General features: G+C 45.1%; 1 protein-coding gene and 1 long non-coding RNA gene across 5 annotated transcripts; one reads left to right on the top strand and one right to left on the bottom strand.

Annotated features, from left to right (window-relative positions):
* The first annotated feature begins 2,487 nt into the window (after positions 1 to 2,487).
* Positions 2,488 to 6,396, top strand: LOC144314684 (uncharacterized). Of its 2 annotated transcripts, XR_013380539.1 has the most exons (5): positions 2,488 to 2,845; positions 3,277 to 3,628; positions 4,766 to 4,813; positions 5,114 to 5,221; positions 6,096 to 6,396. It is a non-coding gene; the product is annotated as an uncharacterized LOC144314684 (long non-coding RNA). The 2 variants fall into 2 exon arrangements; XR_013380538.1 differs by having other exon boundaries at positions 2,498 to 2,845; positions 5,114 to 6,396.
* Positions 6,397 to 23,166: 16,770 nt separating this feature from the next.
* On the bottom strand, positions 23,167 to 50,772 carry MAS1 (MAS1 proto-oncogene, G protein-coupled receptor). 3 transcript variants are annotated; one of them, XM_077899103.1, is made up of 3 exons: positions 50,444 to 50,772; positions 32,131 to 35,168; positions 23,167 to 25,085 (listed from the first exon to the last, which is right to left on the bottom strand). In XM_077899103.1, exon 2 carries the CDS (start codon positions 35,130 to 35,132, stop codon positions 34,155 to 34,157), a length of 978 nt encoding a protein of 325 aa, XP_077755229.1. In that variant the 5' UTR covers positions 35,133 to 35,168; positions 50,444 to 50,772; the 3' UTR covers positions 23,167 to 25,085; positions 32,131 to 34,154. The 3 variants fall into 3 exon arrangements, with proteins under 3 accessions (XP_077755229.1, XP_077755214.1, XP_077755221.1); XM_077899088.1 differs by lacking the exon at positions 50,444 to 50,772 and adding an exon at positions 49,074 to 49,571; XM_077899095.1 differs by lacking the exon at positions 50,444 to 50,772 and adding an exon at positions 49,124 to 49,571.
* Positions 50,773 to 59,251: the final 8,479 nt, after the last annotated feature.

The following is a 59,251-nucleotide window of genomic DNA, read 5'->3' as shown; positions in this document are numbered from 1 at the left end:
AAGAATAAATTTGCACAGTGGAAAAAAAAGAGATTTGCGCAGTGGTGGTCCACAAAGGTATCTCTTGACATTCTCCTGCCCAATTCTGATGGTAATGAGACATCATGCAACAGCAACAGTCTGAGCAGGGCATGGTGATCAGGATTTCCAACCCCTGGGGATGAATATCTGGGTCATGCTACTAGGTAAGCTACCCAGACCAGGAGAGCTGCTGGCTGAGGGGGAGGGGAATCTAGAATGGATAGAAAAGGAGGGAAATGAATAGCATGTGGCCTCAAGGCCACCTATAGCAAAGGAGACCAATCTTACTCTTTCAAGTTTCTCCAGAAAAAGAGACTAACGAGACTCCTGGAGTAGCTGTTTCCAGATGAAATGAAGTCACTAAATGAAGTTGCACAGAATGTGGGCCGTGGTGAATGATGGCATGCTCTCCATGTTCCCTCCTCACAGTCAAGGCACTAACACGTCTCCAGACGGAGGGAATGTTTTCTGCTGAAGGCTCACAACCAGGTGTGGTCCTCTGCTGAAGGAAGCTATCCCACCCGAGGTAACATCCCCTCCCCGGGGGCAGCTTGCATGCAATGATTAGTTGAGGCAAAGATACAAAGGTTCCATCCTCTTACCTCATTAGGGACACACATGTGTATCCTAGTAAATATTTCACAACCGGTTCTCTAGGAAAAAAGCCCTGGCTTGTAATGTTGGGTGGTTTCCATGGTGTAAATGCTCCCATTGTGGCCAATTTCAAGATCAAGCTGACATCACTGAGTGAGAAGCTGGAGGGGATGCGCACAGTCGCTCCCACAAGCCAGTAGGAACCAGTCCGGCATACCACTGCACATCACTAAAAGGGCCATCCGGGTTTCAGAGCTGCCATGGGATGGGCTGAGGCCTGGTGAAACCACATCACAGTTCAACTTGTCCCTCCACCCAATCCCACGTCCTTGTTCCGTCACAGGTGTTGGTTCTGAGACACTCCCCAGCACACCTGCTGGCAATTCTCCAGCACAAAGGGTATTTCCGGGGGAACCTGTGCTACAATCATCCCTGGGGTTGGCCACTTTGGGGATCCTGGTTCTGTTCTCTTCTCACTCTGTAGTCTTTCCCTGGGCAACTTCATGCTCTCCCACACGTGGCCATCCCCTCCGGATCCAATGACACTACTCCACTCCAGACTTGGGAAAATAAATTTCCAGATCCTTATGGAAGCCAGACAGGTTTCACTGGTACTTAGAACTCAAAGTACATAAAACAAGCTCATTACCTTTCCTGCCAACCTGCCTTTTCTTCTGTACTCCCTTTCAGCACAATGGTTCACCACCTTCCCAACAGTATATGATTTAAAAACAAAACAAAACCAACCTAGAATTGCCTTTAACAGTTTGCTCACCCTGAACTCCTGCCAGTTGTCTCTGAAGGTTCGCCTCTGCACTCACATCCAGCCTCCACCTTACATAGATCTGTATCATGTCTTACCACACTGTGCTCATAGCCCCAAGGGTCTCTCTGATTCTCTTTGCTCGTCTCCCTGCCCACACGGTCTACACCAACAACCTCCACAGTGGGGTGTGCCTGACAATCCAATGAAAAGCAAAGGGAACTAGGGCTTTTCTCTTCTTTATTTTCGTCCGTTCCTTCCAACATATGGCTTTTAATGTACATGCTATGCCTGTAAATGCTTAAAATTTATAAATACTTTTAGTGGAATGCCTACTCGCTGTTTTTGTTTGATTTTTAGTGATGCATGATCAGAGAAGTTTATAGATACGGCTCTCCATTCCTACTCCACTGACCCTCTTATCACACCAATCTCTCATGTGCCTCCCTCACTCAAAGATGTTTGGTGACTCCCTGGGCTCAAATGATCTCCCTCATTAGATCTTTCTCAATTTTCCGTGCTGTCATCCACTTCATCCCCCATTTATCCAGAGCTCCTAACAGTTTTTTTTTTTTTTGCCTTTTAATATAGAAATTGATGTAAAACGTCCTTATTCTCTGGTATAATTTAAGCTCATTGAGGACAGAGACTATATTTATATTTTCCCCCAGAATGTAGCACTTCTCCTTGCATATGGAAAATGAATGTTGGTTGAATGAATATTTTAAGTATCCTGTACCTCAAAGATTGATCCTAATAATATATTTTACATCCAAATAAATTGACTTTTTTTGGGGAGAGCACAATGGTAGTTAATAAGACACCGTTCAGGTTTAAACACTTATCCTTTTCGGGGGGGTGGGGGTAGGGGGGAGTCAGTGCTCCACAGCAGTTGCTAGGTTACAGGCCACAGCAACAAAAAGAAGTCACAGGAAGATGTTACCACAAGGTGGCAGAATGACATTGCTCTTCAATATAGGTTTTTTCAGAAGGAATTCTCTTTGGAAGTGTTGTTAGCTTACCCGTTAAGCTACCTTAGAGGCTGACATGTCCCTAGAAGAGAGTGCAGTAGGAGCTGAGGGATCCTCCTCACCCCTTCCCACTGAGCCCTGACTTTTGCAGAGGGCATCAGAGAAGGGGAGGGCCCATGTCCTGAGCTCACTGCGCTGGGAGGGATTAGGGCTCAGTGGGTCTGTCTCCTGCTCAGCCCTGCCCAGACGCAGCCACCACAGCTTCAGCACTTGGCGGGGAGGGGTAGTCAGGGTGCTAAGGAAGCTTCTGCTGGCAACTTCCCTCCTGCGCCAGGTCCTTCCACAGACCTCAGAGGGCCAAGCAGAAGCTGACATGTGATGATGTGAACAATGGGTACCCCGTATGCCCCTGTGTGTGTAAGCAGCCCATGTTCAGTCATCCAGGGTGCCCACATCACTAGTGCCCTGGACCGAGCAGAAGGCAGACAGCAAAGGAGTAAGTCCTTGGCTTGGACATTTGAGAGGCCAGTGGAGGGGTTCTGGGATTGGGGTATGTGTGTGTGTGTGTGTGTGTGTGTGTTGGGGAATAGCAAGGCATTCTGCTCTTACCCTCTCTCCCCAGGACTAGGGGCCTCTCCCCAGAGGGAAGCCCTGAGTAGAGTACAGTGGGGCCCTGGGCTTTGCCCTCTCCATCCCTCAGAACTGCCATATTGTTTGGGGGAGATAAGATCAGAGAGGCCAAGAGCCACCTTCCTGGTAGAACCTGGAGGGACCCAGAGCCAGGCGGAAGGACGGACAGCACCCCCCACCCATGCCAACATGACAAAACAAATGTCACCAAGGTCGAGGCACTGTTTTAAACACTGACTCACTGAATTCTCACGACCACCCCATGAGTGAAATGATTTTAATTTCCATTATTTTCAGGTGTGAAAACGAAGTTTCTGCCCTGGCTAGGCAACAGTGGGGCTGGGCTTCGTGTCCAAGCAGTCTTCAGGCTCATGCCTCCCATTTCAGTGCCCACTGCCTCCCCTGAACGGGGTGTGAGGAAACAAAGGAGGGCTTGGTCTGTAGGGAACTGAGGTCACATGATCTGAGACTCAACTGCAAGTTGTGTGGATCATCCTCCGAAGGCCAATCCAGACATCTGAGCAACCCTAGCAAGGATGAGACCCAGACCCTTCACCCCATCTGTGCCTGACATAAACTACAGTTACTCTGAGGAGAGGAACCAACCAAATGGATTGCTTTCTACCCTCCAGGGAATCCATGACTCAAAGTAAAAATTAAATTCAGTACCAGAAAAGTAAAGAAGAAAATCATTTCTTAGGTCTCTCACTTAGTAGGCTGAGGAAAAGGAAGAAAGCAAACACTATTTGAATATCTACTCTAGCCCAGGTATACTGAGCCTCCCCACAGCAGCAAGGGTTAATAATTCCCCCTCCATGTTAACTGAGCACCACCAGGAGCAGAGGTCGAGGCGCATGTGGAGCCAGAATCCAAACCTAGATCTGTCCAGTGGAAAAACACAGGGCATTTCCACCAAGCCATGAAGCTGGTTATTAGAGGTCAAGTTGCCCATGGCCACCATCTTACAGATGAGGACACTCAGCTCAGAGATGAAGTGCAGACTCTTGGCTGCTGCTCATCCCCTCTCCCAGTGCCTCCGACTGGCTCCACAGAAGATATAAGACTCCAGAATCTCCTCTCATTCCGTACAAGTGACTCCTCTCAGTTTGCAACTTCTGGCACCGCCTTATCTCAGATTTTGATAAAGGGAGCTTTGCTGAAAACCTCTTGGCGCTTGTTCAGTAGAGGAATTTTTAAAATCTAAATAGCTTTATTAGGGTACCATTGGCATGCAATAAATTGCATATTGACATACAATAAAATGCCCATTTAAACTGTGTAAGTGTCCATCACTTACACCACTAGCACACTGGAGACTGAAAATATCCATCCCCACCAAGTTTCCTGGTGCCTCTCCTTTGTGATCCCCCTCTCTCCCTCCTCCCCCAAAGCAACTGATGATCTGCTTTCCATCACTATAGATTAGTTGCATTTTGTAGACTTCCGTAGAAATGGATTCACACAGCAGTACTCTTTTTAGTCTGGATTCTTTTACTCAAAATAATTATTTTGAGATTCATCAATGTTTGTCAGTGTATCAATAACTCATTCCTGTGTATTGCTGGGTAATGTGTTGTAACCATTGCTTGTTTATCCATTCACTTATTGATGAACATTTGGGCTGTCTGCTATGAACATCGTGTACATGGTGTTGGACATATGTCTTCTTTTTTCCTAAGTAAATACCTAGGAATGGAGTGGATGGATTGTATGGTAAGTACACCTAACTTTTAAAAATACTATTAAATCATTTTTAAAAATAACTTGCAACATTTTACATTTCCAGCAGAACTGGGAGTTCCACTTTTCCACATCCTGGCCAGCACTTCATATGGTTCGTCTTTTTAATTTTAGCCTTTCTAGTAGGCATGTAGTGTTACCTCACTGTGGTTTTAATTTGCATTTATTTCCCTAGTGTCTAATGATGTTGAATATCTTTTCATGTGTTTATTTGCCATCCTTATATCTTTGGCAAAGTGTCTGTTCAAACTTTCGGCCCATTTTTACATTGGGTTGTTTGTTAATTGCTGAGTTTTGAGAGTTCTTTATATATCCTGGATACAAGTTTTTTTCAGATATATGCCTTCTAAAGATTTCCTCACTGATTATGTATATCTTCTCATTCTCTTAACAGAATCTTTTGAAGATCAGAGCTTTTAATTTTGATGAAATATAATTTTCAATTTGTTATTTTATGGATCATGCATTGTGTTATATGCAAGAAATCTTTGCCTAACCCAAGGTAACAGATCTGCTATGCTTTCATCTAGAAGTTTTATACATTTAGGTCTGCAATCTAATTTAAGCTAGTATTTATATATGGTTCAAGTTATAGATCTGAGTTCATTTTTTTTCATGTGGGTGTATAATTGTTCCAGCACCTTTTGCTGAAAAGACAATTCTTGGGGCACCTGGCTGGCTCAGTTGGTTAAACATGTGACTCTTGATTTCAGGTCAGGTCATGATCTCAGGGTCCTGAGATGGAGCCCTGAGTCAGTCTCTGTGCTCAGTGCAGGGTCTGCTTTGGATTCTTTCTCTCCCTCTGATCCACCCCCTCCTCCCTCTCTAAAAAAAAAGAAGGAAGGAAGGAAGGAAGGAAGGAAGGAAGGAAGGAAGGAAGGAAGGAAGGGAAGGAGGGAGGGAGGAAAGAAAGAAAGAAAGAAAGAAAGAAAGAAAGAAAGAAAGAAAGAAACAAAAATTCTTTCTCTCTTGCATTTCCTTTGAAACTTTATCAAAGATCAGTTGTCCGTATATGCGTGGGTTTATTTCTGGACTCTCTATTCTTCTCATCTACTTGTCTATCTTTATGCCAATGCTATACTGTTTTGATTGCAGTAGAACTTTTAAAAAATATTTTATTTATTTATTCATGAGAGACACAAAGAGAGAAAGAGGCAGAAACAGGAAGAGGGAGAAGCAGTCTTCCCGCAGGGAGCCTGATGCGGGACTTGGTCCCAGGACCTCAGGATCATGCCCTGAGCTGGAGGCAGACGCTCAACCCCTGAGCCACCCAGGTATCTCTGCAGCAGTAGAATTTAAGGTGTGATGAGCTTTAAAAAATGGCCCCAAGGTCCACTCCATCCTAGAGAGTCTGCCTCTCCCTCTTTCCTTCCCAGGACAAGGGGGAAACCTGCATTCTCTTCCCAGAGCTCAGCATGGTTCACATTTCACTTAAGTAGTCTTCGAACAGCCACCGCACAGTTTGCAGCAGAGAATATTCTGAGCTAATGTGGAGAATATAAATGGTGGGATTTCTGCAGAAAATTTACCTCCAAGAGAAGAAGAAGCATTCTTCTGAGAAACAAAGACCGTTAGTGTTCCTAGCACTGGGTCACCCAACTGGACACTTGCTACCCATTTCTGTAAAGATTTGCAGATAGGGAGACTGAAGTTAACCATTAAAATAAAGTTTGAGAATGATTAAAGAATTTATTGTGCCTGCCCCCTTTCCTCCCCTTTCCTCTTCTAGCGTCACTCCAAATCTCTCTGCTTTGAAAATTTTGAGCCAGTTATGTGCTAAAAAGGAGGTAGAATAAAAGGATCTCTCTCTCTTCTTACACACTAAGGGCATGGTATTGATGAATGTGGGAGCCTGGCAGCAGGGCACTGGAGAATTTGAACAAAACGTTAGGGAAATAGTGTGTATGGAATCTCTCTGTACTATCTTCACAAATTGTAAATATAAAACTATTCTAAAATTAAAATGTTATTTTTAAAAAGCCAGAGTAGCCATTTGAAAGAAAAGTTAGGGAAATGGAAGGTCTACTAAAACTGCTTTAAAAATAACACTGCAGTTCTAAAAAAAAAAAAAAAAAAAAAAAATCATCCTTTTTGTTAATTATATTCCCAACTGAAAAATGACCATTAACCTTCAACCTTCCAGCTGCTCCTATTTGATTGAATATTAATTTATTTCTTCAAGCTGTAAAGTTGTCTCTAGATGTCCATGGAACCGTGCAAGAGTGTTTTGGTTTCTCCTCAACCTCCCTGGGTGCAAACAGCCTTCCATCTGTTCCTTTTCTCCCCAACCCAAATTGAGTCATTTTTCTGGTTTAATCAGAGATAAGAGGAACAAATATTGAGAGTCTCCTCAAAGGAGAGTCCAGAGATTCTCTGTGCTTGTGGAAGGTATGAAAGCATGGGAATTCAAAGATTCATGGAATTCAGCCTATTGTCATGTATCACCACTGTTCTGACATAATAAAAATGGAGGCCATATGCACATCCATTCCATGAGCTGGAAATCAGGGTCTCCTGTTGACAAAGGCATTTCACTGAGGAGTAACCTACTAATGGAATAATCCCACATATGAATAAAGACAAAAACACAGGGGTCCATCACTTACTAACACCAACCAGTTGCTTATCTCCTGGGTATAGCTTTGCCCAAGAGGAAGGCCATCCAGTAAACATAGGTGTCAAAATGAAAGGAAGGGCCCTGGAAACTGAACACAACAATGCTTACTACTGAGTGGAATTCCATTAATGTCAGATCTATCTTAGACCTTGTCATAGAGACTCATTACTAAAAAAAAAAATCACAAGGAGCTAAAGAAGAGATGATTGCATAGTATCATCATAGTAAAAGGGCAGCATCAGTCTAAGACTTTGAGGTTCTTACCAATGGGATGGAGAAGGTATTAAAAATTCATTCAAAGGTCAGGTTAATCTTGACCTTTGGTGACCCTCAAGGAAAGCTACCTCCTGGGGTTCACTCATATGTGGGAGCAAGACCTGTGACTTGCTTGTAACCAAGAGAGTATGTCAGAGGTGATGGGATATCACTCCATGATTAAGTATGTAGAAGACTCTCTTTCTAGCAGACATGCTAGACTCTTCCTCGCTGGCCTTGAAAAAGCCACCATGAAGTAAATGGCCATGGTGGACAGGCCTATGTGGCAGAGAACCATGAATGAGTGACCCCTATTTGCTGAAAGCAGCCTCCAACAAGAACCTGAAGGCTTAGTTCTGTGATAAGAAATAAATGAATTCTGGTACAACCAAGGGAGTTTGGGGGCTGACCCTTCTCCAACAGAGCTTCTGATGACCCTACTGCATTGGCCAATATTTTAACTCTAACCTGGTGAGATGTTGCAGCCAAGAACCCAGCTAAGTGATGATCAGAGTCCTAACCCCCAGAAACTCTGAGATTATAAATGTGTTTTTTAAGAAGCTGCTATGTGTGGTAATTTGTTATGCACCAACAGCTACCTAATGCGTAGAGTAAGATATACTTTTGTGTGTTAACCACTTTTACTTTAAAATATAAAAATTTTGTTTCCCTTTGTGCTCCGAGAGGCATCCTTCCCCCACTCCCACTGCCATAGAGGAGACCCTGAAATCCAAGCTTGTGACAGATCCCATCTGAAACACATGATGGTGGAAAAAGTATGGTTTCCTGAATGAAACAAAACAAAACCCAGGATCCCATGACTAGAAGAAAAAGAAAGTAGAAGATGAACATCCTAAAAAATAACAATTTCCCACCTGAGAGTCCAACCCATTTAAAATGAGAGAGGAAGAAATAAACCCAGAGAGGTAAACAGCTTCCAAAATCATCACTCCACACAGGGTTAGAGGCAAAACTCTTTCCCCATCCTTAATCCAGGACTCTTATCACTAGAGCACATTATATGACTAATGTTTTTGGATGATCTTGTTTCTCTGTTCTTTTGACATATTTAGGAATATTTGCTCAGAAAGAAAGCATTAAAATCAAAGTGAAATAATTAGTGAAGATAAACAAAAGTTTTAAAAATCCAACAGTGGAATCAAACTTGTTATTTGGAAGAGAAACACCCATTTGGCTGCCCTTTTCAAACATTTCCAACTGGTTTGTGCATACTTGGGACTTCGAATTACTCCCACAATCAAGAACAACAGAGTAGAAAACATGAACCTGTTAAAGAAAGAAAAAAAAAGAATTCAGTTTTGGCTTCCACTCCTTACCCACCCCCCTTTTCCTTACATGTATAAACTCTCGGGGGTCTTTTATATAAAGAGATGGAAATGTAGGTGCTGTCATTGGAAGAAAGCTTTGACCTTACAGAATCAACTGCTCTCCTTCCCACATCAATAAATGAATGGGTAGAGGGACTTGTTCAGAGTGGGGCAGGGGGGCAGGGGTTCAGGGGCTCTAACACTGGCCGGGGGCTCTGATGTGCTTCCTTCCTTCATCATGGGATTTCTGTTGGGTCCAACCATGTTCTGGGAGCTCTGGGAGATTCCAAGGGCAGCAATAGGTGTGTAAGTGGCTTCCTGAGGTCAGAACACAGCTGCTCATTGACCCCACAGTGGCTCTGGTGCCCTCAGAGCAGCTGCATCATGGAATGAGGCCCATACAAGTACTAAATAGCATGTTGTTGGTCAGACCCTCGGAAAATAGCTTCCGGCATTTGCTTCCTCCATTGCCTTCCCCTTTTTATTTCTGCAGGCATGCTCTTGGGGATGGCTCTGCTGCTGCAAAGGTCAAGGGGGCAGGGGAGGACAGAGGTAGCAGAGGAGAGAAACTACGATGCCAAGTCTTGCTGTCTGACTCAGAGCTGAGCAACCTCTGTGAGCGTCTGCTTCTCCCATATAGAATTAAAGTACTAATTGCTACCAACAACCTCACCGTGGGGAGAAAGCGAAATGGCATATGGTTGAGAGTGTGTCTAAGGTATTTAATAAATGCATGGGTGCTGGTCTGAGCCAATTCTACATCCATAACTACTTCTCACCCACAGCTGAGGCCCGAGGGCTTGGAAGTAATCCTGATGGACAATGTGCAGTGCTTGCTGTTTGCCACAGTCACATGCTTTCCTTATAGTAACACTTAATCCTCACAATCTCATATGAGATGAACACTATTATAATCATCCCCACTGTACAGATAAGGAAACTGAGTCATGGAGGGTGAGGCATTCATTTGGAGTAACTAGCTAGTTTGCTAGTATAGCCAGAACACAGACTCAGGTCAAAGGTCCAAAGTCCATACACCTCATCACCACATTCTCTTAGGTAATTAAAGTGTCCCCAAAGAAAGGGACCAAAGAGCCCAGAGACCCATCCTCCCACTTCTCCTTCCTCCCATTCTCCACTACTAGTCTCTCAACTCTTCAATTCTAGGACTTTCCTGTCTCACACCCAATTCCTGGATTCCAACCCTCCATGAGCCCCTTCCATCACCACCTCTGTTGGGTCACCTGCCTTCTTGGTGTCCACTGAGCATCTGTAGCCTTCTCAAAATCAACCCCAGCTCCACCCTGCAGCCTGGAAGTGTTCCACCCAACCCAGAGCCTGTCTAGAGGGAAAGGTGGGAAGATTACAATTGTTGATCATTTGGCAGAGAGTGTTTCTTGGTGGCCTATTAAAGCCAATATAGCGTGATTAGACATAAAACACCTGACCACACCAATGTCAGAGTGATGCTAGCCAATCGATGCATGGAACTTACCAAGTGATCTGAAACCCTGGCAGTGAGCTGCCTTTCAGGTAAGCCCCAGGAGGAAAAAGAGACACAACCCTAGAGAAAGAGATCACACTTGAGTTCGGATGAACTGCAACATAGATTTCATAAAATGTTCTGATGAGACCATGGTGGGGAGAAGGAACCATGGGGGGAGAATTGAGCATCCTCCTTTCCAGCATCTTTGAAACAAGGATCTTTGGCAACAATTCAAGCTGTGGGCTGCGTGGTAGAGCCACAGCACACTCCCTCCAAGTCACTTATATGAACGTATTTTTCCTTCTGTCAAACAGTCTTTTGAGCTCATGACAATCTCTTTTTTCCCCCATTTTCAACCTCAAAGGTTTAGTGCATTTCCTGTTGCTGTTTGATAAATTTTACAAATGGAGATCTCTATTCCTTGTAGAGGAATCTGATATTCCAATAGTGGTAGCTTCCAGCATTGTCCAGTCTGGTGATATTGGTCAGGACGCATCCTCGTGGCCTGGCCACATATCCTCTCATCATTCCTAACCAATTAACCACCAAGATGCTATGGGTGCTGTTAAGTGTGGTTGTATCTGATGAAGTGGGACGAGAAGCAGCAAGAGATGTGTATGATCTATATTAGCAGATCAAGCAGCTACTCACCCACCCCCCACCCCACCAAATGATGGGGTCCTGAACCTGAGACTGAGCTGCCTGGGCATGAGGATGGAGGAGCCACCACTGCATGGCAAAGTCACCAGTTGGCATCCAGTATGGCTGACCTAGCCACGTCCCTTTCTCCTCGATATCCAAGGGTATTAGCTTGACTGAAGGGCATGACCCTGTCCAACAGAGAAGATCCCTTCTTGGATCAAGAATAACCTTCAGAGATACATATTGAAATACTGATGGACACAATATTGGGATTTGCTTTAACATACTTCAGCAGCAATAAGTACAAATGACAATACTGAAACTGAGTGGGGGAAAGGGAGATGAGCTGCAGAACGTTGACAACTATTGAAGCTAAGCACTGAATTCATGGGAATCCACGATACTATTTTCTCAATGTTTGTCTATATTTGAAATTTCCCATAAGAAAACTTTCTTTTTTAAAGTAGATGTCAAGTTCCCACGCTGGTGTGGAAAGATATAGACACCTCTGACAGACTGGGAGCCAGTCATTTTCTGCTGACATGAGTAGAATGTTGGGGTGAGTATTCTCATACTATGGAGCATGGTACCTTATTTTTGTCTGAGCAGGTCAGTTGTTTGAGATAAGGATTCACATTCATAACCTGATGTGGCCACAGAGCATAGACTGAGACCACAGGAACCCTTCTAATCTGGTGTTTTTTCAACCTGTGCTCTTTGGAACTCCAGGGCTTCTGAGGAGAAGCTCCAGAAGCTCTGAGAGCCAACCTGTCTTGAGCACCTGTGGCATAGCAGGTACCCCTCTAGTGCCAGGAATGCAGTAGTGAGGGAGACCCACCGACCTCTGTCCTCATGGAGTCCCCACTGTGGGAGAAGTGGGGACAGACAAGACAGATGCATACATCCATGGTGACATGGAGAAAACAATGCAGGAGAGGGCAATGGGTCACACTAAGGAAAGGGTCATAATATCCACAGCCTCCCTCCAGAACCCCCAGCTAGCAGAACCTCAGAGGGAGCCAGCAGCAAAGCATCATGTGTTTGCAGAGCCCAACGTCACACAGCTGAGTGCAGGAGGGGGCTGTTGACAGATAACAACTTAGTGACGGGCCCCTGCGAGGGAGAGAGTATTAAGGAGGCAGACACAGCTCCTGCCCTGGTCCTCCTCGAGGTGAGCCTGTGCTTTTCACTCTCCTACCAGGTTCCTGCCTCAGGCTCCAGTGTGTGTGTGTGTGTGTGTGTGTGTGTGTGTGTGTGTGTGGTGAGGTTATACATAACACAAAATTTACTGTCTTCACCATCTTTAAGTGTACGGTTCAGTGACATTAAGGACATCTGCAGTGTTGTATAACCATCGCCACCGTCCATCTCCAGAACTTCTATATCTTCTCAAACTGAAATTGTGCCCACTGAACAATGATTCCCCATTTCCCCCTACCCCTTGGGTCCCTGCCCCTGGCAACCAGCATTCTACTTATGGCCTGTATGGATTTGACTATTCTAGAGACCTCATGTAAGTAGGATCATAGAGTATTTGTCCTTTTGTGTCTGGCTTATTTCACTTAGCCAAATGCTTCAAAGCTCATCCAGATTGTAGCAGGTGTCAGAATTTTATTTCTTTCAAAAGCAGAATAAAACTCCATTGCATGGATAGACCACATTTTATTCATCCATCCATCCCTTGATGGACATTTTGGGTTGTTTCTACTTTTTTCCTACTTGTGAATAATGTTATAATGAACAGAGTGTACAGATACCTATTTGAGTCCCTGCTTTCTTTTCTACTCAAATCTGATTTGGGTGTATACCTAGGAGTGGAGTTGTTAAGACCCCTAGGTTCACTTTTAAAGGACCTATCACACTGTTTTCCACAGTTACTGCACCACTGTACATTCCCACCAGCAATGTGACAGGGTTCTAAGCCAGCATCCCTCTCATCAATTCAGAGGAAAAACAAACATTGTGGTCATAGCGTCCCAGGCACAGCTGGACTGGGCAGGGAACATGTACATCCAGACCCAGGAGGCAGGAATGCTTGCTTATCACTCAAAGGAACATGAAGGAATGCAACCCCACTAGCTTATGCACATACAAGTGGTTAGTTTAGGTGCATACAAGCAGCTGGTAAGCACTATCCTAACCACATAATCACCAGGTGTACCTAATGAAATCTCTAACATAAGAAAAAAAGATATTTTTCATATCCCAAGTGTCTTGACATAGAACAGACTTCCATAAGACTAGACAAAGTGGCACCATAAGGAACTAAGTAACATCTGTTAACAGGACGTCATGGGCCTCCAACCGGAGGCATCCACTTTCTCCAGAGACCCTCCCCCAAATTTTGCCCTTAAAAACCATAACTTGTAAGCCATTGGGGAGTTCAGGACCATAAGCATTAGCTCCCATGCACCCGGGTGGCACCACACCAATAAATAGCCTTTCCTCACTGCAAAAGCTCGGTGTCAATATTTTACTGGCTTGTGGCACATCAGGCAGACAAACTCTTGTTTGGCTCCTTCCAGTTCTAATTTCTCCACATCCTTGCTGACACCAGTGAATTTCCACATTTCTGACAACAGCCATCCTCATGAGTGTGAAGTGACCCGTCGTGGATTTTGGCAGGCATTCAGTGTGGACACACTCTTTCGTGGGGTCTTTGTCAAGATGGCACCTCAGTTGTCACACCTGCAAACTTCCAGTTGACCCAACTCTTCTCTCCTTTCCCAACCAGTTTGGTTTCTTGGCTTTGGCAGCTTCAATATTTCTCAGAAGAGGATTTGTACCTTCTTAGTGGAAGGAGATTAACAAAATGTTGTGAGATGAGAGATGCAGAAAGATATTGCGAAAGCACTTTTCATCTTCCTCAGTGTCTGCAAATATGAACGCTGATGGGGGAGAGAGGCTTCCCCAATCTCATCTGGAGCTGTCACTAGTGGGCAGCTGGGGCCCTCTAGGGATTGAACCACAGAATATATAATTTGATGCTGCAGTTAAAAATTATGCTTCTAAGACATATTTAATAATACCAGAAAATCTTATGATTTCATTTCAGGTGCAAGAAGGTGAATACAAAATAATGACGTTAAATATTTATACATATGCCTTAAAAGAGACTAGAGAAATATATAAAAATGTTAGTATTATTTCTGGTATGGGTCACTTTTAATTCTCTCTTTATATTTTTCTACTTCTCAGATCCACTAAAATAAGCACTTAATATCTCTTAATTAGGAAAAAAAAAACATGATTAAGCAAACAAGCCAGTGGCTGCAATAGATGCATTGAAGTGGCTGCCAGCAGAGGGGAGCACGTGGAACCGCCTGGAACTTGGCCAGGGAAAAGTAAGGACATAGACAGTGGCTGAGAAGATGCGCCTATTTTTGTTACTGTTTCCATGGTTACCTCAGCCCTTGGTTGGCTCTCTGGGCTGGTGTGGTGTGGACAGACAAAGCTAGGAGAGTTCACATGATACATAAGACCCCCGCTCATTGCCATCCTTAACAGAGAGGACTCCAGAATTAGGAAAAGCACCATTAGCTATTCAGATGTTTACTCATTAGGGATGCTCCTCTTTTCTCTGCTCAAGTGTCATATAAATGGACCTGAAATTGTCCCCATTTTGTTTTCTTCTTCACAGAAGCCAGGACTGTTAGCTCAAAGCCCAAATTAAAATTCTTACACTCAATTGCTTTACATGTAGTCCTAATAAACATTAATTTTCACCATTCAGAGCCTATCCACTTGTACTCTGTGAAACTGTACCCAGCATCTGCTAGCCACGGATAAGAAAACCCTGTCATTATAGAAGACCCTGTATCAGTTAGGGTTCTCTAGAGAAACAGAACCAGTAAGAGATTATTTTATTATTTTATTTTTTTTATTTTATTATTTTATGGAATTGGCTTGCACAGTTATGGAGGCTGAGAAGTCCCAGATCTGCAGTTGGGAAGTTGGAAACCCAGGTCAGCCACTGGTGTAATTTTCAAGTCAAGTGCAAGTCCAAAGGCAGGAGAATACAATGTCCCAAATTGAAGACAGAGAACAAATTCTCCTCTAATAGATTGACTGAGGCTCACCTACCTCAAGGACCTACCTCAAGGAGGGCATTCTGCTTCACACCGTCTACCAACTCAAATGTCAATCTCATCCAGAAACATCCTCAAAGAAACACCCAGAACCATGTTTACCTAAAAATCTGAACATTCTGTGATCCAGTCAAGTTGACATATACAATTAACCACCAAGACCCCAAGATGCTGTTGCCCTTGGAAGCTCTCTGACCCAGACTCTCCTCCACCCCTGCTGCTGAGCGATACCACCTGAATACATAAGTCCCCTCTATGATTCCCCTCTGCCCTGGGAATTCCAAGGCCCTCTTCACCTTCTGGGTGGTGACCAAGTGCCTGCTGTCTCTGGAGGTTCTGCCCAGAGAAACTTCCCTGCAAGCAGCCTGACCAAGTATCACCCAGTAAAGCTAGTTGTGCAACACTGCCACCCTATGGTTCTGTCGCTTACTTGATCAGCCTAGAATCCCTCAAACTGACCACAATAATCCTATCATGAAAGAACTTTTGTAGGACCCTTCCTGCTCCTGTCCAAACTCTTGAGAAGAAAGTGATCATTTTGAGATCACCATGTCTCTGTATCAAATATGTCACCATGTTCCTTGAATTTTTCATCCCTAGCCCAAGGAATTCTGAAGGGTGTTTTGGAGAAAAGCAGGCAGAGTGAAGTATTCTATTTCCGTTTTCTTAACTTCTCTCAGTCAAATACATAAAGTCAAAGCTTAAACTCAAACTTTGCTAAGACCTTTAGTGGCTCCCAACACTGAGCAGGTTAACATGCCCACCACGTGCCCTCTATGCACCTCAAAGTGAGAACAGCGCTAAACCATGAGACTCAAAACTTAAATATGTGCTGAAGTTGAAAAGAATTTATAGGTTTTTCTCTCTTTTTTTTTGCATTTTTTAATTGGAGTTCAATTTGCCAACATATAGCATAACACCCAGTGTTCATCCTGCCAAGTGCCCCCCTCAGTGCCCAACACCCAGTCACCCAACCCCTGCCCCCCTCCCTTTTCACTACCCCTTGTTCACTTCCCAGAGTTAGGTGTCTCTCATGTTTTGTCACCCTCACTGATATCTTCACTCATTTTCTCTCCTTTCCCCTTTATTCCCTTTCACTAATTTTTATATTCCCTATAGATTTTTCTGATTTTTTCTTGAAAAATGCTAAATATTTTTGTGGAAAATAAATGTTTTATTCAAAAAATATTTGGGGGGATCCCTGGGTGGCGCAGCAGTTTGGCGTCTGCCTTTGGCCCAGGGCGCGATCCTGGAGACCCGGGATCAAATCCCACGTCGGGCTCCCAGTGCATGGAGCCTGCTTCTCCCTCTGCCTGTGTCTCTGCCTCTCTCTCTCTCTCTCTCTCTGTGACTATCATAAATAAATAAATAATTTAAAAAATATTTGGGGAGGGCACTTGGCTGGCTCAATCTGTAGAGCATGCGACTCTTGATCTCAGGGTTGTAAGTTCAAGCCCCATGTTGGGCATGGAGCCTACTTTATTTTTTAAAAAAAGGTTTATTTATTTTATTTTAGAAAGAGAGAGAGAGAGCAGAGTGGGGGGGGGCAGAAGGAAAGGAAGACAGTCTCTAGCAGATTCTACACTGAGGACAGAGCCCAAAACAAGCCTCAATCTCATGACCTTGAAATCACGATCCAAACTGAAACCACCAAAACCAGGAACCAGTCACTTAAATGATGGCACCCCCAGGTGCCCCATGGAGCCTACTTTAAAAATTATAAATTTTTTTTTGTTTGGCTTTGTTTTTGATTCTTGACTTATTGATACACTTAGCCTATGGAAAAAACTTGTGCTGCTTACACATAAGCATGGTACAAAATAGAAACTCTCAAGGCATGACCATATTATTTATGCTTACCATAGTGCATGATGTGTAGAAGACATTCAATAAATGTTGGGATTGCTTTGAGTAGATAAGGTGGAGAATTATAATGACCATTTTAAAGCCACATACTCTAAAGGACTGTATTTTTCCTCCAGCTGACCTCAAGAAATTGAAATAATATAACGTGGAGAGTATCGTACTATATTGATTTATGTATCCCTTGTAACAAGAAAAAATTACCAAAAAATCAGAAGGGAAACATTCTTCATGCACAATCCATAAGAGAAATAATTGGTAAACTGGGCTGTATTAAAATTAAAACCTGCTTTGTGAAAGACAGTGTCAAGAAAATGAGAAGACAGGCCATAGAGTTGTAGAGAAAATATTTGCAAAAGATATATCTGATAAAGGACTATTTATCCAAAGTATAAAAAGAACTCTCTAAACTCAACAATAAGAAAATAGACAACCTGATTTTAAAATGTGCCAAAGACATTAACAGACACCTCACTAAAGTAGATATGCAGATGGCAAAAAAGTATGTGAAAGGATGCTCTACATCATATGTCACCAAGAAAATGCAATCTAAAACAACGAGATGCCACAGCTAATAGAATGGCCAAAATCCAGGACACTGACAAGCCCAAATGCTGGGGAGGATGTGGAACAAAGGAGCTCTCACTGATTGCTGGTGGGCACGTACAACAGTACAGCCAGTTTGGATGACAATTTAGCAGTTTCTTACAAAACTAAATATACTCTTACCATACAACCTAGCGATTGCACACCATGTTATTTACCCAAAGGAGTTAAAAACTCATGTCCACACAAAAATCTGCACATTGATGTAGCTTTACTCATAATTTCCAAATCTTGGAAGCAATCAAGATGTCCTTTGGTAGGTGAATGGATAAATACACTGTGACACTTCCAGACAATAGAATATTACTTAGTACTAAAAAGTAATGAACTGTCAAACCATGAATATAAATTCCTTAAAGGTAACCTTAAATATAAATTATTAAGTGAAGGAATCCAGTCTAAAAAGGCCATATACTGTGTGATTTCAATGATACTACACTCTGGAAAAGGCAAAACTATAGACACACACACACACACACACACACACACACAAAACAGTGGCTGGCTGGGGTTTCAGGGAGGCAGGAATAGGCAACACACAGAAGTTTTTAGGACATGGGACACCTGGGTAGCTCAGTGATTGAGCATCTGCCTTTGGCTCAGGGTGTGGTCCAGATCTCAGGATCAAGTCCCGTATTGAGCTCCTAGCGGTGAGCCTGCTTCTCCCTCTGCCTCTCTCTGTGTGTCTCTCATGAATAAATAAAATCTTTACTAAATAAATAAATAGAAGTTTTTAGGACAGTGAACATACTCTGTATGATTCTGTAATAATGGGTAAATGCCATTATGCATTTGCCTAAACCCACAGAACATGCAACACTAAAACTGAACTATAATGTAAACTGCGGACTGTGATTGATTAGGATCTGTCAATATAGGTTCATGAGTGCTAATTGATGTATCTTGTGGTACGGGATGGTGGTGATAGGGATGTCTGTGCGCGTGTGAGGCAGGGGGCCTATAGGAAATCTCTGTACCTTCTTCTCAATTTTGTTGTGAACCTAAAACTACTATAACAAAATAAAGTGCTAAAAAAAAAATCCTTCTTAACCAAACATTCAATTATTCTGAATTTAAATAGTGAGATTTTTTTTAAAAGCTCAGATCTCTATTTGGTAAAAGGAGACTGCACTATTACATAACCCTTTCTGTTGCCAAAACCCAATGTAAATTAACTAACAGGTCAAAATTGTACCTTTAAAATATCTGAGACAATTTTTGGATCACTGAAAGGACAGAAGGCAACTGATCTCTAATCTTTCATTTGTCTTGCTATTTGGTAATTAACAAATATATTTAGAAATGCTCTTTCCTTCAGAAAAATATTGTGCTAGAGGAAGAGAGTTAGTATTCCTCATAAAAAAAGATGACAGACGGAACTTATAAAATTCTATTTACAGCGTTTTCAGCAAAAAACTAAAGAATAATTTATTTGGCTTATTAAGCCCAGCCTATCTCTGAAAGCCAACAAAACTCCCAACTCCTGAGTTTTCAAATGTCAGAACCTTGTGATGAAATGTCTTGATATCTACAATCTGTCTGAGGTTATTATCTGCGGAAATGTATTTGCTTCTGCCAAATATATTATTCCCTAAAACACTGGGTGGTTGGGATTCTCTCTTTGTTCAAAGTGACACTAAAATAAGTTCTTATGTTGGGACTCCTGGAGGGGTACATCCTGACAAGGAAAAGCAAGCCAGAGACAGATGAAGCCTTCCAAAACTGCCATTTGGTCTCATATCAGCTCAATCCATGGTTGGATAAAGGTGATTGAACTGAACTCTGTTTGCCTCACCAAAGTTTGCAGTGAACCCCCTCTGGAGGAAAATAGCATTATCCAGAACTTCTAGACTGTTCTTAACCTGGGGTCCATGAACCCCCTAGATTCTTTGGGTTGCAATAATTATAATTGATTTCTTTGTAATTCCATGGATGTTATTTTCTGCATATAAATCTATTCTAAGGAGTCAGTAGGTTTCACTACACTGACAAAGAGGTCCTGGAGCACATTTTGCATGTACAATTTCCAGAATTCAGCCAAAAATTACCAGGTATACAAAAAAATCAACAACAACAAAAAAGACCAAGAATAAAAATCTATTGCGTTTATATACACTAGCAACACTTAGGAAGCAACGTTAAAACAAAACAAAAACCCCACCATTTATGACAGCGAGGAAAGATACAGGGTACCTAGAAATAAATCTAATAAAATGTGTTTAAGATCATTACTCAGGAAATAATAAGACCTTTGTGGAAAGTTATTAAAGAAGACCTATAAATGGGAAAACATATCCTATTCACATGTAAAAAAATATAATATCACAAGGGTATAACTCTCCCCCAAACTGATCTGTATATTCTATACAATTTCAAGCAAAATCTCCACAGAATTTTCATGTAACCTGAAAAGATATTCTAAAATGTGTAAGAAATATCAAAGTATTAAAATAGTTCCCCCAATAGTGAAAGGGAATAAAGGGAAAAGGAGAAGAATGAGCGGGAAATATCAGAGAGGGAGATAGAACATGAGAGACTCCTAACTCTGGGAAACGAACTAGGGGTGGTGGAAAGGGAGGTGGGCGTGGAGTGGGGGTGACTGGGTGACGGGCACTGAGGGGGGCACATAATGGGATGAGTACTGGGTGTTATGCTATATGTTGGCAAATTGAACTCCAATAAAAAAAATAATAAATAATAATAATAAAATAAAATAGTTCTCCAGAAGACTCTGAGACAGGGATACACAGGGATACAGGAAAAGTGATTTATTAGGAAGTGTTCCCAGAAAAAACTGGTTGTAAACTGGAGAATGTAAAGGAATTCAAATGTGTATGGGCAGCACATTGGCAACATTTGCTATATATTGCGCCCAAATAAAATGAATAGGGCAAGGGAATCTTCCTATTAGATACCAAAACTTATATAAGGCTATGGTAATTAAAGAGCTTTAAATAATGAAAGCAAATTAAGACTTGACGGAGAAATTTTTAAAAATTTGATCCATGAAAAAATTCAAGGGGCTGGTAGAGCCATGCTCCTCTGAAAGCTCTTGAAAAGAATCCTTTCTTGTCTCTTCCTAGCTTCTGGGTTTTGCTGACCATCTTTGGCATCCCTCTACTTGTAGACATATCTCCAATTTCTGCTTTTGCCTTCACATGGCCATCTTCCCTCCATATGCATCTGTTTTTGCATGGCCTTCTAATAAGGACATGCCATTGGATTCGGTATTTATCCTAATCCACTATGACCTCATCGTACCTTAACTAATTACATCTACAAAGACCTCATTTTGCAAAAACGGTCAAATTCTGAAGTTCCGAGCAGACATGAATTTGGGGAGAGGAAGAATGCAACACAAAGGGCCAAGAATCATAAAAAGATGCTCATCCTCTTTAGCAATAAGTGCAAATCAGGTCTACAACAATGTGTAGTCTAGACTGGTGAACACTGAGAAGTGAAGAGGGGGTCAGCCACATCCATGTATTTTGGGAGAGTGTGAATTGGTTCACTCCATCTGACCCACCCCACTTCAGAAAACATTGTGCTATTGTTTTGTAAATCTGGCCCAGCAATCCTTCTAGGTTCGTGCCCAAGAGAAATTCTTGCATGAATGTACAAGGAGACATGTAGAGAAAAGCTGCTAAACAGCAATGTTTTCAGTTTAAAAAAAAAAAAAACTAGCTGGAAACTGTCCATTGACAAGAGAATAAGTAGAATGTGGTCTATTTGCCCAGAGGACTATATTTCAGCAGTCAAAATAAATGAACTACACTACACACAATAGCGTAGGTGAGTCCCCTCAACATAATGCTGAGGGGGAAAATGTGCAGAAAACTGCATAGAATAGGATATAATTTTTATACAAAAACACACAAAATGAACTACATATGATCTAGCATACATATATTATGTAGCATGGGTGACAAAATATTAATTGCAAGAGTGTGATAAAAGTGAAATTGCAGGGTAGTGACTGGAGCAGGTGTCAGTAGATTAAAGGTGGATGTCACAGCTGCACTGAGGAGTTTTCACAAGCAGAGGATCTGAGCGTGGCACACAGAAGGGGAAAGAGATTTGTTTTTTCTATGAACGGTTTCTTTGCTCATTCATTCAACAGTTATTGAGAGGCAAAAACTATTGAAGATGAGGCCTCCCTAGAGACTTGAAGATAGAATAGTGGATGGGCCTGGTCTAGATCATTCTGGAAAAGGAAGGTGCTCCAAAAATGAGGAGGAGGGCTGGGGTGCATAAATTTTTTAAATTTTATTTTAAATCATTTAAGCTTTTTGATGAAAGAGGATATAGATTCCTGCTAATTATTACAGAATTCATTTTTCCCCATAACTTGTGTACTGTTAATTCTTATCTTTCTCAAACCAAAGTCATTCTTCTTAGTTCATTGCTCAAGTATTTTGTCATGTCCTTTAGCCTTATGGTTTACGGTCTCATTTCTCCTCTACTCTCAAGATGCTTTAGAACTGCCCTTCATGTTTCCAACCCCATCTGTCATGTGTTTTCATGCTGTACCCTCCAACTTGCCAGGTTCTGCTCTGGAACATTTATGTCATTTGGCTCCTTCAAGGGACAGAACCCCAGGACTCGTTTTTGGGAGGAATAACCACCAGGTGAAAATGACCCTAAGAGGGAACTTCCAGGTGCTTCCTAGAAATAATGTCCAGGCCCCAGCCTGGGATCTCCACTACCTGAGATCTCCTTGTCTTGTTTGCAGGCAGGGGCAGCTCAGCTTAACGCAGAACTTTCCTTTGAAAACTGAAAGGAGAACACTGGCATGGCCCCAGCTCCAATTCTCCCATGGAGTTTAACCGTAACATACCAAACTACAGCAGCTGGGCCGGAGGAGGAAGACAGGGACGACGAAGGTGCCAGAACACCAAGGTTTAGTTTTCTTAACGCTAAACCCTACACTGTGAAAGATATTAAGCTTAAAAGAACATCTTAATCCTTCTCAGGGGTTCCTCATGTCACCTACATGACATATACATTTCTCAGCTTCCTCTTCAGGATTAACAGTGAAAGCAGATCTTTGGCCAACATGAGAAAGAATCGAATATTTGAGTCACATGAAGGGTAGAGGCTCTGGGGTCAGACTATTGGAGTTCGAGTTCTGGTTCTACTGTTCACTAGTTTGGGGAGATTGATCTGTAAAATAGAGGTAATAAAAGTATGTGCTGATGATGTTGTGAGTTTTACATAAGATACATGTGTGAAGCTCTGAGAAAAGTATCTGGCAAATAGCTATTTGAGTTATTAGCAGTATTACCTCTCACGAAATAGGTGTGACTATTGACACAAAAAAAAGCCTCATGACTCTGGCTGGTTGGTGTTACTTCTGAACTCATGTGCCTTCCAAAAACTATATATATTGCTGGAAGAGATGTGGAAAATTGCACAACATCGATTCTCCCTTTTCAGTTTAAAACATAAAGGGTCCCTCACATACCCAAACATAAAGCTGTTCAAGGCTCTAGAAGCAATATAGAAATTTGTTGCCTTAGCTTCTTGTGAAATATGATGGAATTGAAAAAAACTCAGACAGCCTTCGTTACATAATTTTTTTATTATCAACTCATGCACAGTTAGATCATACAAAAAACTATACTATAGAACTCATCATCTTAGGTGTGCAAATTGATGATTGATAGTGTAAATGGAATGAAAAATACCTCCATTTTTAGAGGTTAATCACCCAAGTGATGAATATTTGCTACCCTGTGATTTTCTTCTTTTTGGGGTTTTCTATTTCGTTACTTCTCTGTAAACCCAGATGAAGGATCCCAGGGCAGGAAGAAGGGAGAGGAAAGGGTGTCACCCAGACATCCCGGACCAGGATCTGGATGTGTTCACTGGAAATGCTCTGAGCTGCAGAGGGAGGCAGGACATGTGTGGAGAGCATGGGGGGCTTACAAATGGGGAAAGGGTGTGTGGAATATTGGGCAGCCAAAGGCATAGGCCGTCGAGGGCATTTGTCATTCTTGAGTGTCCCATTATGTGTAGCATTTGTGGAATGTAGAGACCCAGGTCCCACAGGGGAAGGGAAAGGGGGTAGATGCAGGACATGAGTGTGTCAACGACACATCCAGCTGTGCTCTTGCCTTGGACTTTGTAGGGACAAATCTGTGACCGGAACATCCTGGTAGTGGCATGCGGAGGTAGCAGGTGGCAGCAGCTCAGCCTCCCAGTGGTGTCCAGGTGATGGTGGCACCGGGTGGTACGGGGAATGTCAACAGCAGCAACCTGGCCAAACCCTGCCTGATGGCACAACTCAACCCCCTTGATAAAAACCCCAGAACTTTCCACTCTGTCCGTCATTGACGACTGCTTTTTTTTAGACGTAGCGTCACATAGCACAACACAACAGCATAACTCTATAGTTAAGCATAAGTTCCCAGAAAGAAAAGGAATAGAGTCTAAGTCACAGGCCTCTCGCAGGGCTACCTAACAATACATAGCAAGGGACGTTTCCCTCTGTTTCTACTTCTAATCCATCGCAGACCTTTTTCTTTTTTTTCAAAATATAATAAAAATGATGTGACACATGGAATGAAAAACAAAGTCATACAAAACACAAGTCCGATGTTTTAATTATTACATTTAACGGGCATGGAAATTATTCTGTTGAGGTGCCATCAAATTGTCTCAACGCTGCCTCTCAGTCTGGCCTCACTGTGGACCAGGACCCAGTCAGGGAGCCTCCCAGCGTAGAGTGGAGAACATTCTCTGAGTCGGCATCAGTCTTCATCCAGGCTGTGAATGGCGGTGAGGGCCAGGGCTGGGGCCCTCTGGAGAAACCCTACCCTGTGGAGGTCTCCCGCATACAACAGACATTGCTGAGCTCCTAAGATACGAATGTCCTGCCTCGCCTTCCCCAACAGTCCCTTCAGTGAACTCCATTGAACTTCAATGAGCACCTCCAGTCACTTGGGGTCATCTTTTGTCACCCAGGAGACAGGGCACAGGTTCATCAGGCATCCCAGGCCACTTCCCTAGCGTTATCCTTTCATCCCACAGCCAACAGCACTATCACATGGGCGGGGAGGTGAGACTCTAGTATGTCTGTGGCCCTCGATGATGCTGTGCCCTCACCAGCATGCTCTTCTCTCACCTCAGCTCACCCACTTTAAGATGAATTATTTAACTCATACTTATTTAAGATGAATAAGCAGAATGATTTGGAAGTTGGGAATGAAGTTGGGAATGCCAATTTCATAAGGGAAAGTCAAAGCCAGCAGGAACTCTCTATGAATGATGACACTCGGAGTGTCACCGCGAAGAGCATGCTGCACACCGTCCTCCCCTCCTCCGAGGACGGGCCCAGGGAGAGCAGCCACCCATGGAGGACTGAGCCGGCCAGTGGACCAGCTCTATCCATGTGGGACTAACTGATGTTCCTACTTCGTGTGTCTAAAGGCAGGGCCTTCGATCCTGACATTCACCTGGGAAATACCCTTGTTCTTGGTCTGTAGAAATAAAAGGCAAGATTTTAGGTGCTGAGCTCTCCAGGAACACAATCAATACTGTCACGCACTCATGATGTTAGTGAGTCCCTGCCTCAGTCAGCTGCAGGAAAGGAAAGGGTCGCTCTGCCCCTCAGGCCTTATCTATCTCCTCTCCCTAGAAGAAGAAAGGTAGGAAGTCCTCAGGACCTCGCTTTGATTTCGCATAAACATTCAACTACACTCAACCAGGGCTAATGAGGCTGAAGGACTTTTAGTGGTGTTTCATTGTGCTGTTATTGTGCTTTAAGGAATCTTTTTATCTTTCTACATTTGCCCAAGAGCAAATCATTTTAAGGGTACACTTTGATCAAAAGCATACATCCATAAATCAGTGTGATAATGACCTTTGCATTAATAACATCCTGAAATATTTATCCCACAACTCTAGGCAAGTCTTATGTTCCTTGTTTAAGATGGTGATAGTACAAAGCTTGCAAGTGCTAATCAGCCCAGTATTAGGAATGTTCTGGTTTTCAAATTTGTCAGCAATTAGAGTTTATTCATGCTGTACTCAAAAGCCATATGTGAGATCTTTATCTTTCTAAAAACCCAACATGAATTCTCACACATGAACATTTCATTCCTAGTCTCTGAAAAATTCCAATAGTTCCCTCTGAATCCAAAGTATCTAGTTTGGTATGACTAAATAAAATGGTCCGAGTATAAAAAAGGAATTGCACTTATAGCCAAGTTAGCTACCATAGAACATCTTTCCCTCGTTTTCTGGTATCACTTTATGGTTCACCGAAATAGAAAAGGAATTGTATTTATAGCCAAGTTAGCTACCATAGAACATCTTTCCCTCGTTTTCTGGTATCACTTTATGGTTCACTAAATTTCTCAGATTTATGCCAATTTCATCCATCAGATTTGAGTCAAGGTGTCTGCTGGTCCTTTTGCAAAGTCAAGTCCTCAGGGTGCAATGGAGATTTGCCACCACTGAGGTCAGGATTGTAGATGGATGTGCTGCAGCTACAATAAAAGCAATTTCAGAAGACGGAATCCCAAAATATTCTCAGTCAGGGATGGCAAAGTACCACGGCCACCAAAGCCAGCTGCCACTTGTTTTTATACAACTTACAAACTAACAATAGTTATTTACATTTTCAAGTGGCTGAAGAAAAAATAAATTTTTATGGCACGTGAAAATTACATGAGATTCCATTTTAGGGTCTGTAAATAAAGTTTAATTGGAACATAGCCATGCTCACTCATTTATGTATGGTCTATGGCTGCTTTCACACAAAAAGTGAGAGTTGAGTCATTGCAACACAGACTGTATGGCCCACAAACCCCAAAATGGTGGCTCTCTACCCCTCTGCAATGGCTTCACTGAGATCATGGAGAGCTCCTGCAGGGGAGACTACACTCATTTGAAAATACAGATTGTGTGAGGTATCGTTTAATTAGTCCCATGTCTGTGTTTGCACTGGAGATAGTGTCAGTGCTACATCCCCTTCCCCGGAGTGACAAGTTTGTCTTCATTCCTGGTCATCAACGCTATTGGCTTGAGGCCCATCAGTGGGCCTGACACTCAAGCTTACTGTGAAGCACAGCCAGTGCCTTGAGAGTATAAAAAGTAATTGTTTTTAATGTGACAAAATATACATGGTGTTAGAGTCACCATTTGAACCTTTCCTAAGTGTCCACTTCAGTAGCATGAAGTACATTTACAATACCATGCACCCATCACCACCATCCAGCTCCAGAGCTTTCTCATCTCCCCAAACAGAAACTCTGTCTGCCCTAAACACTAATTCCCCATGCCCCTCCCCAGCCCCTGGCAGCCACCCTTCCATGTTCCATCTTTATGAATTTGACTGCTCCAGGCACCTATAGAAGTGGAATCACACGGTATTTGTCCTTCTGTGTCTGGCTTATGTCACTTAGCATGATGTCCTCAAGGACTTTTTTTTTTTAAGATTTTTTAAAAAATTATTTTTAAGTGATCTCTACACCCAATGTGGAACTCAAACCAGCAATCCCAAGATCAAGAGTTGGATACTCTACTGGCTGAGCCAGCCAGGCACCCTAAGGAGTAAACTACCTTTTGATTGATGTTTCCCAGTTTATGCAGAGTTTCACACACAATATCTCACTTGTATTTGGCACAACTATTTTGTGAGGCAGGGTATTTCTATACTATTAGAGCAAATGCTATTGATTAGTCCTGAAGCCACCCTGAAGTCACCTGCAGGCAGATCCTGTACCTGCCCATGACTCCCTGAGCCTCTCTGCCTCGAGGAGCTCTTGCCACAGGCTGTGCTCTGCCTGCATGGGGCAGGCCCAGAGGAGCTAGGGAGTTGTCACTCTAAGAGCGACCCTCGCCTACAAGAGATGGTGGCTCAGCACCACCTTCACCCCTCCAGGAGGACAGTTCTGAGTGTCTCACAGGAGTGTCCACTGTCCCGGCCCTCCCGTACTCACTACTTCACTCTATGTTGGCTTCCTCTCTTTTCTGTCTGAATATCTCAATCTCTCCCACACTGCTTAGGGTGTGACCCCCTAAATAAATTACTTGCACCAAATCCTTGCCTCAGGATCTGCTTTGGGGGAAACATACTGACTCTCGCACGGCTGGTAAGTAAGTCAGGCTTTAAGTCCTAGTCTTCTCACTAGTGAAAAGCCTCCTCTCTGCCTACCTTACAGTAAGAGCAGTCTCTGCCTCAAGCATTCACAGTCCTGGTGTTGGCTGCGGCCTTAGAAAGGGAGGAGTGTTAGCAGCAGGTGTAACTTGCTCCTTCCTTATAGGGAGCACCTCAGGGAATGAATGACCTCAACCAGGGCTACTTGCAAAGACACTAATCTCAACTAGACTGCTTTGTAAAAGAGTTATACTTGGGGAACTAGTCCTCTTTTCAGCAGGATAAAGCTGATCTGTCAAGATTGGCTGTAAATAAATTTGGAATTTATAGATACATGGGACTCAGAAGACTAGAGAAGGAGGAATAGTGACATACATATTTTAAGTGTGATAAACAGAATTGCAAAATGGGCACACTCCAAACCTAAATGCCTTCCCATGAAAACAATGTGCTTATCTACATTGCTCAAAACTCACCAGTCTAAAGCTAAACTACATTCACAGGTAGGAGAAGGGGATGTTTTGGGAACTACATCTCAGTTTAGGGCTCCTCTAGAAAAGAGTGTTTCATTTGTGTCTGTATTGCCTGTGTCATTTGAACCATTACCTTTCCACTGGGTAAGATCTGTACTTTATATTGAGTCTGTTTTGGTGACTCAGTGTATGTGCTAACACTCATATACACAGGCTTAATTATAATAATTAGTGCAAGAAGATCTCCATATCTAAGGATAATTTTCATAGAAGTTTGTTAAAAGAGAATCTTATGAAAATGAGGACCAAAATTTCATAGCAAATCCTAGGGGGAAATATATTATCTTGAAAAGTGAAATTAGACTTATGAAAAAGTTTTTCATTTGTCTTTATCAAAACTTACTGTAATGTTGTACACCTAAAACTAATACAATGTAATATGTCAATTACATGGAAATGAAACAAGAGGGAAAAACTTGTAATTTCAATCACATGCTAATTCACTTAAATAAGTGAGAAATCAACAGCTGATTTTTGGCCTCTTCCAAAAGCTCATTCTCAGAAAGGTTCCTCTTAAAACACGATTGCCATGTTGTAAAAAAAACTCTAGGGACATCAAGAGATCAAATGTAGGAACTCTGGATAACTTCTCCAGCTGAGCCCACAGCCATATATCAACCCCATGAAGGTACCAGCTTGGATGCCCTGCCTAGTCCAGCCTTCAGACCCCTGCTGCCTCAGCCAACATCTGACTGTAGCTGCAAGAGACCCCAAATGGGAAGCACTCAGTTGAGCTCAGTCAACCCATAGAACCTTGAGAAATGACAATATCTTGTTTTCAGTCACAGAAAAAAAGTTAATAATTTTTGGAATAATTTTTTAAAACCGCACCTACCAAAATTATACCTAGATTAGGTATGAGGGCTCACCTTAGCCAAGAGCACAGTGAGCTCCCTCAGAATAAAAAGGAAGCCTATGTGCAGAAAGATGCAGCTAGATCCATAGATACAATGTTGGTAAGATGTAGAAGATTTCTTCTAGTTGCTCCTATTCTTGAGAAAAAGAAAGCAAACTGTGAAATTGTCATCCAGGAACTCAGGTTCCAGGAAGGCACTCCTGAATGATTGATGTATGACCTGGATGTATATGGATAAATGGAGCTCGCTAGATTAAAAAGAGGGAAGAGCAAGCTATACAAAGGGAATAGCATTGCTGGGGTGACAGGGTGACTATGTTGTCATTCACTGAGAAAGGAATATAGGAGGAACAGTGCAGAACTAGACAGGTTACACTTGAGATATTTGCAGGGCATCAAGACCAAATATCCTTCAGGTGGTTGGATACACAGAAATGGAGCCCAACAGAGTCATAAATATGTAAGCGATTATGGGTCAGGATATAAACGAAGAGTATACAGAACAAGAGAGCAGAGGTCTAGCCACAGAATTAAGGAAGACACAGCCATTTAATGGGGGGAATAGGGAAGGGCAAGAGAAGAGGTGTGAACCCTCCAAATCAGTAGACTAAGATTAAAAATACAAGCTAGAGGGAAAGTGACCAACTAGAACTCAAGAGAAAAGATATTTTCAAGTAGAGAATGGTCAGTGTGTCCAGGGACACAAAAGGTATAAGTAGAAAAGAGCCCATGAGATGTGGCAATGTGGAGGTCACTCTTATTCCAAGCTGGGCCAGCTTCGGTGTGGCAGTAAGGTCACAAGCCAGCTGGCTGGTGTGGAGCCCTGAATCATAACAGAGAAAGAATGGAAGAGCCTTTCCAGAAGGTTCTCCGTGAAGTGAGGGAGATGAGAGAGTCGTTGAATAGGACTGGAGGAATTGGCTTTTGTTTTTTGACAGTTTGTGTTAAGATGGGAGTGACCTGAACCTGTGAGGGGGCAGTGATCCCAACACCACAGCAAGTAAGGAGCACCTGCTCTTCCAGGGCTGAGGCCGCAGCTGTGAGCAAGAAAAAGTCCCTGCCCTCCAACAGCTTATCCTCCAGACTGAACAAGCCTGCAGATAGACCTGCAACATGACCATGTGATGAACTCTGAGGAGAAACTGAGCCACGTGGGGAGGAAGAGGATGAGAGGCTGGTAGCTATGTGTGTAGTGGCAGCGGGAGCTCCCCTGAGGTGACATCTGACCAGAAGCCTGAGGGAGGAGGGGAGGTGAGCAGAGACGGGGTGGAGGGGGTGGGGGGGAGGGGGGCATTCCAGGTAGAAGGAACATCACAGAGAAAAGCCCAGAAGTGGGAGTGTACTTGGCATCTTCAAAGGCTTGGAAGGAGGCAGGTGTGGCTGGAGAAGGAGCCTCACTAACCCTGGGGACAGTTAGGGAACTCTGATCACATAGAACCCTGTACAGACCACTATAAAGACTTGGATTTTTACTTAAAAACAAAAAGCAAAAACAAAAACCATTGGTTGCTACCAGGACTAAGATTACTTAGAGGCCAGTAGACCAAAAAGTGTGGAAGGGGAGAAAAATCTTCAGGCAAGAGAAAAAGGAATAGTGTCAATGAGGTCACCCTGGAGCATTAGAGATTTGTTGCCTAATGGCCTTATTTGTTTTCAGCAATCTGTGAAGAAGCTGGTGAGGAAAGAGTAGCAATGAAGGGAAAGGCACTCAGAGAGATGAGGAGGGAGAGGGTTTGAAAGACCTGCCCAGGGAGTGATTCGTGAAGAGGGACCGAGCTGTTAGCACCTCGACTCTGCAGGACCCTCCACTGACAGGGGCTGGGGCTCTCTGTGCTGTTCAGAGGGGGACAACCCCCTCTGAGCAAGTGGGAGAGCAAAGAGCAAGTGGGAGAGCAAGGAGGCAAGAGAGTCAAGGAGCACAGTTGGAGTGACTGACCCAGGGACAGCCGAGACAGAGATGACACAGAAGGGACTCGTAGATGTAGTGGCCATAGATGCTGGAGACAAGAGGTCTCGGTGCATCTAAGTCCAAGGCGATGAGTGTCCAAAAGTGACTGATGTGAAAGTCAGATGATGGTCATAAGGCAGACTTGGGGGATTTTTATTTTCACGAGTAGATTGGTGTGTGTTGCTCTAAGGCTCAGAGTGTCACCCAGAAAGGACAGGAGCTGAGGTCACCCAGGCACCTGGCCACCTCATGAGGCCAGTGGATGGCTTGTGGATAAGAAATTGGAGTGCCACTATGGCAAAGCTGGATGTCGGTGAGAAAGGACTCAGAAGTCCTGGGGGCTATATTCCAAGAGTCTTGGAGAATGTAACAACAGAAAACCAAAGGCAGCAGCATCAGAGAGAGAGGAGCGGGATGGTCAGCAGGACCACGTGAATCTCCAAGGTCTGCTTCTCCAGTCACCCGTGGAGGTGACAGGGATTGGCCCTGCTTCTCACTCCTGCGGTGTGCTTGCCTTTGCTCATGCCGCCCTCTGCTGGGGATCCCTCCCCCCTCCTTGCTCCTCTGAAATCCTACCTGCCCTCAAGCAACCAAAGGGCACCTCCATGAAACAGTCCTTCTTTGCTACAAGATGGATTTTGCCTTCCTCTTGACCTCAACACAACTTTGTTTAGAACACTCCCTTATCATTGATTTGTGTGGAGCTTGGACCTGCAGATATTCCTTGCGTGGGGGCTTCCACATGCTCATCTTGACCTTGTTCACATCATGGAGTTTGGCACAGAAGACTATCCATGAATATCTGTTCCCTTCATCGAGGACAATCATCATAACTGAACAACTTTCTCCCTGGGCCCAGGGAAGTCTCAGAAACGGCACCCCCTCCCTTCCCCCCAGCCTGCGATGACTCAGGCGAAGGGTCTAAATGCATAAGGCTTACAAATCACCCCATCTACCTCCTCCATATGTGCATATTTACTTAAATCTTCTTGGTTTACTTTTAACTTCATTCCCACTTTGGGAAATAGGTTTAGGTAGGAGAGAGGAATTCGTCCTTACAACGTTGAAAACCTCTGAATCTTACCTGTTTGCAAGGCATTGCTCTTTAAAAGGTCAGAAGTTTTATATTTATGATCACATTCAATTTCCCCACTTTATCTGCAGGAAGGCAATCAACGGAGGCTTCTTATGAGTTTGCTGTATTTTCCATGAGTGAAAAGTCCTTGTTTCCCAGGGGTTTTTAGGTTCCTCTTTGAGACCAGAGATCCCTTTAAGATAAGATGAGGCCAATCCCTTTTTACTACCCCTAGAGGCAAGCACAGCACCAGGGAGATGGTGGCAAACAGAGGAGAGCTGCTCTGACCTCCATATTCTGTTCTTTCCCAGGGAAGATGCTCTGTTTTCCATCAAAAACAAGATCATTCTAAATGTCAGCACTCCACACCCATCTGGGCTCCTGAAAGCAAGCTGCCTGGTTTCTGAATCAGATGTCATCACCCACTGAAGAGCCGCCCGCCTCCCATCTCGGCTGGGTGGGAGGGACTTGCACATCTTCCCCAACAAAGCTGCCCCCATGATCAGATCACAGGCGATCATTTCTTTCCAAAGTCAGAGGATGGAGAAGAAAGGGACAGAACAGAACCCTTTCATCAGGGCTTCTCTACCCTTTAGAGACAAACAGTTAAGATAAATCCTAATGCACTCATTTATGGGCACGAACATTTTACACTCCTAGAACCACACAAAAAGTTGCCACTTTCATGGGGTGCCTGGAAGGGGGCAGAAGGAAATGAAACAAAATCATACAGTTTATGGGCTACGATGGTTTCCTAGGTGAGACCCAGGACGTGCTGTCTGAAGACTCACACACAAGTCACGGCAGGCGAGCAGCAGAGCACTAAGATATTGATGAAGCCCTGCAAAGATTTTCTTGGGAAAATTGCCCTGGTCCCCTCTGAGTTATGGCCAAAACTCTCACTAGCCCCTGCTGCGGGGCCTCCTCCCCAGGCCTAGCACAGAACAGTGCTCAGGAGGAGAGGAGGCTCAAGGTACAGAACCCTGCATCTGGCTGCAGGTGAGAACTCTGTGGCTATAAATAACCCATCACTTGCCCCGGGGGTGGGAGGGGAGGCTCCGAAAACACAGTCACTCTCACAAACTCGTGAATTAAGTCCCATTCATGAAAACTTATGTCAAGTAAAGGATTTCCAAACAGACTTTCATTACATCAGGCATTCCCACAGAGGGAAGGAAAAGCCATGAGAAACTCCCCTACTGGTGGCCAAATGTTTTTCTTCACAATCTGAAATACTGCTCTGACACACGGCTGGTTGGGTGCTGTGACATCTGCAGATGTTTCCAGTAGAGGTGTCGTGCCATGAAAAGCTTTCACGCTTTAAGCAGAAAGACCTTCATAAATTTACATTCAACATTGGAAAACACATAACAATATTTGTGCGTGACAGAGCTCTGTTTGTGTGTGTTTGTGTGCATGTTACAGAACCGAAGTATGTCTCTCTTCTTCCACTTCAGGGAGGAAAGACTAACGTTTATTGAGCATTGACAACGTGCCAAGTGCTCAGCATATCAAATCTCCCCGTTTCACCCTCGCCACAACCGGGAGGGATGGACTATTCCTATTAAATATCCTATAAGTGAGGACGAGAGGCTCTGAGAGGTCAAGCACTTGCCTGAGGTCCCACAGGCAACAAATGACAGAGTCAGTCTGACTCCAAAGCCCATGTCCTTCCTGCTACACTGGTCACCTTCTCAAGTTCCAGCAGATGCTTTTGTTACCTTTTCCTGTACTCATCTGTACGCCTTCCCGCTAGAGCAATTTCTACAGCTCAAGGGAAATGCTGCTGGAAGAGCTGAGGAGGAACAGAGGGTTTTTTTATGGGTACAGAAATGATAGCGGTCCAACACATTTTTAGGCTTTTTCAGAAGATACAGTGCAAGGATATTGTCTTATCATTAATTAGTATCTCATGCATATGGGATGCGGCATCCTTCTGTGTCATATTTAGGACATCCTTAAGTGGTATTCCAAGCACTAAGTACAAATTATCCGTGCCCACCATTTGTGTCCACTGTTTCCCACCACCGTCCTCAGACCACAGTCTCAATCGTGGTGGTGTTGCCATTGTCTTCCTGGCGCCTGGGTTGCATTTCATCTTTGAAAGCCCTGGTCAGAACTACTTTTAAGGACTCCTTGAAACGCTTCTTCCTGCTGCTGCCCACGAAGAAGTAAATAAAAGGGTTGGCGCTGCTGTTGATCGTGGAGAAAAGAAGAGAAATATGGTGCAAGTTCCCAAAGGCTGACCAGTACTCGTAATACAGCAGGTACAGGAGCCTCATGGGCATGGCGAAAATGAGGAATATGATGATGGTGACCATGATGACTATGTACAGCTTCGAGGAATGGGCCGTCCACGTGTTCTTTCGGATCTTGATCACCAGGATGGTGCTGGACACCACCATGAGAGGAGTGAAGACCAGGAAGCTCAGAATGGCTATGAAGATGATCACCGCCCTGCAGTCACTTCGAGAGTGACTCTGCCCTTCACTGTCAATGCACATGACATATTCCATGGTGGTCACCAAGCACGAAAGTGCCCACAGGAGGGCACAGACAAACGCTGACTGGTGCTTGGGGCGATGACATCGGTACCAGATGGGGTACAGGACAGACAGGCACCTCTCCACACTAATGGCCGTCAACAGATAGAGACCCGTGTTGTAACCGAATAGGAAGGTCACTGATAATGTGACAATCGTGTAGTAATAGCCAGAGGAGAGCTCATAATCTAAAGCATAGTCGACAGACAGAATAAAAATACAGAAGAGCAATGAGATGTCTGCAATAGACAAGTGGGTGATGTAGACTGTGAAGGGATTTCTTCTCATCCGGAAGCAGAGAAACCAGAGGAGGATTCCGTTTTCAACAAAGCCCAGAGGGGAGATGCTCATAATTACCCAGTGCACGATTGGGATTTCCCGACGCAGGTCTCCGACCGAGGTGTTCCTGGCGGTGGAGGCGTTCGTGGACTTCTCATCAACGAATGACGTCACGTTCAGCTCATCCATGAGGAGGCCTCAGGCAGGGGCTCTTCAGGTAATTTTCTATAAATAAGTCAAATAAAAACAAAAACAAAAAAGACATCCTGAAAACTGATGCATTGAGGGAGGAGGGGAAATTTCAGCAATGGATCGTAAACTTCATGTTATGAGCAACTGTGTCTAACTGGTTGTCCAATTATCTTTCTGACAATGATAAAAGCAGACATTTCACCAGAAAAGAGAACTGATTTCATGACTTTTTTGTCCTCCAACAGCCCTTAATTCCATATTACTATTTGCTTATAGCTCAGTGCCAAAAGGGTATCAGCAAAAGCAGGAAGGTCAGAGTCCCTGGTGTCCATTTCTGGCCTGGCCCAGGCTTTCAGAATGGTGTCTTGAAACTCCTTTATCTTCTGCACCTCTATCTCCCATTCTGAGGACCCAGATTGTATTCAGGTGCAAAGACAAAATTTTTGTTTGGTCAGTGGTGTCATTTTTTTTTTTAATGCATAAAGTGCCATAGTGATAGATAAATGAGAGGGAATAACTAGCAAAATGATGTTCAAAGTGTCCCAATATTTTTGAAAGTGTGAGTAATGAGAAGGCATTTATCTTATGTGGTCTCAGTCTCTGTGACAGAACTGGGCACCTATCCACACGAGGTGTGGCATGCAAACCAACAGTCTTGAGTGACAGATGGTGAGCCCTAACAAGGTGTGGTCACATCCTCACAAAGCATAGGCCAGACCGTGCAGGAAATCACTACTGACAGACATTCAACAAAGCACTAACTTGACACCAATAAGAGCGCTAAATATTTGAGACTGCAAAGCAAAGATCCTCAGTATCTTTCTATCACATGTCTATGAATTGCAAAATAAATATATGCACATCCCTATCCTCTTCCTGTTATGTAATAAATACACAGATGCCACTTCCTCCACTGCAGAGAGGACAAGGTAGGCAGTGGCACAGATCCTTGGTGCCAACTTTAACTCATCCTTGACTTTGTCAAAGTCTTGTTGTTGTTGTCATTTTGACGGTGGTGGTAAAATACTGTCTTTGACCTTGGAGACCAAGATCCCTACATGTGCAAAATAATTAACCATTAGGAAGTCGATCAAACCAACTGTTTCCTGAAGCAGAGAAGTGTGGGGATGCAGTATTTTTTGACGCTTGCTCATCTCAGTGATATTAGATGTTTTCAGGATTCAGTCAGCAGAACCCCGGCGTTGGTACAATTCTGCGCCTGGAGCTCAGTACAGCTGTGCCTGACACCCGGATTAGCAGGCGGCCCGCTGAGAAGGACAGTTACCTCCCTAGTGGAGTGATCCAGGAGCCCAAGGGGCCTCTGACTCCACTGTCATGATCCCCCATCTCCTGACTAGCACGTCCCTCTGGTGCTCTGATAAGCTGCTCTGATGAGGTACTGGAAATTATTTTCACTGGAGCAAGTTCTCCTTCCATTTCATAATTAAACAGGAGAAATAGATCCCAGTACCCTTGGGAGCTCAACACAAGAACCAGAATTCAGAGCACTATGGCATGGTTGACCAAAGACATGCTGTAGAGACCAGCCTTTGTTAGAATTTTGTAGGTAAGACAGTCATGTTCTCCAAATTCACCCATCAAATATTTATTCAGAGCCAACTTCCTGCTGGGCACTTTTCTAGGCATTGGGACACGGCAGTGATTGAAGCACCAACCTCTACATGTTCTATCAACATGTCATGCTGAATTTTTAAGTCCATGGGGGTTTACAGACGCACTGGTGGGCTCTAAGGTGTGCCCCACAGCTTGCTCTTTGTGTGTTTCCCTGGTCCTTTCTCTCATTCTCTTGATTATTTTACATGCTGCCTCTCTCCTTAAACCCTCCACCTCTCCTCACTCTTAGCTGCTGATCTGGCTTCTTACTTTGTTGAAAAAGGAGATATTGTGCATTCAGAAAAGAGCTTCTTCCAACTTCTAACACCCTGGCTGTCAGCCTACCTGCCTAGGTGCATCTTTAACCACATCCCCTGCCTTCCCTTCTGCTCTGATGAATAAATTATGCTACTAGCTAAAGCCAGCAACTCCACCAAGCTCCAGACCCCTAAGTCATGAATCATCAATTATTTCTTTTCTCCTGAAAAATTCTTTTTTTTTTTTAATTTTTATTTATTTATGATAGTCACAGAGAGAGAGAGAGGCGCAGAGACACAGGCAGAGGGAGAAGCAGGCTCCCTGCACCGGGATCCTGATGTGGGATTCGATCCCGGGTCTACCAGGATCGCGCCCTGGGCCAAAGGCAGGCGCCAAACCACTGCGCCACCCAGGGATCCCTCTCCTGAAAAATTCTTATTAGCTTATCAACTTTCTCCAAACCCCTGCAGCCCTTTCCAGTTACTGCTCCATTTCTGCTTGAATTTACATAAAATTTACTCAAGAAGTTGTCTATACCCACTGTCTCTACTTGCTCTCCTCCAATCCTCTCTGGAATCCATGTTGGTTAACCAGGCGCTCATTTTCTCCACTCTACTGAAACGGCTCTTATCAAGGTCAGCAATGACTCTACCGTAGGGTCCATCTCCAATTCTCATCTAATTTGAATTTGAAGTAGAAGTGAGGACAGTTGATCACACCTTCGTGAAACACATTTGCGTTCCGGACATCATACTCCCTTGGTAGTCTCTTACCTCTCTGCAGATCCTTCTTAGTTTTTTTTTTTTTTTCTTCTTTCTCTTCATCTTCCCAACCTGTAAACTTTGAAATGCCCCAAGGTTCAGTCTTTGGACCTCTTCTCCTTTATAATTACCTATATTTCACAGATAATCTCATTTAGATGCATGATTTTAAATCCCACTTGTTTGTATATAATGCCTGCAATTATATCTCCAGCCTATACCTGTCTCCCCAACTCCTGACACTACTAGACATCCTCACTTGCATTGGCTTTTCTTTTCTTTTTTTAAAGATTAACTTACTTATTATTTGAGAGAGAGGAGAGAGAAGTGGGGGAGGGGCAGAGGGAGAGGGAGAGACATCCTCAAGCAGACTCCACACTGAGAGTGCAACCTGGCACAGGGCTTGATCCCACGACCCAGGGACCATGACCTGAGCCAAAATCAAGAGTCAGAGGCACCCAATGCATAGGCTTTGCAAACTCAATATGCCTCTCCTAACCCACTCCAACTGTACCCACCAGTATGTTTGTAAACCCCCATGGACTTAAAAATTCAGCATGACATGTGCTTTTCTCCAGCTATAGTTCAGCTGCCTAGGTGTGAGGCTGATGAAGGAGTGGGGCTGGATGTAGCCAGTACCAGTTTTCCCAGGCTGACGGAAGAAGGGCCAACAGGATCAGGCCACGTGGAAGGGAATGGTTACAATGATGGGCTACAGAATTCAACAGGTTTAGGAGAAAAGTGAGGTTGAGAGATTGATGACAGTGAATAGGACAGCTGACAAGTGCAGAACATAACCATGGGAAAAAAAGGGTAGGAAAGCATGGAGGACAAGGTCATTTGAGGCGAGATCAGGACGTGGAGCTGGGCTTTGGAAGAATTATCTATATGAACATTGAAATGGCTGGGGAATAGTGGAATGTGGTTAGGAAAAAAAGACTGTGAACCAGGTGCCAAAATCTTCAAGGAATTTGGGAACACAACCCAGGGGTGTATGAATACTCACAGTGAGGAGGGTCATAGGTAACATAGCTGGGTATTTTGTTGTTGGGGGTGGTGTTTTAGAGGCAGAAAAGAGGAAACAGAGTAGTCTGGAGTACCAAGAGGTAGAGGGTAAGAAAGGTCTAGATTGGCACTAGCCAGTAGAAAGATAATGCAAGCCACATGTTTAATTTAATTTTTTCTAGTAGCCGCATACAAAAAAACTAAAAAGAAACAGGCAAAATGAATTTTAATAACTATTTTATCTGACTCAATGTGTTCAAACTATTATTTCAACATGTAATCAATATAAAAGATATTAATGAGACATTTTATGTTCTTTTTCTCACAGTGCATCTTTAAACCTCCATCTCTAAGGGCACATCTCCCTTGATACTAGCCGCATTTCAGAGGCTCAATAGCCCCACCTGGCCAGTGGCTACCATACTGGCCAGCCCAGGTGGAGAACCATTACAAAACCAAAACACCTTGTACAAGGAAGTCAAATGCTTTCATTTTTTCATAACAAACCTAAATCAAAGACCAGATATGTAAAATCAGAACCTTTCTCACTTCTAATTGAATTCTAATCAGAATGTTTAAGAAAACTGACAAGAACATTTTTCTGAAGCAGGCTTACATCCTTGAACGTCTCACAGACCACAGCACTGTTCAGCTTTCTCCTACTCGTTATGTGCAAGAAAGCTGTCATGTATTCCTCATAAGCTAGGAAAGGCATTTCAACACATGAGATCAAACTGTGTTTTTCTTTTAAAGTCAGACCAAAGTAATCAAATTCCTTTTCTGGAGAGAGAACACCCTCTGCCCATTTTTCAACAAACATTTAGGTTCCAGTCACTGTCCAAAGTGTTAAGGATAAAGAAATAAATAAGTTTCAGTCTTCATAGTTTTGTAGGGGAGACAGACAGAACTAAACCTAATTCAATGCAGGAAATGGAATGAAGGAGACCTTGACCGCATGCCAGGCAAGCTCACAGCAAGAGGCAGTCTCAGGCTTTTGAGGAAGGCTTTACAGGGCTGAGCTTTGAAGGGTCAGTAGGAGTTTGTTAGCTGAGGGAGGGAAGAAAGACATTTTAAGAAAAAGGGACAGGGATGCCTGGGTGGCTCAGCGGTTGAGCATCTGCCTTCAGCTCAGGTCATGATCCCGGGGTCTTGGGATCAAGTCCCGCACTGGGCTAACCATGGGGAGCCTGCTTCTCCCTCTACCTGGGTCTCTGCCTCTCTCTCTGGGTCTCTCATGAATAAATAAATAAAATCTTTAAAAATTAAAAGAAAGAAAAAGGAACAGATGGCCTGAGGTATGGAGGCGGGGGGGCATGGGATGTTGGGGGTGGGGTTCTAGAAGTCTGATGGACCCTGGGCGGACAGCTGGGCTGAAGCATGACAGCCAGGGTTTGATGCTTCTCTAAATGTTAGGCTTCTTCTACAGGCAATGTGTATCCAGCTTGGTGCTTAATAATGAGCTTGGATTGCTTAAGAAAAAATGTAAATGCCAAGACCCCATTGTTTCAGAAACCCTGGGGAATCTATAATTTCATAGCTTCTGGTGCAGGTGGGCCAGGGGTCATGGTTTGAAAACCTCTGCCATTGCTGAGCCATGAAAGGCTTCAGCACAGGGTTGGGATCTGACCTGAGCTGTGTTTTAGAAAGGTTACCTGGGGGCACCTGGGTGGCTCAGCTGGTTAAGTGCCTGCCTTCGGCTTAGTTTATGATCCCAGGGTCCTAGGATCAAGTCCTAGATTGGACTCCCTGCTCAGCAGGGCGTCTGCTTCTCCCTCTCCCTCTGCCGCTCCCCCTACTCATGCTCCCTCCTTCTCTCTCTCTCTCAAATAAATAAATAAAATCTTAAAAAAAAAAAAAGGTTACCCTGGTCCTTGTCTAAAGGCTGGATGGAGGGAGATGATAGATGGAGCAAAGGAGCCAGCGGGGGCTGCTGAGAAGTCCTACTGAGAGTAGGTCCTCTTTTTTTTTTTTTTTAAAGACTTTATTTATTTATTCATGAGAGACACAGAGAGAGAGAGCAGCAGAGACACAGGCAGAGGGAGAAGCAGGCTCCACGCAGGGAGCCTGATGTGGGACTCGATCCTGGGTCTCTAGGATCACGCCCTGGGCCGAAGGCGGTGCTTAACCGCTGAGCCACCCGGGCTGCCCAGAAGTCCTGCTGAGAAATAATAAATAGGATGATGGCCAAAGGAGGGAATGGATTCCAGTTTGGAGAAGAGCAATCAGGCCTCTGTGACTGTGAGGGGACAGGAGAAAGGGGGGGCCAGTGGACCCAGCACCCACCTGATGGGGCTGCATCAATGAACTGCCGGTGGCCAAGAGCGGGGCCGGAGGGAGGGGCTGAGACAAGACAGGACAGGACAGCTGGGGACAGAGAGTCTGGTGGGCAGCGCACGAAGCGTGGGAAGGGCGCATGAAGGCAGGAACCCGCACCCCAGGGCCTGCGCTCTTCGGTAAGCAGAGCTGCATCAGACGAAAGGTAATAGGCACACAGGTGAGATCTTCAGGACGTTATTTATCACTGTGCGTTTGCCTGGTTGTGAACTCCAGACGCAGGAGCAACCAACGGCCTGGCCTGCCCCTCTCCGCTGGTCCCGGGACTCAGGCCTGGGCCGCGGGAGGTGTCTCCTGGTTCCCTGCACCTGCCAGCCCATGCGCCTTGCCCACTCTGGTGATCTCTCTCCTCCGATTGCCTCCACGGCCACGACACTCCTCCTGGCAGCAGAGATAAAGTTGCATCTCCTCCACTAACCTGCAAACTCGTGGAAAACAGGGCTTTATCTTATTCATGTCTGAGTCTCCAGCACTTGGCACACAGTAGGCATCAAGGACTACTTATTGAATTATTCCAAGAAATGAAGCCCATCACAGTGGTCCGAGAGAGAAAACCACCACCTCCAGCCCAGGACACGTTAATAAGAAAGTTCTGTCGCAAAAATCCTGAGGCAGATTTTGATCATGATGTGATTGGAAAGCAAATAAAAATCTCACAAAAACTAATTCTTATTAAAAACTAATGATAACTCAGGGCGCCTGGGTGGCACGGTCAGATAAGTGTCTGCCTTCAGCTTAAGTCATGATCTAGGGGTCCTGAGACTGAGCCCTGTTGGGCACCAGGCTCAGCGGGGAGTCTGCTTCTCCCTCTCTCTTTGCCCTCCCCACTCCCCACTCCCCTCTTCTGCTCTCCCTCTCTCAAATAAATAAATAAAATCTTAAAAAAAAAAAAAAACAACTAGTGATAATCCTCCACATTGTTTTGTTAGAGTGGGGTTTTATTTAAATGACACATTGCTAAAAATCGCATTCCTGGTCTTACTGGACCAAACTGAACTTCAGCCCCTCCAAGGAAATAGCAGGTGGTAAGAAGCACCTTGGATGCAGCTGGTCCAACATGCTCCCCACCCACCCCCTTCCTGGGGGCTCCCTATCACCCCTGAGGGTGGATGGCTAGGACATGTGAGGCTGGGCAGGATGGGGAGAGTGGAAGGGGAGTCCTACAGACCACCTAGCTCAGAATAACACATGGCAGAGTTCTCAGAAAACCCTGAAGATGGGCGGGGGGGGGGGGGGGGACACAATTGCACTACAGGATTAGCACTTGTCTCCATGTCCTCGCAGGTCTAGTGCAATACTCTGGCCAGACATGCAAATCACTTCTTTTTATACAGCTCATTTTTAGAGAGACATCATATTTGCAGTAATGCCTGTTACCTGGCAGAAACCATCTGGGGAGAAAGGAGAGCTCATCCCTACAGCCCTCTGTGCCCTGATGTGGTCAACAACCCAACACCACAGAAGATCTGGGTCAGAGCAGACTATAAGCCGAGTGGGGGATGGCACTGGTGTTGGTAGGCAGTACTGGTGGCATCACAGAAGCACCTTCCTACCCTGCCTTCCTTCTCATAGAACACTTCTGGAAAAAAGCAATATTAGGGCAGGAGAAAGCAGCTGCGAAGGACGTCACAGTCCAAGGGATCTTCCGTTCGAGTTAACTTTGGATCCTTTAGTCAGCTCCAGAAATGATAAGGAAGGCATTACAGCCCTCTTTTATAGGGGAAAATGGAAGGATTAGTAAGCAGGCCACGATCAGAGCCGCTGTGTCACACGGCTCCCCAGGGCCTTCACCTTGTCTGCACTCCTGGGACTCTGCAGATCAGGGCTGAAAGCGCATGTGGTTCCCCATCCCAGAGCCCGCCAGGGCAGGAACCCAGATCCCCATCCTAACTGAACTTTGACCGTTCTCCCACTTAAAAAAAAAGAAATCTGAAACCACTGTCTGACCAAACCCCCTCATTTTAGAGACCCGTCAAAGGAAGCCCATGGTGGAGACATTGGGAGAACCCATCTCACAACCACCTGGAGGGAGCCCTCTCCCTGGGAGCTTCCAATTCTGACTCCTGACCGCCTCCCACTCTGCCCCGGGGCTGGACCCTATTTTTAAGACTTTACCTTTTATAGCCTGTTCTAGTCTGCCTCCAGTCTTCCTACTCAAGGAATTGAAGGCATCAGATTCCCTAATGTTATAGGGGATTTTTTTTCCCCACAGACTTGATGACTTTCTAATTGTGACTTTGCCAAGGTAGGACCCACGGCTCTGTGCTCTCTGCATTCAAATTCCACTAGGAGTCCAGTAGCCACAGGCGCTGGTTGAACAGCCTTGCAGGAGACTGGGCTCATTCACCAAGAGATTTGCACCCCCTGCCCAGGTTTATTTTATAATATCTCATCACAACACAAAATGGGGGTATTTTCAAAATGTTATTTAGATGGGTTCTCTAATTATAAAATAGTATGTGTTCATTGAAGATTTGGAACATTTAGTGGGGAAAAAATAACATTTTGGGATATTTTCTTTTAGTCTTGTTTCTATGCCTCACGCATGCTCCTTTTTAAAATTGAAATTGCTTTTTTAAAAAATATTTTTATTTATTTATTCATGAGACACAGAGAGAGGCAGAGACACAGGCAGAGGGAGAAGCAGGCTCCCTGCAGGGAACCCAATGCAGGACTCGATCCCAGGACCCCAGGATTACGCCCTGAGCTGAAGGCAGATGCTCAACCACTGAGCCACCCAGGCGCCCCAAAATTGCTTTTTTAAAATCTGTTTTGGTGTCCTGCTTTTTTTTCTACTCATACTCAACACCATATTATAAACATTTTCTCTGTTAGCATGTACTCTAAAAACATGACTTTACTAGTCACTATTTGGATGAACCATAATTTAGTTTTAATAATCCTCTAACCCTGGACATAACAGTTGCTTCTGATTCTCATCATTATTTCTAAAAACAAACCACTCTAATGAACTTCCTTGGATGCAAATTTTGTGCACATCTTTAATTATTTCCCTAGGACATATTTCTAAAAGCGGAATTACTGGATGAAAGGGTATAAATATTTTTGAAGATTTTAAAGCATATTAGCAAGTTGTCTTCCAAAAAACACCAGACTGATTACGTGGACATCTACAGTATGTGAGCACAAACCCCCCCCGCCCCGGCCCCACCACAGCATATTTATACATATACTTTCTGCCCCCACATAGGGCATCTCCATATTTTATAATTTGCAAAATTGGTAGGTGATAAAAGATACCTCATTTTACTTTGCATTGATTTGATTGCTAATGAGTTTGGATGTTCTTTCACAGTTAACATTCACTTCTCTTTCTTCTTTGATGAATTATTTTTCCATGGTCACGTGTCTTTTATTGAAATGCAAGAATTCTTCACAAATGTAACAGTTTGTCACACATGGGACAGATTCTTTTTCACCAGAAACTGGGGTGTTTTGTGGAAGCTGAAAGAGGATGCAGCTTGGAGTCTTCTTCACACCACCTCCTTACTGCTACAAGTCTGCCTGCACTCTGTTGGTCATGGATGCTTGGAGCTTGGAGGAATTGGGTAGATTCTGCAAGCTGCCCTGTATTTCACAGGTGAGAAAGTTCAGCCACAAGCAGCCCAAGACCACATATTTAGCTTAGCAGCAGGCCGCAGTTACCAGAACCAGAGCCTACGTGGCCCAGGTCCATGTGGTCACTGTTCCTACTCCCTACGCCAGTTCTTTGTCAATGGTTCATGTACGTGGGAAGTTCACTTACTCGTACATGTGATCAGGATGGTCTTAATGTCATCAGAAGCCATCACCACCATCAACTTGATTGTCAATAATGGTCTTTACTAAAACCTCTAAGGATGGGCTTTATTAAAGCTTATTTAGGGACACCTGGGTGACTCAGTAGTTGAATGTCTGCCTTCAGCTCAGGGAGTGATCCCAGAGTCCTGGGATCAAGTCCCACATCAGGCTCCCCACAGCGAGCCTGCTTCTCCCTCTGCCCCTCTCTCTGTGTCTCTCATGAATAAATAAATAAAATCTTTAAAAAAAAAGCATATTTAATAAAAAGATGAATTATTTATTGTTATTGAAGGATAATGACCGTTTATTAAAGATGAATATTATTTATTAGAGGATAGATTTTTATTTATTAAGGTGTCATCTACCCAATGCCAAACTCATAACAACAAAACAGGAATGAGTTGCTTTCAGTTTCTTCTGATCCCCATCTCTTCTGTGAAGCGGAGTGACCCAGAGCCATCACCACTATCAACAAACTCTTCTATCAATGAAGGGGCCACCATACTTCACCCTTTTAGGTAATGATCATTGAAGTCAGAAGGGAACATGCAGTTTATGTCCTTTCATGAGGATAAATAATAAGAATGAACTGCATCCACTCATCAGCATTGTGCTTTTAGATGGGTCCTCCAAAGGGGAGGTGATTTCACTCTCATCCCACCCCCCAGCACATGCACAGCAGGTTATGGACTCTTACCCCATGTCTCTGCCGTGGGCTCCATGAGGACACCATTGCCTAGACACGCTTTCTCCCCTCTGGCTTTCCTCCTGGCTGCCTGCAGCTTCTTTTCTGTATCCTTCCCTGGATCTCTACTTACACAACTCCTTGGGCTGCCGGGGTCCCTCCCTGACCCTCATCCCTTCATACTCTGCAGACTCTCCCCAGGTGGCCTTGTACAACCCCCTCAATTCAATACCACCACACTCTGGTGACACCGAAATCTCTAGCTCTAACTTGGACAGCTCCCCAAAATATCAGACCCTATAACCCCTAGTCCCGGATATCTCCAGCTGGGCCTCTCGCAGAGGCACACCTGCCCCAGCCGACCCAAAAACAGAAATCGACCTTCTCGGCTGTTCCATGCTTGCTCTGGTACTCCTAGGCTTCTAAGCCAAAAAACTGGATGTTTTCCCAGGCGCTCCTCATTTTACGTGTTCCCTGCACCAATCCCTGTTCCATGTTATATGTACTATATGTTGTATTTTATTCAAATTTATTTACTCATTTGAGAGAGAAGAAGAAAGAGAGAGGGAGAGCAGGCGGAGAGGCAGAGGGAGAGGGAGAACCTTAGGCAAGCTCCCCGCCGAGTGACCCTGAGATCATGACCTGAGTTGAAATCAAGAGTCAGACATTCAACTGACTGAGCCACCCCGGTGGCCCTTATATGCTGTATTCTTACAATGAAGTAAGCTGGAGAAAAGAAAATGCTATTAAGAAAATCACAGGGAAGAGAAAATATATGTACACTACCGTACTGTAGTCATGGGGGAAAACCTGCATGTAAGTGAACTCAAGCAGCTCCAACCCATGTTGTTCAAGGGTCAACTGTATATTTGCATATACATATGCAAATTATATATATATACATATATATGTAATAGATTCCCATCAGCATCTCTGATTTCACTCCAACACCACTGAGTTCAGTTTAGTTTCTTCCTCTCCATATTTCAAACTCCCTTCCTGATGGTGAGAAACTTGGTCCCCAGTATCCTCTACAGATTTACTTATTTGATCCATCCACGTGTGGGTAAATCACCCCCTACATCTGCCACCGCCCATCCCCTGTCCCTGCACAGATGCTCCTTCCACCTTGTGAGGCCACGGCTGCCACTGCCCTCCTTGCCGGGACACACTCCTCACCCAACAGAAGCTCTGGCCCTGGTGCCAGGTCCCCTCCTGCCCCCATGCTGACGCCCTCCTTGCCCTGCCATGTCACCACCACCATCGCTGTCACCTTGGCTGGGCTGCCCCCCTGTGCTCAGGCCCCAACACCTGCTCAGGCCCCAACACCTCACACAAGCCATGGAGAGCCAGGTTGGTTATAGGAAAGAGTGTACTTAGCCCCCCACCCCCCTCTCGCAAAAATCAAGAATTACAGGCAATTTGGCATCTGAATCCAAAAGAAATGTTTGAAAAGAGAGATTTGATGTGGTTCAAATCGCACCGCAGAGATGACCGTCTATGCTGCCTCTGCCTAAGGCTGCTTTGCTTCAAAGCCACAAAGTGACCACTAGATGCGGGTCCTAAGTAAAGCAGCTTAGCTTCACATAATTGGTATTTCCAGGTATTTCTGAAAGGCTGGAGTATAAGTAAATCTAGATATTGAAAAGTACTTTGCCAATGAGAGTCTTGTGGAAACGCCAGACTGAGATAATGGATCGGCAAGCTGGGAAAACCAGCATGGTGGTTTCCATAGATGTTTAAGGATGTGAGCTTTGCAGAGCTGTGTCCTGGCAGGTCTACTTGAGATTGCTACATGCATTTACCTGTCCATGAAAGTGAGAGGCACAGGTGGACAGTGGAGCTGATAGATCAGCAAGAAGAGTCAAAGAAGGCCAAGAGTTGTGGGGTTTCTTTAGCTTTATTGGGGCACAGAGCAGAGAGTTTTCAATGCTCTACATTTTGCTTGCTGAAGTTTTCTCTAGGGATCTAAGAAGCAAACATGCTCTTTCACCTTCCCATTCCATGGCCACAGTCCTCCCATTGTCCTGGATTCCCAACCTGATACATCACTCTTAGAAGAGAAGGAAGGAAGGAAGCAGTAGGAAGGAAGGAAGAAAGGAGGGAGGGAGGGAGAGAGGGAGGAAGGGAGGGAGGGAGGGAGGGAGGGAGGGAGGGAGGGAGGGAGGAAGGAGAAGGAAGGAGGAAGGGTGAGAGAGAGGGAGAGAGGGAGACAGGGAGGGAGGAAAAGGAAAGAGAAAAACCAACAAAACTCAGGCTGCATGGTGGGTCATCTGAAACCTTTTTCTGTTCCTCCGCAACCAAAACCGGAGATCTGACCTGAGGCTGGACCTCCCAGCTGTGCAGCTCCAGAGGAAAGGGCAAATTCTGCCCTCTGTGTATGTGCAGTAACCTGGACAAACAGAAACCTATTTGTGAGATGGAATTTCCATGGCAGGTAAGGGATCTGACGGCAACGCGCAGGGCAGGAACATCTGTCCTGGTATTATGTGCCTGGTTTCCAGCCTCCTACCACGCGAGCCATCTGCATGGAGAAGCAAAACTTTCTGCTCCCTTTCCAAGTGTACAGCAGGATCAACTTACAACATCAGTCTCTGGACAGAGGGGTGAGAGGGGCTGATCCTATCCCCTAGAAGACATTCGACATGTCTGGTGACTTGAGTTGTGACAACTGAAAGGAGAGTCTTTTGGCATGTAGTGCTTGAGGCCAGGGATGCTGCTGGACACCCTACAACGTACAGAGCAGCTCCCCACAACAAAGAATTATCTGGCCCAGATGTCGTGGTGCAAGGTTGGGAAAATTTGCTCTAGAGGAAGGCTTGTTGCCACCTCCTCACTGCTGCTTACAAAGCAATTGAACAACATCCTAGACATTGTTTCTGCAAATTATCCCCACCGCTGCCCTGGAAATAATTGCCAAGATGCATCAAAGATAAGATGGGGCAGGAGATTTCTTTCATCAGAGCCTGGCCACCCATGGGCTGCATGTCTGAGTTTATAAGCAACAGAAGCTAGTGCTGATTCTGCTGCCCACCAAGGAAAGGCCCCCAAAATAAATAAATAAACAAATCCAGCTAGCCTCTGGCCATGCCCAACTGCTTCTAGTCCAGTGATTTCCCCAGAAGAATCAGATATAGTAACAAGCCTTTCAGACCCCAACTCTTTTATCATTCATAACAACAAATCAAACGGCCTTGAACACCCCCCAAGTCCACATCAGACTCAGGAATCAAGCCTAAGCTTCTTGCCTCCATCACGAGTCAAAGAGAAAAAGCTAACACAGAAGTTTCAACCCCAAAGTTGAAAAACAGCGTCTGAGGACAGTTCGCCCAGCAAAGAAGCAAATTTTCCAAAACAACAGGCAGCCAGGAAGATACAGAGGTTTTGGCCAACACACACCAAATATCTAACACGCTATAAAAACAACCGGCACAGAAAGAGTTGCCCGGGCAATAGGTTTTTGAAGAGGGAAAATCTTACTCTGGTTGCCAAGGGCAGCTGAACAGTTAAGACCTGGGGTGCAGACTCACTAGCTCCATTTGCTCAGGGAGGGTCAGAGGTGGCAGCAGGGGTGGTGCCCCTTCGCATCCTGGGGCACCGCTGCCCCGCCGGCCTGCAGGGTCTCCGGTCCCCTCATCTCCGAGGACGGCTGCAGCCTCCTTCTCTGAAGAAATCAGAGCTGCTCTCCCACTGCTGAAAATATTTGAGATGTGCCAAGCAGATGGTCCCACGCTTATCAGCAGAAGCTGCGCTTCAAATGGCATCATTCAGTGAAACACTCAAGTGAAAATCTTCACGCTGATCCAGAGTGGGAATGAGCTGGTGCTTGACCCACCCCCCGAGCCCTCAGGGCCAGCCGGGGCTCAGGGGACAGGTGACCCAGAGAGATGTTCCACAGAAGGGCAAAACCACGTGTGTAGCGGAAGGACAGAACGGCTGACAGCCCTCACTCAGCCTGGATGGAACTAGCCCACTGGTCTCTGCAAAGCTCTTTAAGCCTCTGTTTTCTCGCCTGTAAAATGGGGCCACTCGTAGCACCACAGAACATTGCGATGAGGAGATGAGAGGCAGGGGCAGAGCTGCACAGCAGGGGACAGGCAAGGCTCAATAATTCAGGGTCCCTTCCCTTCCTACAGCCCGTGTTCGGAGTCACAGCCCGGGCTGGCGTGCGAGCACGATGCAGTGGCGAGAGAGCCCGGGAGCTGGCTTCCAGGGCTGCCGGGACGGCGGGGCCCAGACCCCTTCTCCGCCTGGCTCGGAGACGAGCCCCTCGAGCAGCTGCTCCTGTGACGTGCCTCCTCGCCCCCGCAGTCAAGTGACCTGCCCCCCACCACCCCTGCCCCCTCTCCAACTGCCCCAGTGTAAAGGCCCAAAGGCCAAGCCAGATAATTCTGGATGGTTCCACTCGCCCAGCCCCACCACGAAGACCCACCCTCCATTCGTAGCAGTATTTCTTCCTTGTCACAAGCATCCCTTCGTGGTTACAGTGTCAAAGTAGTAATGGGCCCCGGGGACCAATTAGATCAAAACAGAGCAGGCGATTTCAGATTCTGTGGGAAAGCTGACTTGGGAGGCCACATAAGACGCTCTCCTCCGGCTGTTTCCAGGAGCAGCAGGACTGGAGCGAGCCCCACTGTTCCGGTGGGAAGCCCGACCTGTGGTTCCGACCATCCTCCCGGTGGGAAGAAGAGGGAGAGGGGGAGCTCCCCCCCCAAACCCCCGCCCCAGGACCTCCGAGCCACAGGTACGACAAAGTGAGGCTCGGGCATCCCCGGGCCTGCAGGTGCAGAGCCACCAGCCAGAATTTCAGGGGCGCAGGGCCCGGGGAGCCCAAAGTGCACTTGCATTACCTGGTTTGAAGTTCCCAGGGAGGCGAGGGGCAGCCTCCTGAAGGACTTTACATCTCCCAGAGGCTCACCAGAGACTGCAAAGAGACCCGGGACTGCCTAAAGCAAACCCCGAGGCAGAAAAGGAGGGGCGTTTTGCGGGAAGGGGGTCAGACAGGTACAAGCAGACGTAGTTCGGAGCCGAGTACCGGGCTGCTCGGAAGGTCGGGAAGGAAGAGATGCCCCGAAGGAAAAGAGGAACGAAGGAGAAGGAGGTGGGCAGTAGGATCCACTCTGCTCCTCTGTTCCACATTTGCTGCTTTGCAGAGGCTCGGGGACTGTCCAGATTTTATTAACATTTCGCCCTGTCCCTACGGGGGCTGTGAAACCCTGAGCACAGTGACCAACTGGAAGGAAGACTCCAACGTCATTATTTAAGTCAACAGAACAGAGGGCCTCACCAGTTTGCTTTTTCCAGCTCCTGACAGAACAGAGAAGTCTGTCCATGCTGGCAGGGACAGGCTGCCCGATTTGTAAGTTGGTGACAGTCACAAGGTGAATGAGGACCCAGCCATCAGGACGGTGGAGAGGCCAGGTGGTGCCCAGGGTGGAGGATGCGGAGGGGCAGTGGCTGGTCAGGGGGAGCCTGGGAGAGATGATGCTCCCCCCACCCCCTGCCCCCCAGACCAAGGGGGGGTGGCAGGAGGCACCGATTGTTTTGTGACTAATTGGCACCGCCAACAAAAGCAAGAACTACTGCAGATGGAGCCGGGGTTTCATTTGTGGTAGATAATGATTTCTACTTAGAGAAAATACAGCAACTCTCTGTAAAAATAAAACTGCTTGCATTTAAGCCACAAATAGGTTGGCTATTTCTGTGCCTGGCTTGTCTTTGTGAGTAATCATCCTTCTCTTGAGAGGTAGGGAGAGTTTGGGGGAGGGAGGTGTAGAGAGAATGGGTGACAGAGCCAGCGGAGCCTGGGGAAATGAAGCCCGTGGTCCCCACCGTCCAGTGTGGAAGGAGGTTCTAGCTCCCTCCTCCACGAGCCAAGTCACACCTTCCAAAGTTCCCTAGAGAAACAACAGCCCTCTTTCTCCCAACAATCAACAGGGAAATACGGTGGAGGAGGCCAGGGGAAAGGAATTATAAGAGCTGGAAGGAGGAATTCACTAACCCAGAAGGCCAGCGAGTGGCCCCATAAGTGGTGGAACCTGTAAGAGGTGGAACCCATAAGGAGGCCCCTAAGTGAAATTTACCCAAGTTCCAAATCCTTTCAATGTCATGGAGATCTTGCTTAGTGCTGAACCCAGAGATGCCCAGTGAATTCCACTCACATCCTAGAATGTCTTCCTCACCTGGAAGGAAGTCTTTACCTGGGATGTTGAGCTTGTGATGATGGCGAGATAGCCATCAAGGGCTTCCCCAGAGCCCAGCACTCAGCTCAGTAGTAGAAAGTCGCATGCAGATCTCCTAACTCTGGAAAATGAACAAGGGGTAGTGGAAGGGGAAGTGGGCGGGGGCTTGGGGTGACTGGGTGATGGGCACTGAGGGGGACACTTGGTGGGATGAGCCCTGGGTGTTATGCTCTATGTTGGCAAATTGAACTCCAATAAAAAAATTAAAAAAAAAAAGTCACAGGCAGTAGAATAACAAGAGGGAGGGTCACTCGCACTGGGGAGAGAATGGCTGGCTGGGGCAGGTGGGAGTGCTCATTTTCATCCGAAGATGACAGACCTCAGAATCCGGGTTGGAAACAACAGATCTCAGAGTGGCAGACGCCTAATTTTGTACCAGTTATCTTGGTTCACCATTTGGGAGCAGAGCAACCTCAGGTATGCTAGAAATTTTGGACTTGACCGCAGTGATAAGTGTGATTCTTCACCAAAACCATTTGACTGATAGGGTCTTAGAGCAGTCAGCCTTCTGCCTTCTGCCTTCCAGTCCTGCAAAGGAGCTTCAGATCTCACTGGCCAGATAAAAATCCAAGATAAAACCCTGAGAACAGAACTCTCCCGGGCTAATCTGAGTCCCATCAGCCTCGGGGAATCTTCTCCAGGCTTCTCCTAGCCTGTCCTGTCTGGGACTGGTTGGGTCTCTCCCAAGTAATGATCTCTACTTCAGTACACATTTCTTAAACATCAGATCTTAAAGAAAAATGGCATGTTTCTCCCCCATGTCACTTGTTTCCCTTCAAGCAGACAGGCCCATGTGGTGGGGCAGAAAGCACAGCAGGTATGACAATGGGGGGAGGAAAGCTACAAGGACCTGACGGAAGCCACTGTCCTGGATGAACCCTGGGAGGATTAGACCCAGCGGTGGGAGGCTAGGTCCCCAGCCCCAAGTCTTCCCAGACCTCCCACCATGTTTGGAATCTTCCAGAAAGGAGACTCTTCTCCCCCGCAGCACCAGCATCTTTGCAGAGTGATGAGGAGAATATGCAGGAGGCATGATGAGGCTGTGTGGGGACGTGGGGACACTCCTGCGTGGCGCTCATCCACAAAGACACAAATCTCAGGCAAGTTCCCTAATTTGAACAAATGGAATATCTCCTCGTCCTCCAAATCAGCACCTAATCGGCTACCCAGACACTTTGCCCTCTAGATTCCTTACCTAGATTGTAATCATGTGCTCTCCCTTGTCCAAACATCATGAAAAAATCCAGTTGTGAGAAAGAATATTTTTGGATCATTGCCTTGGGACATGGAGTCTATCCACCCCTCTAGATGTTCTAAATATTACCCTGGGTTCAGCCCTGCATACTTGGCCAGCATTGTCTTGGCCCTTCATAAAACTGTAATTTCTAAATTACCCTTTGGAGATATTCATCAGCTAGCATTTAGAGGCTCTGTAAAAAAAAAAAAAAAAAAAAGAGAGAGAGAGACATAAAAAGATCAAAACTGTGTTCGTGTAGGAACTGGCTAGCACCCTTCCCACCAGACCTACAGAGTCTCCTTCTGGAGATTTCTGCATCAGAAGTAGCTAAGTTTCTCCTAAGCAGCAACCAATTTGTTTACGACAGTAGAATACCATCAAATGTATAATTGTTTTTTTTTTTTCTCTTCCTTCTGGAAAGCCTGAAGGCATATATTTGACCTACTTTTGCAAATGGACCACAGGGCTACTTAAGAGGAAAAATGTTTGAAATCACTAATTTAGTCAGAGGTCCATCTGAGCACCATTAAACTTGTGTTCATTATCCCTTTTCTGCTCCTGACTGTGGATTTTGACAATTTTTGTTTTTGTTTTTGTTTTGTTTTTTTACCTACCTACCTCCTGAGGAAGACCAAAACGAGTCAGTCACTTCCAGATGACACTAGTAGTGGCTAAGCTGACACAGCAGTGACTGGACTGTTGCAGAAAAGAGTTCTCTAAATTCTACGGTAGCACCTATTAAATGACATTTTTAGAGTTACTTGTTTACATGTCCTTTCTCTCCCACAAAACTTAGCTCCTTGAGGCAGAGGCAATGCCTTATTCATTTAGTATGAGCTGAGCAAAAGAACAAATTGAACAAATCAACTCTGCTAAGAACGGCTCCTGCAATTTCAAGTATTAGTTGTTCTTTGATTGTTTGATAATTGTTATAAAATCGTTTTTGTAATTTCTTGAGTGTTCGCCTAATTCCTCCATTAACTTGTAAGTTTCTGGGGAAGGAACCACATTTGTGCTTTCTTGCCTGGTGCGAATGGGGCTGAGAACGCACGAGGTGAACACTGCCGGGTGGCTTGATGGGTTTCGGGCTCCACACAATGCACAGTAAAGCTAGTGTCCTCCAAATATCAGGTTGATACTTTGCTGAAACAATCTGTCTCGGTTGATTATCATGACACCCAGCAAACCCTTCGCCAGAGTGTAACACGATACCATAGTGATGACTTCTGTTTGTTTGGGGTCGGGTATGCATGGCGTATGTCATTACTACCTGTCACATTGTAGAGGATGAGGACTGGTTGGCTCTCTTGTAAAACCAAAACTGTCTTTTGAGTGTCTTATCATGGCCTAATCGGCACTTACCAGACAATTTTAGTGGCAAGTTACAGAAATGAAAATGTAGCCTTGCCTCAGTTGTCTGAAAACAATCTGAATAATTGTTTCACATTCTACACCATCTACAGGACTCATTATTGATCTTTCAATGTCCATATATTGCCCTAAAGAGGGACACTCAGCATCTGCAGTCAAGAAAATAATAAATATTTCTGGCAGCTATAGCTTACCCAGCTACACTGTGTTTACTTATAAAACTGTATCAGAGGTGCCTGGTGGCTCAGTCAGTGAAGCGTCTGTGTTGGGTTCAGGTCATTATCTCGGGGTCCTGGGATCGAGCCTCGTATTGGGCTCCCTACTCAGCAAGGAGTCTGCTTCTCCCTCTCCCTTTGCCTCTGCCCCTCCTCTTGGTTGTGCTCCCTCTCTTTTTCTCATAAATAAATAAAATCTTTTAAAAAGCCGTATTAGACAAAGCCAAAAATGTCCAGCCTACAACAGTATAAATAGGCAAAATAAATAAAATCAATCTTTTTAATTTTGCCCCAACTTTAATCATTGTTCAGGGGAAAGAGGAAAGTACTGTTGAGTCCCAGCGATTCAGACTTGACCACTGGTAGGTGGCTCTCCAAGTCCCTGACCTGCTCTTCTGGACTTTGCTCCATCCTTGTCCTGTAGACCCATCACCATATAAAGGTGAGGCAGAAAAACAAGGGAGGGGTAAGCCCATACTATTATGAGAATGTACTGGAGAGGGACATTTTACTATTGGCCAAAATGAGATTGAGAGATTTTCTATATGTTCCATTGAACATTCCCTGTGCTCTGATGACAAGGACATCTGGGTCCCTGAGTCAAAAGATGCAGGGGTGAAGGGAGTAGTACAGAAGTGGACTCCTCAGGGCACCTGGGTGGCTCAGTGGTTGAGTGTCTGCCTTTGGCCTAGGTCGTGATCCCGGGGATCTGGGGATTGAGTCCCCGAATCAGGCTCCCCCCAGGGAGCCTGCTTCTCCCTCTACCTATGTCTCTGCCTCTCTCTGTGTCTCTCATGAATAAATAAATAAATGAAATATTTTTTTTTAAAAAAGGAATCCACTTATTCATGAGAGAGAGAGAGAGAGAGAGAAAGAGAGAGAGAGAGAGGCAGAGGGAGAAGCAGGCTCCCCACAGAGCAGGGAGCCCAATGTTGGACTTGATCCCAGGACCCCAGGATTATGACCTGAGCCAAACACTTAACTGACTGAGCCACCCAGGCATCCCCAGAAGTGGATTCCTAAGTGCTGAGAGGAAAGGTATGGATGATGAAGGAAGCAGAAGGCCTCCAAACACAAGGCAAAAATGAGTGAGCCCTGAGAGGTGCACCTCCATCCCTCAGGGAATCCCTGGAGCCCACAGAGAGAGGTCAGGGGTAATGGGCAGAGACCTATTGATATAGGTCAAGCTCAGCCCAACCTAAGTTAATGTCATCACTAATCTGTGTTACATTCAAATCCCTTAAATAGAGGCGCCTGGGTGGCTCATGGTTGAGCATCTGGCTTTGGCTCAGGTCGTGATCCCAGGGTCCTGGGATCAAGTCCCACACTGGGCTCCCCACGGGAAGCCTGCTTCTCCCCCTGCCTGTGTTTCTGCCTCTCCGTGCCTCCCATGAATAAATAAATAAATCTGGGCAGCCCCGGTGGCTAGCGGTTTGGCGCCACCTTCAGTCCAGGGTGTGATACTGGAAACCTGGGATCGAGTCCCACGTCGGGCTCCCTGCATGGAGCCTGCTTCTCCCTCTGCCTGTGTCTCTGCCATTCTCTCTCTCTCTCTGTGTCTCTCATGAATAAATAAATAAAATATTTAAGTAAATAAATAAAATCTTAAAAATAAAATAAAATTCAATCTAAATTTTCAGTAAGTCACTTAGTTGTTTTTATAATACAAACTATAAAAACTAGGGCTTAGCAGAGTCCTTTTAACTGATGGGAAAACAGAATGGGAAAGCATGGTAGGTGGCATGGTGTTGGGGTCCTGGGGCCGCTTAACAAAGTACCACAGACTCGGAGGCTTCAAACCACAGAAATGTATTCGCTCACACTTCTGGAGCTGGGACTGTAAGATCGACGTGTCGACAGGACCATGCACGGAGGCTCTGGAGAGAGAATCCTTCCCTGCCCCCTCTGGCCTTCTGGTGATCCCTGGTGATCCCTGGTGATCCCTGGTGATCCCTGGCAATCCCTGGCGATCCCTGGAGATCTGTGGCAATCTGGGATGCTCCATGGCTTACAGCTGCATCATTCCAATCTCTGTCTCCAGCATCTCATGTCCTCACATGACTGTCTTCTTATGAAGACACCAGTCATACTGGATTCCACCATCTTAACTAATTATGTCTACATTGACCTTATTTCCAAATAAGGTCACGTTCTGAGGTGCTGGGGCATTTGCACACCACTCAGCTCAAAACGACTGCTACACAGAGCTGAATTTTACTGCTCTGCCACATTCTGGGATGACATTGGAAAGTGTCCTGCGGCCACTGCTTAGATAACTCTGGGGAACTTGGGGGTACAGGGTGTCCTGTGTGCCGTGAGCAGCCACCCTCGACACTGGGGCCCTCTGGACCCCAGCCCAGCTCTCTGTTGGTGCAAGCTCAAGGAAAACAAAAGCATTTCAATACTACTGAAAAGTCTCACGTGCATGTTGGGGGTGGTAACTAGGGAGAAAAGTCATTTGTGAAGAAAGTAAGTCGTCCTCCTTTGCTGCTATCCTTTCACACTGTTTCTATGGGAACAACCGAAATGTTCATTGATGGATAAATGGATAAAGAAAATGTAATATATATATATGTGCGTATATATATATATATATGCCACATTTACATATATACCACATTGATATTTATACATATACACACACATAACATACACAGTGGAATATTATTCATCCATAAAAAAAAGAAGGAAATCTTGCCATCTGCAACAACGTGGACGGACCTTGAGGGCCTTATGCCAAGTGAGATAAATCAGAGAAAAACAAATACTCTATGATCTCACTTACATGTGGGGGAAAAAAACAAACTCCTAGAAACAGAGAATTGGTGGTTGCTAGAGGCGGGGGCTGAAGGGTGGGCAAAATGGGAGAGGGAGGTCAAAAGTTACAAACTTCCAGTTCTAAGTCCTGGGGCTGTAAGGCACAGCAAGATGTCTATAGTCAACAAGACTGTAGTGTACATTTGAAAGTTGCTCAGAGAGTAGATCTTAAAAGTTCTCACTACAAGAAAAAAACCTGTAACTACATGTGGTGATGGACGTTAACTAGAGTTGATCATTTTACAATACACACATGTAGCAAATCTTATGTTGTACACTTAAAACTAAGTAACGCAATGTTATGGGTGCCCAGGTGGTTCAGTTGAATAAGTGTCCGACTCTTGATCTCAGCTCAGGTCTTGATCTCAGGGGTGTGAATTCAAGCCCCACATTGGGCTCTCACGCTGGGCATGGGGCTTTAAAAAAAAAACAAAACACTAATTCAGTATTATATGTCAATTGTATATCTCTCTCTCTTAAGATTTTATTTATTTATTCATGAGAGACACAGAGAGAGGCAGAGACATAGGCAGAGGGAGAAGCAGGCTCCATGCGGGGAACCCAATATGGGACTCCATCCCAGGACTCTGGGATCACGCCCTGAGCCGAAGGCAAACGCTCCACTGCTGAGCCACCCAGGCCTCTCTGTCAATTATCTCAATAGACAAGTGTCTGGTGGTTGCCAGAGGGGAGGTGAGTGTGAGGATTAGTGAAATAGGTGAAGGGGATCAAGAGCCCTGAGCAATGTATAGAACTGTTGAATCGTTATATGGAACACCTGAGACTAATGTAACACTTCATGTGAATTATACTTGAATTTAAAAAAAGATGATGTGAGTAGCCTTGGATTTATATATACGTAATATAAATCTAAGCAGCTCCTAAAACAGCTATACAAAAACACTATATATAAAACAAAACGTAGTTCTGAAATGTGTTCAAGGAACTCACATGAGGGAACTAAAAGGAAAAAAAATAAATACAAAAAAGAGAGAACAAAGGAAAAATGTTTGCTTCTGCATCTTGAATAGGGTGGTGGTTACACAGGTGTACGCATTTTATTAACAGCCATCAAGCTGCCTGCTTAAAATGTGTTCATTTTTTGTATGTAAATTACATATCCGCAAAACATTTCTTCAAATGAGCACAAAAACAAAATGTCTTGAAATGAGAAAGAGGGAGAGGAGAGGAAACTCCGGCGTAACATTACTACCCACTGGGCATCTTAGTGGATGGCTTCGAAGCACACGTGCTGTCGATGTATGAATCGAACAGTTGCGGAGAGGCCCTATTCTGTCCTCTCTTGAGCAAAGATCAGGCGTTTCCCTTTATCGGTCTGAAGATCTCCAAGCCGCTCACTCTGTTCTGCAGGACTGCGGAGGAGGGGGCCACCCACTCGACAAGGGGGTGGCCGAGCTGGGAGGGTCCTGCCCGGACGGACAAGTGCCTCGCTGTGCCACGGACAACAACCGAACTTGGGGACAGTCAACGGCAAGGAGGGGTGGCTCGGATCTGAGTCCTGCCCAGGCAGCCCTCCACACCCCCAGCACAGGCTCCCCCCACCCCCGCCCCGCACCTCGCTGGTTCACGCGGTTCTTCTCCTTCTTCCCAGCCGGTTATCACGTACCCAGTCAAGGTCAGTGGAAAAATTGCTCTGTAAGTACGTGCCTGATTCTTTCCATCTTGGCAAATTGCAGCCTCTTTTTTTCCCTGTAACAGCATCAGATGATTGAGCAATGCAGGCGGGGGGCTGGGGAGGAGCCTGCAAGGTACCAT

This window comes from Canis aureus, chromosome 1 (assembly GCF_053574225.1).
Source record: "Canis aureus isolate CA01 chromosome 1, VMU_Caureus_v.1.0, whole genome shotgun sequence".
Classification (NCBI taxonomy): domain Eukaryota; kingdom Metazoa; phylum Chordata; class Mammalia; order Carnivora; family Canidae; genus Canis; species Canis aureus.
Note: the sequence above shows the minus strand (reverse complement) of the source record. Positions and strands in the feature narration are given on the sequence as shown.

Coding starts and splice junctions, on each gene's coding strand:
- MAS1 (XM_077899103.1), bottom strand. CDS start 35,132: ATGGATGAGCTGAACGTGACGTCATTCGTTGATGAGAAGTCCACGAAC.